Raw genomic sequence first — 69,413 nt, forward strand, 5'->3', positions numbered from 1 at the left:
ATTCTTCTGTGTTAGGATTGTTAAATTGTTGTTGTCACACACAGAGATGCAGGAGTTTTCTTTTGGTGCCCAGAGTTTTCAGATGCACAGGGAAGGGAGGAAAAAGGGTGCTTGTGCTCAGCAAGGTGCCCAAGCATGCGGTGTGGAAGGGAAAGCGTCCAAAAAGCCCTTGGCCTTTGGTGCTTGTGCTGAAGCCTTAAGGCTTGCGGCAGAGCGGGTGGGCAGAGGCCGACCCTGCAGCAGGGATCCGTGAGAGGGGTCCCTGCAGATGGCCACCAGCCCTGTGCCAGCCTGGAAGCGCCATCTGTGTCGTGGCCGTGTGTTGCTGGCTGGGTTGCTGAGGGCTCTTGGCTGCCTCTTGATCGGGCTCCTCTGGAGCTCCTTCAGCAGCCAGGCAGGCCTGGGGGAGGCCTGGAGGGGACAGGACAGAGGGAGGCCACGAGGGGATGCGGGGCTGCCAAGGGCTGACAGGAGGAGGCAGTGGGAAGGCGCGAGGGGGATGCACGTGGTGCTGGGTGGCGGGAGGCTATGCCGGGACAGGAGGACTGCACTTGGATGGGCTGGTGGGAAGGCCTGAGCAATTGGGTGGCAGAAGCCATGAACAGCCCCCAGACTGCCACATTCTTCCTGCCACACGGCTGCTCTGGCGCTTCCCCGACGCACCTCTCATGCCTGCGGCAGAAGGCTTGGAGGCTGAGCCTCAGCGGGACGGTGGGGACATCCCCGAGGTGCCCAGGCTGCTTTGGCTAGGGACAAGGAGGGCAAGCAGGCCCTGCTGGGGCACGGCCACTGGCTGCTGCTGGCCAGGGCCAGTGGGCAGAGGCAGGGCTGCTGCTCAGCCGGGCTCCCCACAGCTGCCCAGGCCCCGGTGCTGTGTGGCCCAGAGGCCCCTGGCACAGAGCTCAGGGCCCACACAGCTGCTGCCACCATGGCAAGGGCAACGTCTCACTGAGCTGGCCTGCCGAGTCGCTGCTGTCCACGTGGCTCTGGATACCAGAGAAAAAGCACCAGAGTGTGCATGGCAACAACAGGAGCCAGAAGGCTGTGCCTCCTCAGCAAGGCATCCACAGCAGCTGAGATGATGCCAAAAGAGGGCATGCTATGGGCACCATTTTACACAGGTTGGCAGAAGGTGTCAGAAAAAGCGGTCACCATGGCTTTCTCGGCACTTGCCAGCCTCACAGCAACGTTTGGCAGCTTTGGCTGCAGCCTGTCCCCCTGAGTGTCTTCAATGGCTGTGCTTGAAGGCAGACTCACCTTCCACACTTGTGTGGCCCAAGGCAGCAGCATTGCTGCCATCCTTACTGCGGTGGCACACAAGGCCTGAGCTGCAGCAGCTGACACTCTCCTCCAGTCAGACACCTGAAACAAAAGCCCTAGGAGCCTCTAAACCCTAGACTTGCTGAGAACAAAGGGACAAGCAGCAGATGCTGAAGAAAAGCAGCACTCGTGTGGCTGAGGTTCAGGGACGGAGGGAAGGAAGCACTCTGGTGTCTGCTGAACACATGGCCCAGGTCACAAGCTGAGGCTCTGCTCATACGACCATTCTGCTCTGGTCTTGTTGAAGGCCATTCCCTACCAATGCAGGCCCTCTCTTGTTCCTGGATCAAGCCTTGTGGAGCCGTGCGAACGAGTGTGTTCCATGCCCTTGGTGCAGCAGCAAGTGGCAGGAGATGTCTGCTTCCAGCACTTGTCTTGGCTGTTCCTTCACGCTGCTGGCACCATCATCAGAGACACACAGCAGGTTCTCTCATGCCAGAGTTCTCCCCATCTTCTGCACCTGCCCACCTTCCTGCCACCTTTGCCAGGGAAGATCGCTGCTCGTGCCTGTCCATTCCCTTGCCCCGCAGGCACCCGCTTGTGTTTGGACATGAGCTGCTGGCCACAGCCAGCCTGGCAGCAGCCACAGCACTGGGCATCAGACACCGGGCTGATGTTTCTGTGCAGAAAGCAAGAAAAACAGGCAGAAGAACAGAAGGAAACTTGTATCAGAAGGAAAACTTGGAACAGAAGGAAACACTATCTCTGTAAGAATCTCCTTGTCCTGTGGAAGCCAAGCGTGGCTGGTGGGTTTGCGCTGCAGATGAGCAGTGCCACGCCAAAATCCTTCCAGGAAGGAGCAACATGTGACACACACCGAGTGTTGCCACCAATTGCTGCAGGTGCTCGTGCAGAAAGGAGCACAGGCCCGAGTGCACCAAGTTGGCTTTGGCTGCCGTGTGGCAGAGAAGTCCCCAGGGGCACAGCTGTGTGTGGCAGGACAGGGGCACCAGCACTGGCAGGGCTTGGGGGGTGGCAGCTCTGCTTTGGCAGGGACTCTGCCACGCCTCTTGATGTCCGTGCTCCCTGGCCCCAGGGCTCAGAGCAGCATTGGTGCCCTGGGGCACACGCCCTCGTGTCTGTGTCACAGCCCTGTGTGTGAGAGGGCCACCCACCCCCGGCACATGGCCCAAAGAGGCCGTGGCAGCATCTCTGGAAGGTCCTTGTGCCCTTCCTGCTGCAGCTGCACCAGCAGCCCTGGGGGCTCCTTCTGCTGCCCTGAGCAGGCAGAGCAGAGGAGCATGTGCTTTGTTGTTTGAGCCATTCCTAAAGTTGCCCTTGGCGTTGCCCTGCTTTTTCTGACTTTTTTGAAAGCCTTCTACTTGTTCATAAGAAGGAGTCAGCTCTCTAGTTTCTGTACAATAGGAAGGGTCAGTTTTTCACTTGCTCACACTTTGCAACATAAACAAGCTTTCTTCTTTTTGTTCACGGTCCTTTGTTGATGTAGTTCTAGCCTGAAAAGAACTTCTTTGCAAGCTGGGGCAGTTTGGGTGGGCTGGGCGTGTCCCCAGGGCAGGGTGTGTCCTAGCGCTCTTTGTGACACGTGGGCACGGAGCATAGAACCGTGACCCTTTGTGACGCGTCGGCACATAGGTGCTGGCGTTGACACGGCCACGCCACAGTGCTTGGTGCACGCAGTGGGACAGCACGGGACAGAGCAGCGCTGTGAGGAGCCCCCACACAGGCAACTCGTTCCTCGCTGAGCCGCAGCTCTTGCAAGGCGTTCCCTGTGCAGGTGACCTCGAGGCCAGGCTGCACGACTTGGTGAGCCCGAGCATTTCCAAAGGCATCCCTGTGGCCGGTGGCCTCCAGGAGAGACTGCAAGACTTGCTGTCCTGTAGCCTTGCCAAGGCTTCTCTCTTGGAGGTGCCTTCAAGGCACAATTGCAGCACTTGCTGCTATGGAGCTTTGCTGAAGCATCTCTCCTGCCAACAGTCCCAACTCCAAAGAGTGACATGGAGCAGAAACCCCCCATTGTGCTGGCCGGGCTGAAGGAGGAGGAGGCTGCAGCTACCTCAGCACAGCAGCCTCAGGAGCTGGAGCACTTCCAGCTGCTGCACGAAGGTGAGTGGCAGAGCTGGGCCAGAAGGGCTGGTGCCTAGAGCCAACCTTGCCCCATCCCGCCCCATCCCACCCACCCATGGATAGGGCAGAAGAGAGGCTGGGGCTGGACCCCCTGGCAGCTGGGCTCCATCCCCGGGCCATCCCACGGGGCTGTACCTGCCTGGGGAGTGCAGGGCTGGGCTGTGTTCTCTGGCCTCTCCCGTGGCCCCTCAGCTCTGGCTGCGCTCGCTCTTTACCAGATGCAGGGAGGGACCGCGCACAACAGCAGCACCCTGCCCGTGGCCGCTTCCGCAGGGCAGCGCAGGTACCTGCAGCCACCCCCACCTGCGCTGGGCCTGCTGTCCCTGCCCAGCCCAGCACCGTGCTTGCAGCACTCCATGGACTCTCCCTCTCTTGCTGCCCTTCTCCTGCAGATGATCTGTGAATTCCTCGTGTGCCTTGGCCAGGAAGACACCACTGGTGTGGGCACTGGACTCTCGGCACACTTTCACCTCTTGGGTGCCGACACCAGTGCTGGCCTGCTGGATTTGCTTGTGGACAAGGGTGTCTCCAATGCAAAACAAGTAAGCAGCCTGTGGCCAGGCCTTGATTGCCCCACAAATCGTGTGACACCTCAGGCTGCCTCTGCTGGGCTCCCTCAGCCTTTGAGGCCCAGCCCAAGGTGGTGGCAAGGGAAGCCCTTGTCGGGGCAAGCTGGGCAAATGGCTGCTCTGGCAGCTCTCCAAGTCTCCCTGGGCCTTCTGCAGGTGCCAGGCATGGTGAGCTTCATCCACCGCTGGCTCACGGCCAATGAGTCTGCTGAGCACAGGCTGGACAAGTCCCTTGTGAAGCTGACCAAGGAATACCCCTGCAGCGTGCTGATGACTCTCTTGCGTTGGGCCCCATCGTGTGACAGGTAGAGCAGCCCCAGCTGCCTTTAGGCCTTAGGGTTGACGGGCCCTGCCACCCTGGAGAGCCTGTCCCTGCTGACGGCCACACAGGCAGAGACTTGCAGGGCTCTCTGGCTCCTGTGTTTTCCCGTGCTGCCATGTCAGCCCCTGAGCCTGCTGCCACACTCCCTCGCTGCCCTTTCGGGGCCTGTACCAAGCTGGGCTGGCTGGGTGCTGCCAGCCAGGGGCAGTGGCACAAGCAGGGCTGACGGCCAGAGCGGGCCCCTGCAGCTGCCCAGGCCATGGTGCTGTGGCCGAGACGCCCCTGAGACAGAGCTGTGACCCCGCAGAGCTGCCGCCGCCATGTGGAGGGCCATCATGACCTCGAGCGGGACTGCGGAGCTGGCGCTGCAGATCCTCGGCGCAGTGCTGAGCCCCTGGCCACTGCAGGCTGTGTACACCTCCCATGGGGACAACACAGGAGTCTTTGCCCTGCCGGTGAGTTTCTCCTCCTGACCTTTGCTTGCAGCCAGGCCACCTGTCAAGCAGCTAGCTCTCTGTCCTCCCTCCATCTGCATCTCCCTGCCTCTGGAGGCACTGGGCTCACACCTGGCTCAGGGCCAAGCTTCAGGGCCACCCGGCCGGGCGCTCCCCCGGCCTCCCACCTCTCTGCCCTCTCACAGCTGCAGCTGCCTGGGACGGTGCACAACTGCCTTGTGCACTTCTCAGCTCCTGCCAGCCGGGCACCCCTGCCACTGCTCTGCCTTTCAGGTCCTGGAGTGCCTGCAATTGAAAGGATGCCGGGAAAACATCCTGGAGATCATGCCAAGGCACCTGCAGAACAAGTCCACGCAGATGCGTCGCCTGGTGCTCAGAGGCCTCGTGGGACTCAGCAAAGACCCCTGGATGGTGAGAAGGAGGCAGCAGCTGAAGCTGTGCTGGCAGCGTGGGGCTGGGGAAAGCAGCCCCTTGGGCTTGCCTGGGCTTTGGCAGCTGTGGCAGCTGCGGCAGCTGCTGCCAGCTCTCGTGCGTCGCTGCTCAGCTGCCTGAGTGCCCTGGGGCAGGCCTTCGGCCTCGGGGCCCTGCAGCAGCAGCGTGGGCTTGCCCAGCTGGACACCAGCCTTGTGTTCCACACAGAGCAAAAGACTGAGGAGCCTGACAGAAAGCCTTGGGCACCTGCTGTGGCATGTGAAGGAAGACATCGTTGAGATGACCCTTGTCGTCCTGGGCTTTCTGCTCTCGCACAAGGACCTCAAAATATCCGGCCCTATTGCCCTGCACATGGCTGAGGCGCTGTGGCAACTCTTTGACCACGTAAGGCTCTGTGCCACCAGCCACGGGCACTGGCTGCTGCCCGCAGGTGTGGTGCCCCATGGACTTTGGGGCGTGTACACAGGGGGGCCTGGAGCAGCTGATGTGGAGGGCTTTTGCTTCCTTTCCAACAGGAGAAGAGCCTTGTGCAGCTGCTCTCCATTCAGCTCTTGGAGGAGGTGATGAAGCTGGTAGCGGCAAAGGGAAAGAAGGCCCTGAAGAGGCCTGTGAGCCAGAGCCTGCTGCCACTCTTTTTCCATTGCCATGATGAGAACGGGCCTGTGGCAAAGGTGAGGACTCGTGGGCGCTGTGTCCCCGTGGGAGGGGGCTCGACTCTCCCCCAGCAGCCTGGCACCTGACGGGCTCCAGCCTCCTGCTGGCCTTGGCACAGGGATGCAGGTCCTGTGGCCCGGGCTGCGGTGCCATCGCTGCCTCTCTGCTGCCCTGCAGGCCTCTCGGCAAACGCTGCTTGCTGCTGTGAGATTCCTGAACAGGAGGGATCTCAAGCACCTGCTGAAGACAGATCAGATGTGGAGGCTTGCCGAGTGCCTGGTAAGGACAGCCCGCAAGCCCCAGCCCCAGCCCCAGCCTGGAGAAGCCCACGATGCCCGGTCTGCGGGGCTGGCAGCGGTGGCCCCTGGCTGGTGCTGCAGCCAGCGGCACTGGCCTGTGCCCCACACGCCACTCCTTTGCCTGGGCTGTGCAGGCTCTTGGCCAGGCTCCTGTGGCCCCAAGCCGGGTGCTGATGGAGCCCCGGCCCGGCTGGGCTCTGCTGCGGGGCAGCAGCGCCGCTCCCCGGGCCCTCTGCGCCCTCCACAGCCCGGCGCCAGCGGCTGCTGCCCGGGCCTCAGGGCCGTGCAGGCAGGGCAAGCAGCGCAGGGCTCCGTGGGCACCCACACAAGGGCCACAGCCCGCGCCAACCCTGCCCTTGTGCCGCTCTCTGCAGCTGGCAGAGCACAGGAGCCGAGTGCCGGACCACCTGCACCTGGCCGTGTCGTATGTGAGCAGCCCACAGGAGCCCCTGCGAGAGGCGGCCGTCAGGTTCATCGGTGAGGCACGAGCCTTCCTGCCCCGGCCCGCCGGGGGCAGCTGGGCCCCAGCCCCGCTCGCTGCCCCTGCAGCAGGCTCCGGGCGCGGCGCCGTGGAGCCCCGCCTGCCCTCGGGGCTGCTGCCGCCCTCCCGCAGCCGTGCCCGCCCCTGGGCGGCAGCATGCGGCAGGGCCCGGCCGAGCCCTGCCGGGCCAGGAGGCCGTGTGGCCACAGCGCTGGCAGCGCCCGTGGTGGGGCAGCTGTGCCGCTGGGGCCCAGACACGCTCTGTCTTTGCAGGCATGGCCGGCAGGTACCTGACTCAGCAGCAGCAGCACCAAGAGCTCCACATCATCTGGCGGGGTGAGTGAGACCAGCAGGGGCTGCCGCTGGCAGCTGCGGCCCCTGCCCCGCCTGCCGAGGGCTCTGCTCCCCGTTCACAGCACTTGACACAGTTCAGGGGCCTGTGGGAGATTGGTGGCCAGCTGATTCTTGTTGGAGGGCATGCTGTGATCACCTTGCAGCTGCTCCTTGTTGTCTCCTGCTTCCTCCAGGCCATGGCAAGGCTGGGTGGCATGGATGTGTCAGGAGGGTCCTGGGTGGGATGGACGTGTCAGGAGGGTCTCCCCAGGCGCCCCCAGATGCAGGCTCTCATTGTGGCTCTGTTTCTCTCTCTTCCAGCCCTTCAGGACATGGCACAGGACCCCAGCCCTGCCATCTCATGCCTGGCACTTCAAACATTCCACATCCTCTTAGCTGTGCACAACATTCCCTCCTCCTAACTCCAGAGGATGCAAAATCAACACCAGCACCTCTGGAGGTCATGGCCTTCCCTCTGTGCCTGCTTCTCCTGCTGCAGCGCACTGCACAACTGATGCGGGAGGCTGCATCTGCTGGAGCCACCTGCACCTGCCGGGAACACCTCTGACAGCTCTTCCTTCACACCACTTACATTGTTATATTGTTATACTGTTATATTGTTATACTGGTTTACTGTTATAGTCTTATATTTTTATATAGTTATAGTGTTATAGTGTTATAGTGCTATAGTGTTATCTTGTTATATTGTTATATTGTTATACAGGTATACTCTTATACTGTTATAGTGTTATATTGTTATATTGTTATACAGTTATACTGTTATACTGTTATAGTGTTATACTGTTATAGTGTTATAGTGTTGTATTGTTATAGTGTTATATTGTTGTTCTATTGTTCTTTTTTTCTATTGCTCTACTGTTTTTTTTAATTTGTTTATTGGTTTATTGTTCTATTATTATATTGTTATTTTGATATATTTTTATATTGCAAAATTGTTATATTGTTAGGATTGTTAAATTGTTCAATGTTCAGATTGTTCAATTCTTCTGTGTTAGGATTGTTAAATTGTTGTTGTCACACACAGAGATGCAGGAGTTTTCTTTTGGTGCCCAGAGTTTTCAGACGCACAGGGAAGGGAGGAAAAAGGGTGCTTGTGCTCAGCAAGGTGCCCAAGCATGCGGTGTGGAAGGGAAAGCGTCCAAAAAGCCCTTGGCCTTTGGTGCTTGTGCTGAAGCCTTAAGGCTTGCGGCAGAGCGGGTGGGCAGAGGCCGACCCTGCAGCAGGGATCCGTGAGAGGGGTCCCTGCAGATGGCCACCAGCCCTGTGCCAGCCTGGAAGCGCCATCTGTGTCGTGGCCGTGTGTTGCTGGCTGGGTTGCTGAGGGCTCTTGGCTGCCTCTTGATCGGGCTCCTCTGGAGCTCCTTCAGCAGCCAGGCAGGCCTGGGGGAGGCCTGGAGGGGACAGGACAGAGGGAGGCCACGAGGGGATGCGGGGCTGCCAAGGGCTGACAGGAGGAGGCAGTGGGAAGGCGCGAGGGGGATGCACGTGGTGCTGGGTGGCGGGAGGCTATGCCGGGACAGGAGGACTGCACTTGGATGGGCTGGTGGGAAGGCCTGACCAATTGGGTGGCAGAAGCCATGAACAGCCCCCAGACTGCCACATTCTTCCTGCCACACGGCTGCTCTGGCGCTTCCCCGACACACCTCTCATGCCTGCGGCAGAAGGCTTGGAGGCTGAGCCTCAGCGGGACGGTGGGGACATCCCCGAGGTGCCCAGGCTGCTTTGGCTAGGGACAAGGAGGGCAAGCAGGCCCTGCTGGGGCACGGCCACTGGCTGCTGCTGGCCAGGGCCAGTGGGCAGAGGCAGGGCTGCTGCTCAGCCGGGCTCCCCACAGCTGCCCAGGCCCCGGTGCTGTGTGGCCCAGAGGCCCCTGGCACAGAGCTCAGGGCCCACACAGCTGCTGCCACCATGGCAAGGGCAACGTCTCACTGAGCTGGCCTGCCGAGTCGCTGCTGTCCACGTGGCTCTGGATACCAGAGAAAAAGCACCAGAGTGTGCATGGCAACAACAGGAGCCAGAAGGCTGTGCCTCCTCAGCAAGGCATCCACAGCAGCTGAGATGATGCCAAAAGAGGGCATGCTATGGGCACCATTTTACACAGGTTGGCAGAAGGTGTCAGAAAAAGCGGTCACCATGGCTTTCTCGGCACTTGCCAGCCTCACAGCAACGTTTGGCAGCTTTGGCTGCAGCCTGTCCCCCTGAGTGTCTTCAATGGCTGTGCTTGAAGGCAGACTCACCTTCCACACTTGTGTGGCCCAAGGCAGCAGCATTGCTGCCATCCTTACTGCGGTGGCACACAAGGCCTGAGCTGCAGCAGCTGACACTCTCCTCCAGTCAGACACCTGAAACAAAAGCCCTAGGAGCCTCTAAACCCTAGACTTGCTGAGAACAAAGGGACAAGCAGCAGATGCTGAAGAAAAGCAGCACTCGTGTGGCTGAGGTTCAGGGACGGAGGGAAGGAAGCACTCTGGTGTCTGCTGAACACATGGCCCAGGTCACAAGCTGAGGCTCTGCTCATACGACCATTCTGCTCTGGTCTTGTTGAAGGCCATTCCCTACCAATGCAGGCCCTCTCTTGTTCCTGGATCAAGCCTTGTGGAGCCGTGCGAACGAGTGTGTTCCATGCCCTTGGTGCAGCAGCAAGTGGCAGGAGATGTCTGCTTCCAGCACTTGTCTTGGCTGTTCCTTCACGCTGCTGGCACCATCATCAGAGACACACAGCAGGTTCTCTCATGCCAGAGTTCTCCCCATCTTCTGCACCTGCCCACCTTCCTGCCACCTTTGCCAGGGAAGATCGCTGCTCGTGCCTGTCCATTCCCTTGCCCCGCAGGCACCCGCTTGTGTTTGGACATGAGCTGCTGGCCACAGCCAGCCTGGCAGCAGCCACAGCACTGGGCATCAGACACCGGGCTGATGTTTCTGTGCAGAAAGCAAGAAAAACAGGCAGAAGAACAGAAGGAAACTTGTATCAGAAGGAAAACTTGGAACAGAAGGAAACACTATCTCTGTAAGAATCTCCTTGTCCTGTGGAAGCCAAGCGTGGCTGGTGGGTTTGCGCTGCAGATGAGCAGTGCCACGCCAAAATCCTTCCAGGAAGGAGCAACATGTGACACACACCGAGTGTTGCCACCAATTGCTGCAGGTGCTCGTGCAGAAAGGAGCACAGGCCCGAGTGCACCAAGTTGGCTTTGGCTGCCGTGTGGCAGAGAAGTCCCCAGGGGCACAGCTGTGTGTGGCAGGACAGGGGCACCAGCACTGGCAGGGCTTGGGGGGTGGCAGCTCTGCTTTGGCAGGGACTCTGCCACGCCTCTTGATGTCCGTGCTCCCTGGCCCCAGGGCTCAGAGCAGCATTGGTGCCCTGGGGCACACGCCCTCGTGTCTGTGTCACAGCCCTGTGTGTATGAGGGCCACCCACCCCCGGCACATGGCCCAAAGAGGCCGTGGCAGCATCTCTGGAAGGTCCTTGTGCCCTTCCTGCTGCAGCTGCACCAGCAGCCCTGGGGGCTCCTTCTGCTGCCCTGAGCAGGCAGAGCAGAGGAGCATGTGCTTTGTTGTTTGAGCCATTCCTAAAGTTGCCCTTGGCGTTGCCCTGCTTTTTCTGACTTTTTTGAAAGCCTTCTACTTGTTCATAAGAAGGAGTCAGCTCTCTAGTTTCTGTACAATAGGAAGGGTCAGTTTTTCACTTGCTCACACTTTGCAACATAAACAAGCTTTCTTCTTTTTGTTCACGGTCCTTTGTTGATGTAGTTCTAGCCTGAAAAGAACTTCTTTGCAAGCTGGGGCAGTTTGGGTGGGCTGGGCGTGTCCCCAGGGCAGGGTGTGTCCTAGCGCTCTTTGTGACACGTGGGCACGGAGCATAGAACCGTGACCCTTTGTGACGCGTCGGCACATAGGTGCTGGCGTTGACACGGCCACGCCACAGTGCTTGGTGCACGCAGTGGGACAGCACGGGACAGAGCAGCGCTGTGAGGAGCCCCCACACAGGCAACTCGTTCCTCGCTGAGCCGCAGCTCTTGCAAGGCGTTCCCTGTGCAGGTGACCTCGAGGCCAGGCTGCACGACTTGGTGAGCCCGAGCATTTCCAAAGGCATCCCTGTGGCCGGTGGCCTCCAGGAGAGACTGCAAGACTTGCTGTCCTGTAGCCTTGCCAAGGCTTCTCTCTTGGAGGTGCCTTCAAGGCACAATTGCAGCACTTGCTGCTATGGAGCTTTGCTGAAGCATCTCTCCTGCCAACAGTCCCAACTCCAAAGAGTGACATGGAGCAGAAACCCCCCATTGTGCTGGCCGGGCTGAAGGAGGAGGAGGCTGCAGCTACCTCAGCACAGCAGCCTCAGGAGCTGGAGCACTTCCAGCTGCTGCACGAAGGTGAGTGGCAGAGCTGGGCCAGAAGGGCTGGTGCCTAGAGCCAACCTTGCCCCATCCCGCCCCATCCCACCCACCCATGGATAGGGCAGAAGAGAGGCTGGGGCTGGACCCCCTGGCAGCTGGGCTCCATCCCCGGGCCATCCCACGGGGCTGTACCTGCCTGGGGAGTGCAGGGCTGGGCTGTGTTCTCTGGCCTCTCCCGTGGCCCCTCAGCTCTGGCTGCGCTCGCTCTTTACCAGATGCAGGGAGGGACCGCGCACAACAGCAGCACCCTGCCCGTGGCCGCTTCCGCAGGGCAGCGCAGGTACCTGCAGCCACCCCCACCTGCGCTGGGCCTGCTGTCCCTGCCCAGCCCAGCACCGTGCTTGCAGCACTCCATGGACTCTCCCTCTCTTGCTGCCCTTCTCCTGCAGATGATCTGTGAATTCCTCGTGTGCCTTGGCCAGGAAGACACCACTGGTGTGGGCACTGGACTCTCGGCACACTTTCACCTCTTGGGTGCCGACACCAGTGCTGGCCTGCTGGATTTGCTTGTGGACAAGGGTGTCTCCAATGCAAAACAAGTAAGCAGCCTGTGGCCAGGCCTTGATTGCCCCACAAATCGTGTGACACCTCAGGCTGCCTCTGCTGGGCTCCCTCAGCCTTTGAGGCCCAGCCCAAGGTGGTGGCAAGGGAAGCCCTTGTCGGGGCAAGCTGGGCAAATGGCTGCTCTGGCAGCTCTCCAAGTCTCCCTGGGCCTTCTGCAGGTGCCAGGCATGGTGAGCTTCATCCACCGCTGGCTCACGGCCAATGAGTCTGCTGAGCACAGGCTGGACAAGTCCCTTGTGAAGCTGACCAAGGAATACCCCTGCAGCGTGCTGATGACTCTCTTGCGTTGGGCCCCATCGTGTGACAGGTAGAGCAGCCCCAGCTGCCTTCAGGCCTTAGGGTTGACGGGCCCTGCCACCCTGGAGAGCCTGTCCCTGCTGACGGCCACACAGGCAGAGACTTGCAGGGCTCTCTGGCTCCTGTGTTTTCCCGTGCTGCCATGTCAGCCCCTGAGCCTGCTGCCACGCTCCCTCGCTGCCCTTTCGGGGCCTGTACCAAGCTGGGCTGGCTGGGTGCTGCCAGCCAGGGGCAGTGGCACAAGCAGGGCTGACGGCCAGAGCGGGCCCCTGCAGCTGCCCAGGCCATGGTGCTGTGGCCGAGACGCCCCTGAGACAGAGCTGTGACCCCGCAGAGCTGCCGCCGCCATGTGGAGGGCCATCATGACCTCGAGCGGGACTGCGGAGCTGGCGCTGCAGATCCTCGGCGCAGTGCTGAGCCCCTGGCCACTGCAGGCTGTGTACACCTCCCATGGGGACAACACAGGAGTCTTTGCCCTGCCGGTGAGTTTCTCCTCCTGACCTTTGCTTGCAGCCAGGCCACCTGTCAAGCAGCTAGCTCTCTGTCCTCCCTCCATCTGCATCTCCCTGCCTCTGGAGGCACTGGGCTCACACCTGGCTCAGGGCCAAGCTTCAGGGCCACCCGGCCGGGCGCTCCCCCGGCCTCCCACCTCTCTGCCCTCTCACAGCTGCAGCTGCCTGGGACGGTGCACAACTGCCTTGTGCACTTCTCAGCTCCTGCCAGCCGGGCACCCCTGCCACTGCTCTGCCTTTCAGGTCCTGGAGTGCCTGCAATTGAAAGGATGCCGGGAAAACATCCTGGAGATCATGCCAAGGCACCTGCAGAACAAGTCCACGCAGATGCGTCGCCTGGTGCTCAGAGGCCTCGTGGGACTCAGCAAAGACCCCTGGATGGTGAGAAGGAGGCAGCAGCTGAAGCTGTGCTGGCAGCGTGGGGCTGGGGAAAGCAGCCCCTTGGGCTTGCCTGGGCTTTGGCAGCTGTGGCAGCTGCGGCAGCTGCTGCCAGCTCTCGTGCGTCGCTGCTCAGCTGCCTGAGTGCCCTGGGGCAGGCCTTCGGCCTCGGGGCCCTGCAGCAGCAGCGTGGGCTTGCCCAGCTGGACACCAGCCTTGTGTTCCACACAGAGCAAAAGACTGAGGAGCCTGACAGAAAGCCTTGGGCACCTGCTGTGGCATGTGAAGGAAGACATCGTTGAGATGACCCTTGTCGTCCTGGGCTTTCTGCTCTCGCACAAGGACCTCAAAATATCCGGCCCTATTGCCCTGCACATGGCTGAGGCGCTGTGGCAACTCTTTGACCACGTAAGGCTCTGTGCCACCAGCCACGGGCACTGGCTGCTGCCCGCAGGTGTGGTGCCCCATGGACTTTGGGGCGTGTACACAGGGGGGCCTGGAGCAGCTGATGTGGAGGGCTTTTGCTTCCTTTCCAACAGGAGAAGAGCCTTGTGCAGCTGCTCTCCATTCAGCTCTTGGAGGAGGTGATGAAGCTGGTAGCGGCAAAGGGAAAGAAGGCCCTGAAGAGGCCTGTGAGCCAGAGCCTGCTGCCACTCTTTTTCCATTGCCATGATGAGAACGGGCCTGTGGCAAAGGTGAGGACTCGTGGGCGCTGTGTCCCCGTGGGAGGGGGCTCGACTCTCCCCCAGCAGCCTGGCACCTGACGGGCTCCAGCCTCCTGCTGGCCTTGGCACAGGGATGCACGTCCTGTGGCCCGGGCTGCGGTGCCATCGCTGCCTCTCTGCTGCCCTGCAGGCCTCTCGGCAAACGCTGCTTGCTGCTGTGAGATTCCTGAACAGGAGGGATCTCAAGCACCTGCTGAAGACAGATCAGATGTGGAGGCTTGCCGAGTGCCTGGTAAGGACAGCCCGCAAGCCCCAGCCCCAGCCCCAGCCTGGAGAAGCCCACGATGCCCGGTCTGCGGGGCTGGCAGCGGTGGCCCCTGGCTGGTGCTGCAGCCAGCGGCACTGGCCTGTGCCCCACACGCCACTCCTTTGCCTGGGCTGTGCAGGCTCTTGGCCAGGCTCCTGTGGCCCCAAGCCGGGTGCTGATGGAGCCCCGGCCCGGCTGGGCTCTGCTGCGGGGCAGCAGCGCCGCTCCCCGGGCCCTCTGCGCCCTCCACAGCCCGGCGCCAGCGGCTGCTGCCCGGGCCTCAGGGCCGTGCGGGCAGGGCAAGCAGCGCAGGGCTCCGTGGGCACCCACACAAGGGCCACAGCCCGCGCCAACCCTGCCCTTGTGCCGCTCTCTGCAGCTGGCAGAGCACAGGAGCCGAGTGCCGGACCACCTGCACCTGGCCGTGTCGTATGTGAGCAGCCCACAGGAGCCCCTGCGAGAGGCGGCCGTCAGGTTCATCGGTGAGGCACGAGCCTTCCTGCCCCGGCCCGCCGGGGGCAGCTGGGCCCCAGCCCCGCTCGCTGCCCCTGCAGCAGGCTCCGGGCGCGGCGCCGTGGAGCCCCGCCTGCCCTCGGGGCTGCTGCCGCCCTCCCGCAGCCGTGCCCGCCCCTGGGCGGCAGCATGCGGCAGGGCCCGGCCGAGCCCTGCCGGGCCAGGAGGCCGTGTGGCCACAGCGCTGGCAGCGCCCGTGGTGGGGCAGCTGTGCCGCTGGGGCCCAGACACGCTCTGTCTTTGCAGGCATGGCCGGCAGGTACCTGACTCAGCAGCAGCAGCACCAAGAGCTCCACATCATCTGGCGGGGTGAGTGAGACCAGCAGGGGCTGCCGCTGGCAGCTGCGGCCCCTGCCCCGCCTGCCGAGGGCTCTGCTCCCCGTTCACAGCACTTGACACAGTTCAGGGGCCTGTGGGAGATTGGTGGCCAGCTGATTCTTGTTGGAGGGCATGCTGTGATCACCTTGCAGCTGCTCCTTGTTGTCTCCTGCTTCCTCCAGGCCATGGCAAGGCTGGGTGGCATGGATGTGTCAGGAGGGTCCTGGGTGGGATGGACGTGTCAGGAGGGTCTCCCCAGGCGCCCCCAGATGCAGGCTCTCATTGTGGCTCTGTTTCTCTCTCTTCCAGCCCTTCAGGACATGGCACAGGACCCCAGCCCTGCCATCTCATGCCTGGCACTTCAAACATTCCACATCCTCTTAGCTGTGCACAACATTCCCTCCTCCTAACTCCAGAGGATGCAAAATCAACACCAGCACCTCTGGAGGTCATGGCCTTCCCTCTGTGCCTGCTTCTCCTGCTGCAGCGCACTGCACAACTGATGCGGGAGGCTGCATCTGCTGGAGCCACCTGCACCTGCCGGGAACACCTCTGACAGCTCTTCCTTCACACCACTTACATTGTTATATTGTTATACTGTTATATTGTTATACTGTTATACTGTTATAGTCTTATATTTTTATATAGTTATAGTGTTATAGTGTTATAGTGCTATAGTGTTATCTTGTTATATTGTTATATTGTTATACAGGTATACTCTTATACTGTTATAGTGTTATATTGTTATATTGTTATACAGTTATACTGTTATACTGTTATAGTGTTATACTGTTATAGTGTTATAGTGTTGTATTGTTATAGTGTTATATTGTTGTTCTATTGTTCTTTTTTTCTATTGCTCTACTGTTTTTTTTAATTTGTTTATTGGTTTATTGTTCTATTATTATATTGTTATTTTGATATATTTTTATATTGCAAAATTGTTATATTGTTAGGATTGTTAAATTGTTCAATGTTCAGATTGTTCAATTCTTCTGTGTTAGGATTGTTAAATTGTTGTTGTCACACACAGAGATGCAGGAGTTTTCTTTTGGTGCCCAGAGTTTTCAGACGCACAGGGAAGGGAGGAAAAAGGGTGCTTGTGCTCAGCAAGGTGCCCAAGCATGCGGTGTGGAAGGGAAAGCGTCCAAAAAGCCCTTGGCCTTTGGTGCTTGTGCTGAAGCCTTAAGGCTTGCGGCAGAGCGGGTGGGCAGAGGCCGACCCTGCAGCAGGGATCCGTGAGAGGGGTCCCTGCAGATGGCCACCAGCCCTGTGCCAGCCTGGAAGCGCCATCTGTGTCGTGGCCGTGTGTTGCTGGCTGGGTTGCTGAGGGCTCTTGGCTGCCTCTTGATCGGGCTCCTCTGGAGCTCCTTCAGCAGCCAGGCAGGCCTGGGGGAGGCCTGGAGGGGACAGGACAGAGGGAGGCCACGAGGGGATGCGGGGCTGCCAAGGGCTGACAGGAGGAGGCAGTGGGAAGGCGCGAGGGGGATGCACGTGGTGCTGGGTGGCGGGAGGCTATGCCGGGACAGGAGGACTGCACTTGGATGGGCTGGTGGGAAGGCCTGAGCAATTGGGTGGCAGAAGCCATGAACAGCCCCCAGACTGCCACATTCTTCCTGCCACACGGCTGCTCTGGCGCTTCCCCGACGCACCTCTCATGCCTGCGGCAGAAGGCTTGGAGGCTGAGCCTCAGCGGGACGGTGGGGACATCCCCGAGGTGCCCAGGCTGCTTTGGCTAGGGACAAGGAGGGCAAGCAGGCCCTGCTGGGGCACGGCCACTGGCTGCTGCTGGCCAGGGCCAGTGGGCAGAGGCAGGGCTGCTGCTCAGCCGGGCTCCCCACAGCTGCCCAGGCCCCGGTGCTGTGTGGCCCAGAGGCCCCTGGCACAGAGCTCAGGGCCCACACAGCTGCTGCCACCATGGCAAGGGCAACGTCTCACTGAGCTGGCCTGCCGAGTCGCTGCTGTCCACGTGGCTCTGGATACCAGAGAAAAAGCACCAGAGTGTGCATGGCAACAACAGGAGCCAGAAGGCTGTGCCTCCTCAGCAAGGCATCCACAGCAGCTGAGATGATGCCAAAAGAGGGCATGCTATGGGCACCATTTTACACAGGTTGGCAGAAGGTGTCAGAAAAAGCGGTCACCATGGCTTTCTCGGCACTTGCCAGCCTCACAGCAACGTTTGGCAGCTTTGGCTGCAGCCTGTCCCCCTGAGTGTCTTCAATGGCTGTGCTTGAAGGCAGACTCACCTTCCACACTTGTGTGGCCCAAGGCAGCAGCATTGCTGCCATCCTTACTGCGGTGGCACACAAGGCCTGAGCTGCAGCAGCTGACACTCTCCTCCAGTCAGACACCTGAAACAAAAGCCCTAGGAGCCTCTAAACCCTAGACTTGCTGAGAACAAAGGGACAAGCAGCAGATGCTGAAGAAAAGCAGCACTCGTGTGGCTGAGGTTCAGGGACGGAGGGAAGGAAGCACTCTGGTGTCTGCTGAACACATGGCCCAGGTCACAAGCTGAGGCTCTGCTCATACGACCATTCTGCTCTGGTCTTGTTGAAGGCCATTCCCTACCAATGCAGGCCCTCTCTTGTTCCTGGATCAAGCCTTGTGGAGCCGTGCGAACGAGTGTGTTCCATGCCCTTGGTGCAGCAGCAAGTGGCAGGAGATGTCTGCTTCCAGCACTTGTCTTGGCTGTTCCTTCACGCTGCTGGCACCATCATCAGAGACACACAGCAGGTTCTCTCATGCCAGAGTTCTCCCCATCTTCTGCACCTGCCCACCTTCCTGCCACCTTTGCCAGGGAAGATCGCTGCTCGTGCCTGTCCATTCCCTTGCCCTGCAGGCACCCGCTTGTGTTTGGACATGAGCTGCTGGCTACAGCCAGCCTGGCAGCAGCCACAGCACTGGGCATCAGACACCGGGCTGATGTTTCTGTGCAGAAAGCAAGAAAAACAGGCAGAAGAACAGAAGGAAACTTGTATCAGAAGGAAAACTTGGAACAGAAGGAAACACTATCTCTGTAAGAATCTCCTTGTCCTGTGGAAGCCAAGCGTGGCTGGTGGGTTTGCGCTGCAGATGAGCAGTGCCACGCCAAAATCCTTCCAGGAAGGAGCAACATGTGACACACACCGAGTGTTGCCACCAATTGCTGCAGGTGCTCGTGCAGAAAGGAGCACAGGCCCGAGTGCACCAAGTTGGCTTTGGCTGCCGTGTGGCAGAGAAGTCCCCAGGGGCACAGCTGTGTGTGGCAGGACAGGGGCACTAGCACTGGCAGGGCTTGGGGGGTGGCAGCTCTGCTTTGGCAGGGACTCTGCCACGCCTCTTGATGTCCGTGCTCCCTGGCCCCGGGGCTCAGAGCAGCATTGGTGCCCTGGGGCACACGCCCTCGTGTCTGTGTCACAGCCCTGTGTGTATGAGGGCCACCCACCCCCGGCACATGGCCCAAAGAGGCCGTGGCAGCATCTCTGGAAGGTCCTTGTGCCCTTCCTGCTGCAGCTGCACCAGCAGCCCTGGGGGCTCCTTCTGCTGCCCTGAGCAGGCAGAGCAGAGGAGCATGTGCTTTGTTGTTTGAGCCATTCCTAAAGTTGCCCTTGGCGTTGCCCTGCTTTTTCTGACTTTTTTGAAAGCCTTCTACTTGTTCATAAGAAGGAGTCAGCTCTCTAGTTTCTGTACAATAGGAAGGGTCAGTTTTTCACTTGCTCACACTTTGCAACATAAACAAGCTTTCTTCTTTTTGTTCACGGTCCTTTGTTGACGTAGTTCTAGCCTGGAAAGAACTTCTTTGCAAGCTGGGGCAGTTTGGGTGGGCTGGGCGTGTCCCCAGGGCAGGGTGTGTCCTAGCGCTCTTTGTGACACGTGGGCACGGAGCGTAGAACCGTGACCCTTTGTGACGCGTCGGCACATAGGTGCTGGCGTTGACACGGCCACGCCACAGTGCTTGGTGCACGCAGTGGGACAGCACGGGACAGAGCAGCGCTGTGAGGAGCCCCCACACAGGCAACTCGTTCCTCGCTGAGCCGCAGCTCTTGCAAGGCGTTCCCTGTGCAGGTGACCTCGAGGCCAGGCTGCACGACTTGGTGAGCCCGAGCATTTCCAAAGGCATCCCTGTGGCCGGTGGCCTCCAGGAGAGACTGCAAGACTTGCTGTCCTGTAGCCTTGCCAAGGCTTCTCTCTTGGAGGTGCCTTCAAGGCACAATTGCAGCACTTGCTGCTATGGAGCTTTGCTGAAGCATCTCTCCTGCCAACAGTCCCAACTCCAAAGAGTGACATGGAGCAGAAACCCCCCATTGTGCTGGCCGGGCTGAAGGAGGAGGAGGCTGCAGCTACCTCAGCACAGCAGCCTCAGGAGCTGGAGCACTTCCAGCTGCTGCACGAAGGTGAGTGGCAGAGCTGGGCCAGAAGGGCTGGTGCCTAGAGCCAACCTTGCCCCATCCCGCCCCATCCCACCCACCCATGGATAGGGCAGAAGAGAGGCTGGGGCTGGACCCCCTGGCAGCTGGGCTCCATCCCCGGGCCATCCCACGGGGCTGTCCCTGCCTGGGGAGTGCAGGGCTGGGCTGTGTTCTCTGGCCTCTGCCGTGGCCCCTCAGCTCTGGCTGCGCTCGCTCTTTACCAGATGCAGGGAGGGACCGCGCACAACAGCAGCACCCTGCCCGTGGCCGCTTCCGCAGGGCAGCGCAGGTACCTGCAGCCACCCCCACCTGCGCTGGGCCTGCTGTCCCTGCCCAGCCCAGCACCGTGCTTGCAGCACTCCATGGACTCTCCCTCTCTTGCTGCCCTTCTCCTGCAGATGATCTGTGAATTCCTCGTGTGCCTTGGCCAGGAAGACACCACTGGTGTGGGCACTGGACTCTCGGCACACTTTCACCTCTTGGGTGCCGACACCAGTGCTGGCCTGCTGGATTTGCTTGTGGACAAGGGTGTCTCCAATGCAAAACAAGTAAGCAGCCTGTGGCCAGGCCTTGATTGCCCCACAAATCGTGTGACACCTCAGGCTGCCTCTGCTGGGCTCCCTCAGCCTTTGAGGCCCAGCCCAAGGTGGTGGCAAGGGAAGCCCTTGTCAGGGCAAGCTGGGCAAATGGCTGCTCTGGCAGCTCTCCAAGTCTCCCTGGGCCTTCTGCAGGTGCCAGGCATGGTGAGCTTCATCCACCGCTGGCTCACGGCCAATGAGTCTGCTGAGCACAGGCTGGACAAGTCCCTTGTGAAGCTGACCAAGGAATACCCCTGCAGCGTGCTGATGACTCTCTTGCGTTGGGCCCCATCGTGTGACAGGTAGAGCAGCCCCAGCTGCCTTAGGGTTGACGGGCCCTGCCACCCTGGAGAGCCTGTCCCTGCTGACGGCCACACAGGCAGAGACTTGCAGGGCTCTCTGGCTCCTGTGTTTTCCCGTGCTGCCATGTCAGCCCCTGAGCCTGCTGCCACGCTCCCTCGCTGCCCTTTCGGGGCCTGTACCAAGCTGGGCTGGCTGGGTGCTGCCAGCCAGGGGCAGTGGCACAAGCAGGGCTGATGGCCAGAGCGGGCCCCTGCAGCTGCCCAGGCCATGGTGCTGTGGCCGAGACCCCCCTGAGACAGAGCTGTGACCCCGCAGAGCTGCCGCCGCCATGTGGAGGGCCATCATGACCTCGAGCGGGACTGCGGAGCTGGCGCTGCAGATCCTCGGCGCAGTGCTGAGCCCCTGGCCACTGCAGGCTGTGTACACCTCCCATGGGGACAACACAGGAGTCTTTGCCCTGCCGGTGAGTTTCTCCTCCTGACCTTTGCTTGCAGCCAGGCCACCTGTCAAGCAGCTAGCTCTCTGTCCTCCCTCCATCTGCATCTCCCTGCCTCTGGAGGCACTGGGCTCACACCTGGCTCAGGGCCAAGCTTCAGGGCCACCCGGCCGGGCGCTCCCCCGGCCTCCCACCTCTCTGCCCTCTCACAGCTGCAGCTGCCTGGGACGGTGCACAACTGCCTTGTGCACTTCTCAGCTCCTGCCAGCCGGGCACCCCTGCCACTGCTCTGCCTTTCAGGTCCTGGAGTGCCTGCAATTGAAAGGATGCCGGGAAAACATCCTGGAGATCATGCCAAGGCACCTGCAGAACAAGTCCACGCAGATGCGTCGCCTGGTGCTCAGAGGCCTCGTGGGACTCAGCAAAGACCCCTGGATGGTGAGAAGGAGGCAGCAGCTGAAGCTGTGCTGGCAGCGTGGGGCTGGGGAAAGCAGCCCCTTGGGCTTGCCTGGGCTTTGGCAGCTGTGGCAGCTGTGGCAGCTGCTGCCAGCTCTCGTGCGTCGCTGCTCAGCTGCCTGAGTGCCCTGGGGCAGGCCTTCGGCCTCGGGGCCCTGCAGCAGCAGCGTGGGCTTGCCCAGCTGGACACCAGCCTTGTGTTCCACACAGAGCAAAAGACTGAGGAGCCTGACAGAAAGCCTTGGGCACCTGCTGTGGCGTGTGAAGGAAGACATCGTTGAGATGACCCTTGTCGTCCTGGGCTTTCTGCTCTCGCACAAGGACCTCAAAATATCCGGCCCTATTGCCCTGCACATGGCTGAGGCGCTGTGGCAACTCTTTGACCACGTAAGGCTCTGTGCCACCAGCCACGGGCACTGGCTGCTGCCCGCAGGTGTGGTGCCCCATGGACTTTGGGGCGTGTACACAGGGGGGCCTGGAGCAGCTGATGTGGAGGGCTTTTGCTTCCTTTCCAACAGGAGAAGAGCCTTGTGCAGCTGCTCTCCATTCAGCTCTTGGAGGAGGTGATGAAGCTGGTAGCGGCAAAGGGAAAGAAGGCCCTGAAGAGGCCTGTGAGCCAGAGCCTGCTGCCACTCTTTTTCCATTGCCATGATGAGAACGGGCCTGTGGCAAAGGTGAGGACTCGTGGGCGCTGTGTCCCCGTGGGAGGGGGCTCGACTCTCCCCCAGCAGCCTGGCACCTGACGGGCTCCAGCCTCCTGCTGGCCTTGGCACAGGGATGCAGGTCCTGTGGCCCGGGCTGCGGTGCCATCGCTGCCTCTCTGCTGCCCTGCAGGCCTCTCGGCAAACGCTGCTTGCTGCTGTGAGATTCCTGAACAGGAGGGATCTCAAGCACCTGCTGAAGACAGATCAGATGTGGAGGCTTGCCGAGTGCCTGGTAAGGACAGCCCGCAAGCCCCAGCCCCAGCCCCAGCCTGGAGAAGCCCACGATGCCCGGTCTGCGGGGCTGGCAGCGGTGGCCCCTGGCTGGTGCTGCAGCCAGCGGCACTGGCCTGTGCCCCACACGCCACTCCTTTGCCTGGGCTGTGCAGGCTCTTGGCCAGGCTCCTGTGGCCCCAAGCCGGGTGCTGATGGAGCCCCGGCCCGGCTGGGCTCTGCTGCGGGGCAGCAGCGCCGCTCCCCGGGCCCTCTGCACCCTCCACAGCCCGGCGCCAGCGGCTGCTGCCCGGGCCTCAGGGCCGTGCGGGCAGGGCAAGCAGCGCAGGGCTCCGTGGGCACCCACACAAGGGCCACAGCCCGCGCCAACCCTGCCCTTGTGCCGCTCTCTGCAGCTGGCAGAGCACAGGAGCCGAGTGCCGGACCACCTGCACCTGGCCGTGTCGTATGTGAGCAGCCCACAGGAGCCCCTGCGAGAGGCGGCCGTCAGGTTCATCGGTGAGGCACGAGCCTTCCTTCCCCGGCCCGCCGGGGGCAGCTGGGCCCCAGCCCCGCTCGCTGCCCCTGCAGCAGGCTCCGGGCGCGGCGCCGTGGAGCCCCGCCTGCCCTCGGGGCTGCTGCCGCCCTCCCGCAGCCGTGCCCGCCCCTGGGCGGCAGCATGCGGCAGGGCCCGGCCGAGCCCTGCCGGGCCAGGAGGCCGTGTGGCCACAGCGCTGGCAGCGCCCGTGGTGGGGCAGCTGTGCCGCTGGGGCCCAGACACGCTCTGTCTTTGCAGGCATGGCCGGCAGGTACCTGACTCAGCAGCAGCAGCACCAAGAGCTCCACATCATCTGGCGGGGTGAGTGAGACCAGCAGGGGCTGCCGCTGGCAGCTGCGGCCCCTGCCCCGCCTGCCGAGGGCTCTGCTCCCCGTTCACAGCACTTGACACAGTTCAGGGGCCTGTGGGAGATTGGTGGCCAGCTGATTCTTGTTGGAGGGCATGCTGTGATCACCTTGCAGCTGCTCCTTGTTGTCTCCTGCTTCCTCCAGGCCATGGCAAGGCTGGGTGGCATGGATGTGTCAGGAGGGTCCTGGGTGGGATGGACGTGTCAGGAGGGTCTCCCCAGGCGCCCCCAGATGCAGGCTCTCATTGTGGCTCTGTTTCTCTCTCTTCCAGCCCTTCAGGACATGGCACAGGACCCCAGCCCTGCCATCTCATGCCTGGCACTTCAAACATTCCACATCCTCTTAGCTGTGCACAACATTCCCTCCTCCTAACTCCAGAGGATGCAAAATCAACACCAGCACCTCTGGAGGTCATGGCCTTCCCTCTGTGCCTGCTTCTCCTGCTGCAGCGCACTGCACAACTGATGCGGGAGGCTGCATCTGCTGGAGCCACCTGCACCTGCAGGGAACACCTCTCCTCTGACAGCTCTTCCTTCACACCACTTACATTGTTATATTGTTATACTCTTATATTGTTATACTGTTATACTGTTATAGTCATATATTTTTATATAGTTATAGTGTTATAGTGTTATAGTGCTATAGTGTTATAGTGTTATATTGTTATATTGTTATACAGGTATACTCTTATACTGTTATAGTGTTATAGTGTTATACTGTTATAGTGTTATATTGTTATATTGTTATACAGTTACACTGTTATACTGGTATAGTGTTATACTGTTATACTGTTATAGTGTTATAGTATTGTGTTATAGTGTTATAATGTTATACTGTTATAGTGTTGTATTGTTATAGTGTTATATTATTGTTCTATTGTTCTTTTTTTCTATTGCTCTACTGGTTTTTTAAATTTGTTTATTGGTTTATTGTTCTATTATTATATTGTTATTTTGATATATTTTTATATTGCAAAATTGTTATATTGTTAGGATTGTTAAATTGTTCAATGTTCGGATTGTTCAATTCTTCTGTGTTCGGATTGTTAAATTGTTGTTGTCACACACAGAGATGCAGGAGTTTTCTTTTGGTGCCCAGAGTTTTCAGACGCACAGGGAAGGGAGGAAAAAGGGTGCTTGTGCTCAGCAAGGTGCCCAAGCATGCGGTGTGGAAGGGAAAGCGTCCAAAAAGCCCTTGGCCTTTGGTGCTTGTGCTGAAGCCTTAAGGCTTGCGGCAGAGCGGGTGGGCAGAGGCCGACCCTGCAGCAGGGATCCGTGAGAGGGGTCCCTGCAGATGGCCACCAGCCCTGTGCCAGCCTGGAAGCGCCATCTGTGTCGTGGCCGTGTGTTGCTGGCTGGGTTGCTGAGGGCTCTTGGCTGCCTCTTGATCGGGCTCCTCTGGAGCTCCTTCAGCAGCCAGGCAGGCCTGGGGGAGGCCTGGAGGGGACAGGACAGAGGGAGGCCACGAGGGGATGCAGGGCTGCCAAGGGCTGACAGGAGGAGGCAGTGGGAAGGCGCGAGGGGGATGCACGTGGTGCTGGGTGGCGGGAGGCTATGCCGGGACAGGAGGACTGCACTTGGATGGGCTGGTGGGAAGGCCTGACCAATTGGGTGGCAGAAGCCATGAACAGCCCCCAGACTGCCACATTCTTCCTGCCACACGGCTGCTCTGGCGCTTCCCCGATGCACCTCTCATGCCTGCGGCAGAAGGCCTGGAGGCTGAGCCTCAGCGGGACGGTGGGGACATCCCCGAGGTGCCCAGGCTGCTTTGGCTAGGGACAAGGAGGGCAAGCAGGCCCTGCTGGGGCATGGCCACTGGCTGCTGCTGGCCAGGGCCAGTGGGCAGAGGCAGGGCTGCTGCTCAGCCGGGCTCCCCACAGCTGCCCAGGCCCCGGTGCTGTGTGGCCCAGAGGCCCCTGGCACAGAGCTCAGGGCCCACACAGCTGCTGCCACCATGGCAAGGGCAACGTCTCACTGAGCTGGCCTGCCGAGTCGCTGCTGTCCACGTGGCTCTGGATACCAGAGAAAAAGCACCAGAGTGTGCATGGCAACAACAGGAGCCAGAAGGCTGTGCCTCCTCAGCAAGGCATCCACAGCAGCTGAGATGATGCCAAAAGAGGGCATGCTATGGGCACCATTTTACACAGGTTGGCAGAAGGTGTCAGAAAAAGCGGTCACCATGGCTTTCTCGGCACTTGCCAGCCTCACAGCAACGTTTGGCAGCTTTGGCTGCAGCCTGTCCCCCTGAGTGTCTTCAATGGCTGTGCTTGAAGGCAGACTCACCTTCCACACTTGTGTGGCCCAAGGCAGCAGCATTGCTGCCATCCTTACTGCGGTGGCACACAAGGCCTGAGCTGCAGCAGCTGACACTCTCCTCCAGTCAGACACCTGAAACAAAAGCCCTAGAAGCCTCTAAACCCTAGACTTGCTGAGAACAAAGGGACAAGCAGCAGATGCTGAAGAAAAGCAGCACTCGTGTGGCTGAGGTTCAGGGACGGAGGGAAGGAAGCACTCTGGTGTCTGCTGAACACATGGCCCAGGTCACAAGCTGAGGCTCTGCTCATACGACCATTCTGCTCTGGTCTTGTTGAAGGCCATTCCCTACCAATGCAGGCCCTCTCTTGTTCCTGGATCAAGCCTTGTGGAGCCGTGCGAACAAGTGTGTTCCATGCCCTTGATGCAGCAGCAAGTGGCAGGAGATGTCTGCTTCCAGCACTTGTCTTGGCTGTTCCTTCACGCTGCTGGCACCATCATCAGAGACACACAGAAGGTTCCCTCATGCCAGAGTTCTCCCCATCTTCTGCACCTGCCCACCTTCCTGCCACCTTTGCCAGGGAAGATCGCTGCTCGTGCCTGTCCATTCCCTTGCCCCGCAGGCACCCGCTTGTGTTTGGACATGAGCTGCTGGCCACAGCCAGCCTGGCAGCAGCCACAGCACTGGGCATCAGACACTGGGCTGATGTTTCTGTGCAGAAAGCAAGAAAAACAGGCAGAAGAACAGAAGGAAACTTGTATCAGAAGGAAAACTTGGAACAGAAGGAAACACTATCTCTGTAAGAATCTCCTTGTCCTGTGGAAGCCAAGAGTGGCTGGTGGGTTTGCGCTGCAGATGAGCAGTGCCACGCCAAAATCCTTCCAGGAAGGAGCAACATGTGACACACACCGAGTGTTGCCACCAATTGCTGCAGGTGCTCGTGCAGAAAGGAGCACAGGCCCGAGTGCACCAAGTTGGCTTTGGCTGCCGTGTGGCAGAGAAGTCCCCAGGGGCACAGCTGTGTGTGGCAGGACAGGGGCACCAGCACTGGCAGGGCTTGGGGGGTGGCAGCTCTGCTTTGGCAGGGACTCTGCCACGCCTCTTGATGTCCGTGCTCCCTGGCCTCGGGGCTCAAAGCAGCATTGGTGCCCTGGGGCACACGCCCTCGTGTCTGTGTCACAGCCCTGTGTGTATGAGGGCCACCCACCCCCGGCACATGGCCCAAAGAGGCCGTGGCAGCATCTCTGGAAGGTCCTTGTGCCCTTCCTGCTGCAGCTGCACCAGCAGCCCTGGGGGCTCCTTCTGCTGCCCTGAGCAGGCAGAGCAGAGGAGCATGTGCTTTGTTGTTTGAGCCATTCCTAAAGTTGCCCTTGGCGTTGCCCTGCTTTTTCTGACTTTTTTGAAAGCCTTCTACTTGTTCATAAGAAGGAGTCAGCTCTCTAGTTTCTGTACAATAGGAAGGGTCAGTTTTTCACTTGCTCACACTTTGCAACATAAACAAGCTTTCTTCTTTTTGTTCACGGTCCTTTGTTGACGTAGTTCTAGCCTGAAAAGAACTTCTTTGCAAGCTGGGGCAGTTTGGGTGGGCTGGGCGTGTCCCCAGGGCAGGGTGTGTCCTAGCGCTCTTTGTGACACGTGGGCACGGAGCGTAGAACCGTGACCCTTTGTGACGCGTCGGCACATAGGTGCTGGCGTTGACACGGCCACGCCACAGTGCTTGGTGCACGCAGTGGGACAGCACGGGACAGAGCAGCGCTGCGAGGAGCCCCCACACAGGCAACTCGTTCCTCGCTGAGCCGCAGCTCTTGCAAGGCGTTCCCTGTGCAGGTGACCTCGAGGCCAGGCTGCACGACTTGGTGAGCCCGAGCATTTCCAAAGGCATCCCTGTGGCCGGTGGCCTCCAGGAGAGACTGCAAGACTTGCTGTCCTGTAGCCTTGCCAAGGCTTCTCTCTTGGAGGTGCCTTCAAGGCACAATTGCAGCACTTGCTGCTATGGAGCTTTGCTGAAGCATCTCTCCTGCCAACAGTCCCAACTCCAAAGAGTGACATGGAGCAGAAACCCCCCATTGTGCTGGCCGGGCTGAAGGAGGAGGAGGCTGCAGCTACCTCAGCACAGCAGCCTCAGGAGCTGGAGCACTTCCAGCTGCTGCACGAAGGTGAGTGGCAGAGCTGGGCCAGAAGGGCTGGTGCCTAGAGCCAACCTTGCCCCATCCCGCCCCATCCCACCCACCCATGGATAGGGCAGAAGAGAGGCTGGGGCTGGACCCCCTGGCAGCTGGGCTCCATCCCCGGGCCATCCCACGGGGCTGTCCCTGCCTGGGGAGTGCAGGGCTGGGCTGTGTTCTCTGGCCTCTGCCGTGGCCCCTCAGCTCTGGCTGTGCTCGCTCTTTACCAGATGCAGGGAGGGACCGCGCACAACAGCAGCACCCTGCCCGTGGCCGCTTCCGCAGAGCAGCGCAGGTACCTGCAGCCACCCCCACCTGCGCTGGGCCTGCTGTCCCTGCCCAGCCCAGCACCGTGCTTGCAGCACTCCATGGACTCTCCCTCTCTTGCTGCCCTTCTCCTGCAGATGATCTGTGAATTCCTCGTGTGCCTTGGCCAGGAAGACACCACTGGTGTGGGCACTGGGCTCTCGGCACACTTTCACCTCTTGGGTGCCGACACCAGTGCTGGCCTGCTGGATTTGCTTGTGGACAAGGGTGTCTCCAATGCAAAACAAGTAAGCAGCCTGTGGCCAGGCCTTGATTGCCCCACAAATCGTGTGACACCTCAGGCTGCCTCTGCTGGGCTCCCTCAGCCTTTGAGGCCCAGCCCAAGGTGGTGGCAAGGGAAGCCCTTGTCGGGGCAAGCTGGGCAAATGGCTGCTCTGGCAGCTCTCCAAGTCTCCCTGGGCCTTCTGCAGGTGCCAGGCATGGTGAGCTTCATCCACCGCTGGCTCACGGCCAATGAGTCTGCTGAGCACAGGCTGGACAAGTCCCTTGTGAAGCTGACCAAGGAATACCCCTGCAGCGTGCTGATGACTCTCTTGCGTTGGGCCCCATCGTGTGACAGGTAGAGCAGCCCCAGCTGCCTTCAGGCCTTAGGGTTGACGGGCCCTGCCACCCTGGAGAGCCTGTCCCTGCTGACGGCCACACAGGCAGAGACTTGCAGGGCTCTCTGGCTCCTGTGTTTTCCCGTGCTGCCATGTCAGCCCCTGAGCCTGCTGCCACGCTCCCTCGCTGCCCTTTCGGGGCCTGTACCAAGCTGGGCTGGCTGGGTGCTGCCAGCCAGGGGCAGTGGCACAAGCAGGGCTGACGGCCAGAGCGGGCCCCTGCAGCTGCCCAGGCCATGGTGCTGTGGCCGAGACGCCCCTGAGACAGAGCTGTGACCCCGCAGAGCTGCCGCCGCCATGTGGAGGGCCATCATGACCTCGAGCGGGACTGCGGAGCTGGCGCTGCAGATCCTCGGCGCAGTGCTGAGCCCCTGGCCACTGCAGGCTGTGTACACCTCCCATGGGGACAACACAGGAGTCTTTGCCCTGCCGGTGAGTTTCTCCTCCTGACCTTTGCTTGCAGCCAGGCAACCTGTCAAGCAGCTAGCTCTCTGTCCTCCCTCCATCTGCATCTCCCTGCCTCTGGAGGCACTGGGCTCACACCTGGCTCAGGGCCAAGCTTCAGGGCCACCCGGCCGGGCGCTCCCCCGGCCTCCCACCTCTCTGCCCTCTCACAGCTGCAGCTGCCTGGGACGGTGCACAACTGCCTTGTGCACTTCTCAGCTCCTGCCAGCCGGGCACCCCTGCCACTGCTCTGCCTTTCAGGTCCTGGAGTGCCTGCAATTGAAAGGATGCCGGGAAAACATCCTGGAGATCATGCCAAGGCACCTGCAGAACAAGTCCACGCAGATGCGTCGCCTGGTGCTCAGAGGCCTCGTGGGACTCAGCAAAGACCCCTGGATGGTGAGAAGGAGGCAGCAGCTGAAGCTGTGCTGGCAGCGTGGGGCTGGGGAAAGCAGCCCCTTGGGCTTGCCTGGGCTTTGGCAGCTGTGGCACCTGTGGCAGCTGCTGCCAGCTCTCGTGCGTCGCTGCTCAGCTGCCTGAGTGCCCTGGGGCAGGCCTTCGGCCTCGGGGCCCTGCAGCAGCAGCGTGGGCTTGCCCAGCTGGACACCAGCCTTGTGTTCCACACAGAGCAAAAGACTGAGGAGCCTGACAGAAAGCCTTGGGCACCTGCTGTGGCGTGTGAAGGAAGACATCGTTGAGATGACCCTTGTCGTCCTGGGCTTTCTGCTCTCGCACAAGGACCTCAAAATATCCGGCCCTATTGCCCTGCACATGGCTGAGGCGCTGTGGCAACTCTTTGACCACGTAAGGCTCTGTGCCACCAGCCACGGGCACTGGCTGCTGCCCGCAGGTGTGGTGCCCCATGGACTTTGGGGCGTGTACACAGGGGGGCCTGGAGCAGCTGATGTGAGGGCTTTTGCTTCCTTTCCAACAGGAGAAGAGCCTTGTGCAGCTGCTCTCCATTCAGCTCTTGGAGGAGGTGATGAAGCTGGTAGCGGCAAAGGGAAAGAAGGCCCTGAAGAGGCCTGTGAGCCAGAGCCTGCTGCCACTCTTTTTCCATTGCCATGATGAGAACGGGCCTGTGGCAAAGGTGAGGACTCGTGGGCGCTGTGTCCCCGTGGGAGGGGGCTCGACTCTCCCCCAGCAGCCTGGCACCTGACGGGCTCCAGCCTCCTGCTGGCCTTGGCACAGGGATGCAGGTCCTGTGGCCCGGGCTGCGGTGCCATCGCTGCCTCTCTGCTGCCCTGCAGGCCTCTCGGCAAACGCTGCTTGCTGCTGTGAGATTCCTGAACAGGAGGGATCTCAAGCACCTGCTGAAGACAGATCAGATGTGGAGGTTTGCCGAGTGCCTGGTAAGGACAGCCCGCAAGCCCCAGCCCCAGCCCCAGCCTGGAGAAGCCCACGATGCCCGGTCTGCGGGGCTGGCAGCGGTGGCCCCTGGCTGGTGCTGCAGCCAGCGGCACTGGCCTGTGCCCCACACGCCGCTCCTTTGCCTGGGCTGTGCAGGCTCTTGGCCAGGCTCCTGTGGCCCCAAGCCGGGTGCTGATGGAGCCCCGGCCCGGCTGGGCTCTGCTGCGGGGCAGCAGCGCCGCTGCCCGGGCCCTCTGCACCCTCCACAGCCCGGCGCCAGCGGCTGCTGCCCGGGCCTCAGGGCCGTGCGGGCAGGGCAAGCAGCGCAGGGCTCCGTGGGCACCCACACAAGGGCCACAGCCCGCGCCAACCCTGCCCTTGTGCCGCTCTCTGCAGCTGGCAGAGCACAGGAGCCGAGTGCCGGACCACCTGCACCTGGCCGTGTCGTATGTGAGCAGCCCACAGGAGCCCCTGCGAGAGGCGGCCGTCAGGTTCATCGGTGAGGCACGAGCCTTCCTTCCCCGGCCCGCCGGGGGCAGCTGGGCCCCAGCCCCGCTCGCTGCCCCTGCAGCAGGCTCCGGGCGCGGCGCCGTGGAGCCCCGCCTGCCCTCGGGGCTGCTGCCGCCCTCCCGCAGCCGTGCCCGCCCCTGGGCGGCAGCATGCGGCAGGGCCCGGCCGAGCCCTGCCGGGCCAGGAGGCCGTGTGGCCACAGCGCTGGCAGCGCCCGTGGTGGGGCAGCTGTGCCGCTGGGGCCCAGACACGCTCTGTCTTTGCAGGCATGGCCGGCAGGTACCTGACTCAGCAGCAGCAGCACCAAGAGCTCCACATCATCTGGCGGGGTGAGTGAGACCAGCAGGGGCTGCCGCTGGCAGCTGCGGCCCCTGCCCCGCCTGCCGAGGGCTCTGCTCCCCGTTCACAGCACTTGACACAGTTCAGGGGCCTGTGGGAGATTGGTGGCCAGCTGATTCTTGTTGGAGGGCATGCTGTGATCACCTTGCAGCTGCTCCTTGTTGTCTCCTGCTTCCTCCAGGCCATGGCAAGGCTGGGTGGCATGGATGTGTCAGGAAGGTCCTGGGTGGGATGGACGTGTCAGGAGGGTCTCCCCAGGCGCCCCCAGATGCAGGCTCTCATTGTGGCTCTGTTTCTCTCTCTTCCAGCCCTTCAGGACATGGCACAGGACCCCAGCCCTGCCATCTCATGCCTGGCACTTCAAACATTCCACATCCTCTTAGCTGTGCACAACATTCCCTCCTCCTAACTCCAGAGGATGCAAAATCAACACCAGCACCTCTGGAGGTCATGGCCTTCCCTCTGTGCCTGCTTCTCCTGCTGCAGCTCACTGCACAACTGATGCGGGAGGCTGCATCTGCTGGAGCCACCTGCACCTGCCGGGAACACCTCTGACAGCTCTTCCTTCACACCACTTACATTGTTATATTGTTATACTGTTATATTGTTATACTGTTATACTGTTATAGTCTTATATTTTTATATAGTTATAGTGTTATAGTGTTATAGTGCTATAGTGTTATCTTGTTATATTGTTATATTGTTATACAGGTATACTCTTATACTGTTATAGTGTTATATTGTTATATTGTTATACAGTTATACTGTTATACTGTTATAGTGTTATACTGTTATACTGTTATAGTGTTATAGTATTGTGTTATAGTGTTATAATGTTATACTGTTATAGTGTTGTATTGTTATAGTGTTATATTGTTGTTCTATTGTTCTTTTTTTCTATTGCTCTACTGGTTTTTTTAATTTGTTTATTGGTTTATTGTTCTATTATTATATTGTTATTTTGATATATTTTTATATTGCAAAATTGTTATATTGTTAGGATTGTTAAATTGTTCAATGTTCAGATTGTTCAATTCTTCTGTGTTAGGATTGTTAAATTGTTGTTGTCACACACAGAGATGCAGGAGTTTTCTTTTGGTGCCCAGAGTTTTCAGACGCACAGGGAAGGGAGGAAAAAGGGTGCTTGTGCTCAGCAAGGTGCCCAAGCATGCGGTGTGGAAGGGAAAGCGTCCAAAAAGCCCTTGGCCTTTGGTGCTTGTGCTGAAGCCTTAAGGCTTGCGGCAGAGCGGGTGGGCAGAGGCCGACCCTGCAGCAGGGATCCGTGAGAGGGGTCCCTGCAGATGGCCACCAGCCCTGTGCCAGCCTGGAAGCGCCATCTGTGTCGTGGCCGTGTGTTGCTGGCTGGGTTGCTGAGGGCTCTTGGCTGCCTCTTGATCGGGCTCCTCTGGAGCTCCTTCAGCAGCCAGGCAGGCCTGGGGGAGGCCTGGAGGGGACAGGACAGAGGGAGGCCACGAGGGGATGCGGGGCTGCCAAGGGCTGACAGGAGGAGGCAGTGGGAAGGCGCGAGGGGGATGCACGTGGTGCTGGGTGGCGGGAGGCTATGCCGGGACAGGAGGACTGCACTTGGATGGGCTGGTGGGAAGGCCTGACCAATTGGGTGGCAGAAGCCATGAACAGCCCCCAGACTGCCACATTCTTCCTGCCACACGGCTGCTCTGGCGCTTCCCCGACGCACCTCTCATGCCTGCGGCAGAAGGCTTGGAGGCTGAGCCTCAGCGGGACGGTGGGGACATCCCCGAGGTGCCCAGGCTGCTTTGGCTAGGGACAAGGAGGGCAAGCAGGCCCTGCTGGGGCACGGCCACTGGCTGCTGCTGGCCAGGGCCAGTGGGCAGAGGCAGGGCTGCTGCTCAGCCGGGCTCCCCACAGCTGCCCAGGCCCCGGTGCTGTGTGGCCCAGAGGCCCCTGGCACAGAGCTCAGGGCCCACACAGCTGCTGCCACCATGGCAAGGGCAACGTCTCACTGAGCTGGCCTGCCGAGTCGCTGCTGTCCACGTGGCTCTGGATACCAGAGAAAAAGCACCAGAGTGTGCATGGCAACAACAGGAGCCAGAAGGCTGTGCCTCCTCAGCAAGGCATCCACAGCAGCTGAGATGATGCCAAAAGAGGGCATGCTATGGGCACCATTTTACACAGGTTGGCAGAAGGTGTCAGAAAAAGCGGTCACCATGGCTTTCTCGGCACTTGCCAGCCTCACAGCAACGTTTGGCAGCTTTGGCTGCAGCCTGTCCCCCTGAGTGTCTTCAATGGCTGTGCTTGAAGGCAGACTCACCTTCCACACTTGTGTGGCCCAAGGCAGCAGCATTGCTGCCATCCTTACTGCGGTGGCACACAAGGCCTGAGCTGCAGCAGCTGACACTCTCCTCCAGTCAGACACCTGAAACAAAAGCCCTAGGAGCCTCTAAACCCTAGACTTGCTGAGAACAAAGGGACAAGCAGCAGATGCTGAAGAAAAGCAGCACTCGTGTGGCTGAGGTTCAGGGACGGAGGGAAGGAAGCACTCTGGTGTCTGCTGAACACATGGCCCAGGTCACAAGCTGAGGCTCTGCTCATACGACCATTCTGCTCTGGTCTTGTTGAAGGCCATTCCCTACCAATGCAGGCCCTCTCTTGTTCCTGGATCAAGCCTTGTGGAGCCGTGCGAACAAGTGTGTTCCATGCCCTTGGTGCAGCAGCAAGTGGCAGGAGATGTCTGCTTCCAGCACTTGTCTTGGCTGTTCCTTCACGCTGCTGGCACCATCATCAGAGACACACAGCAGGTTCTCTCATGCCAGAGTTCTCCCCATCTTCTGCACCTGCCCACCTTCCTGCCACCTTTGCCAGGGAAGATCGCTGCTCGTGCCTGTCCATTCCCTTGCCCCGCAGGCACCCGCTTGTGTTTGGACATGAGCTGCTGGCCACAGCCAGCCTGGCAGCAGCCACAGCACTGGGCATCAGACACCGGGCTGATGTTTCTGTGCAGAAAGCAAGAAAAACAGGCAGAAGAACAGAAGGAAACTTGTATCAGAAGGAAAACTTGGAACAGAAGGAAACACTATCTCTGTAAGAATCTCCTTGTCCTGTGGAAGCCAAGCGTGGCTGGTGGGTTTGCGCTGCAGATGAGCAGTGCCACGCCAAAATCCTTCCAGGAAGGAGCAACATGTGACACACACCGAGTGTTGCCACCAATTGCTGCAGGTGCTCGTGCAGAAAGGAGCACAGGCCCGAGTGCACCAAGTTGGCTTTGGCTGCCGTGTGGCAGAGAAGTCCCCAGGGGCACAGGTGTGTGTGGCAGGACAGGGGCACCAGCACTGGCAGGGCTTGGGGGGTGGCAGCTCTGCTTTGGCAGGGACTCTGCCACGCCTCTTGATGTCCGTGCTCCCTGGCCCCAGGGCTCAGAGCAGCATTGGTGCCCTGGGGCACACGCCCTCGTGTCTGTGTCACAGCCCTGTGTGTGAGAGGGCCACCCACCCCCGGCACATGGCCCAAAGAGGCCGTGGCAGCATCTCTGGAAGGTCCTTGTGCCCTTCCTGCTGCAGCTGCACCAGCAGCCCTGGGGGCTCCTTCTGCTGCCCTGAGCAGGCAGAGCAGAGGAGCATGTGCTTTGTTGTTTGAGCCATTCCTAAAGTTGCCCTTGGCGTTGCCCTGCTTTTTCTGACTTTTTTGAAAGCCTTCTACTTGTTCATAAGAAGGAGTCAGCTCTCTAGTTTCTGTACAATAGGAAGGGTCAGTTTTTCACTTGCTCACACTTTGCAACATAAACAAGCTTTCTTCTTTTTGTTCACGGTCCTTTGTTGATGTAGTTCTAGCCTGAAAAGAACTTCTTTGCAAGCTGGGGCAGTTTGGGTGGGCTGGGCGTGTCCCCAGGGCAGGGTGTGTCCTAGCGCTCTTTGTGACACGTGGGCACGGAGCATAGAACCGTGACCCTTTGTGACGCGTCGGCACATAGGTGCTGGCGTTGACACGGCCACGCCACAGTGCTTGGTGCACGCAGTGGGACAGCACGGGACAGAGCAGCGCTGTGAGGAGCCCCCACACAGGCAACTCGTTCCTCGCTGAGCCGCAGCTCTTGCAAGGCGTTCCCTGTGCAGGTGACCTCGAGGCCAGGCTGCACGACTTGGTGAGCCCGAGCATTTCCAAAGGCATCCCTGTGGCCGGTGGCCTCCAGGAGAGACTGCAAGACTTGCTGTCCTGTAGCCTTGCCAAGGCTTCTCTCTTGGAGGTGCCTTCAAGGCACAATTGCAGCACTTGCTGCTATGGAGCTTTGCTGAAGCATCTCTCCTGCCAACAGTCCCAACTCCAAAGAGTGACATGGAGCAGAAACCCCCAATTGTGCTGGCCGGGCTGAAGGAGGAGGAGGCTGCAGCTACCTCAGCACAGCAGCCTCAGGAGCTGGAGCACTTCCAGCTGCTGCACGAAGGTGAGTGGCAGAGCTGGGCCAGAAGGGCTGGTGCCTAGAGCCAACCTTGCCCCATCCCGCCCCATCCCACCCACCCATGGATAGGGCAGAAGAGAGGCTGGGGCTGGACCCCCTGGCAGCTGGGCTCCATCCCCGGGCCATCCCACGGGGCTGTACCTGCCTGGGGAGTGCAGGGCTGGGCTGTGTTCTCTGGCCTCTCCCGTGGCCCCTCAGCTCTGGCTGCGCTCGCTCTTTACCAGATGCAGGGAGGGACCGCGCACAACAGCAGCACCCTGCCCGTGGCCGCTTCCGCAGGGCAGCGCAGGTACCTGCAGCCACCCCCACCTGCGCTGGGCCTGCTGTCCCTGCGCAGCCCAGCACCGTGCTTGCAGCACTCCATGGACTCTCCCTCTCTTGCTGCCCTTCTCCTGCAGATGATCTGTGAATTCCTCGTGTGCCTTGGCCAGGAAGACACCACTGGTGTGGGCACTGGACTCTCGGCACACTTTCACCTCTTGGGTGCCGACACCAGTGCTGGCCTGCTGGATTTGCTTGTGGACAAGGGTGTCTCCAATGCAAAACAAGTAAGCAGCCTGTGGCCAGGCCTTGATTGCCCCACAAATCGTGTGACACCTCAGGCTGCCTCTGCTGGGCTCCCTCAGCCTTTGAGGCCCAGCCCAAGGTGGTGGCAAGGGAAGCCCTTGTCGGGGCAAGCTGGGCAAATGGCTGCTCTGGCAGCTCTCCAAGTCTCCCTGGGCCTTCTGCAGGTGCCAGGCATGGTGAGCTTCATCCACCGCTGGCTCACGGCCAATGAGTCTGCTGAGCACAGGCTGGACAAGTCCCTTGTGAAGCTGACCAAGGAATACCCCTGCAGCGTGCTGATGACTCTCTTGCGTTGGGCCCCATCGTGTGACAGGTAGAGCAGCCCCAGCTGCCTTCAGGCCTTAGGGTTGACGGGCCCTGCCACCCTGGAGAGCCTGTCCCTGCTGACGGCCACACAGGCAGAGACTTGCAGGGCTCTCTGGCTCCTGTGTTTTCCCGTGCTGCCATGTCAGCCCCTGAGCCTGCTGCCACGCTCCCTCGCTGCCCTTTCGGGGCCTGTACCAAGCTGGGCTGGCTGGGTGCTGCCAGCCAGGGGCAGTGGCACAAGCAGGGCTGACGGCCAGAGCGGGCCCCTGCAGCTGCCCAGGCCATGGTGCTGTGGCCGAGACGCCCCTGAGACAGAGCTGTGACCCCGCAGAGCTGCCGCCGCCATGTGGAGGGCCATCATGACCTCGAGCGGGACTGCGGAGCTGGCGCTGCAGATCCTCGGCGCAGTGCTGAGCCCCTGGCCACTGCAGGCTGTGTACACCTCCCATGGGGACAACACAGGAGTCTTTGCCCTGCCGGTGAGTTTCTCCTCCTGACCTTTGCTTGCAGCCAGGCAACCTGTCAAGCAGCTAGCTCTCTGTCCTCCCTCCATCTGCATCTCCCTGCCTCTGGAGGCACTGGGCTCACACCTGGCTCAGGGCCAAGCTTCAGGGCCACCCGGCCGGGCGCTCCCCCGGCCTCCCACCTCTCTGCCCTCTCACAGCTGCAGCTGCCTGGGACGGTGCACAACTGCCTTGTGCACTTCTCAGCTCCTGCCAGCCGGGCACCCCTGCCACTGCTCTGCCTTTCAGGTCCTGGAGTGCCTGCAATTGAAAGGATGCCGGGAAAACATCCTGGAGATCATGCCAAGGCACCTGCAGAACAAGTCCACGCAGATGCGTCGCCTGGTGCTCAGAGGCCTCGTGGGACTCAGCAAAGACCCCTGGATGGTGAGAAGGAGGCAGCAGCTGAAGCTGTGCTGGCAGCGTGGGGCTGGGGAAAGCAGCCCCTTGGGCTTGCCTGGGCTTTGGCAGCTGTGGCACCTGTGGCAGCTGCTGCCAGCTCTCGTGCGTCGCTGCTCAGCTGCCTGAGTGCCCTGGGGCAGGCCTTCGGCCTCGGGGCCCTGCAGCAGCAGCGTGGGCTTGCCCAGCTGGACACCAGCCTTGTGTTCCACACAGAGCAAAAGACTGAGGAGCCTGACAGAAAGCCTTGGGCACCTGCTGTGGCGTGTGAAGGAAGACATCGTTGAGATGACCCTTGTCGTCCTGGGCTTTCTGCTCTCGCACAAGGACCTCAAAATATCCGGCCCTATTGCCCTGCACATGGCTGAGGCGCTGTGGCAACTCTTTGACCACGTAAGGCTCTGTGCCACCAGCCACGGGCACTGGCTGCTGCCCGCAGGTGTGGTGCCCCATGGACTTTGGGGCGTGTACACAGGGGGGCCTGGAGCAGCTGATGTGAGGGCTTTTGCTTCCTTTCCAACAGGAGAAGAGCCTTGTGCAGCTGCTCTCCATTCAGCTCTTGGAGGAGGTGATGAAGCTGGTAGCGGCAAAGGGAAAGAAGGCCCTGAAGAGGCCTGTGAGCCAGAGCCTGCTGCCACTCTTTTTCCATTGCCATGATGAGAACGGGCCTGTGGCAAAGGTGAGGACTCGTGGGCGCTGTGTCCCCGTGGGAGGGGGCTCGACTCTCCCCCAGCAGCCTGGCACCTGACGGGCTCCAGCCTCCTGCTGGCCTTGGCACAGGGATGCAGGTCCTGTGGCCCGGGCTGCGGTGCCATCGCTGCCTCTCTGCTGCCCTGCAGGCCTCTCGGCAAACGCTGCTTGCTGCTGTGAGATTCCTGAACAGGAGGGATCTCAAGCACCTGCTGAAGACAGATCAGATGTGGAGGTTTGCCGAGTGCCTGGTAAGGACAGCCCGCAAGCCCCAGCCCCAGCCCCAGCCTGGAGAAGCCCACGATGCCCGGTCTGCGGGGCTGGCAGCGGTGGCCCCTGGCTGGTGCTGCAGCCAGCGGCACTGGCCTGTGCCCCACACGCCGCTCCTTTGCCTGGGCTGTGCAGGCTCTTGGCCAGGCTCCTGTGGCCCCAAGCCGGGTGCTGATGGAGCCCCGGCCCGGCTGGGCTCTGCTGCGGGGCAGCAGCGCCGCTCCCCGGGCCCTCTGCGCCCTCCACAGCCCGGCGCCAGCGGCTGCTGCCCGGGCCTCAGGGCCGTGCGGGCAGGGCAAGCAGCGCAGGGCTCCGTGGGCACCCACACAAGGGCCACAGCCCGCGCCAACCCTGCCCTTGTGCCGCTCTCTGCAGCTGGCAGAGCACAGGAGCCGAGTGCCGGACCACCTGCACCTGGCCGTGTCGTATGTGAGCAGCCCACAGGAGCCCCTGCGAGAGGCGGCCGTCAGGTTCATCGGTGAGGCACGAGCCTTCCTTCCCCGGCCCGCCGGGGGCAGCTGGGCCCCAGCCCCGCTCGCTGCCCCTGCAGCAGGCTCCGGGCGCGGCGCCGTGGAGCCCCGCCTGCCCTCGGGGCTGCTGCCGCCCTCCCGCAGCCGTGCCCGCCCCTGGGCGGCAGCATGCGGCAGGGCCCGGCCGAGCCCTGCCGGGCCAGGAGGCCGTGTGGCCACAGCGCTGGCAGCGCCCGTGGTGGGGCAGCTGTGCCGCTGGGGCCCAGACACGCTCTGTCTTTGCAGGCATGGCCGGCAGGTACCTGACTCAGCAGCAGCAGCACCAAGAGCTCCACATCATCTGGCGGGGTGAGTGAGACCAGCAGGGGCTGCCGCTGGCAGCTGCGGCCCCTGCCCCGCCTGCCGAGGGCTCTGCTCCCCGTTCACAGCACTTGACACAGTTCAGGGGCCTGTGGGAGATTGGTGGCCAGCTGATTCTTGTTGGAGGGCATGCTGTGATCACCTTGCAGCTGCTCCTTGTTGTCTCCTGCTTCCTCCAGGCCATGGCAAGGCTGGGTGGCATGGATGTGTCAGGAAGGTCCTGGGTGGGATGGACGTGTCAGGAGGGTCTCCCCAGGCGCCCCCAGATGCAGGCTCTCATTGTGGCTCTGTTTCTCTCTCTTCCAGCCCTTCAGGACATGGCACAGGACCCCAGCCCTGCCATCTCATGCCTGGCACTTCAAACATTCCACATCCTCTTAGCTGTGCACAACATTCCCTCCTCCTAACTCCAGAGGATGCAAAATCAACACCAGCACCTCTGGAGGTCATGGCCTTCCCTCTGTGCCTGCTTCTCCTGCTGCAGCTCACTGCACAACTGATGCGGGAGGCTGCATCTGCTGGAGCCACCTGCACCTGCCGGGAACACCTCTGACAGCTCTTCCTTCACACCACTTACATTGTTATATTGTTATACTGTTATATTGTTATACTGTTATACTGTTATAGTCTTATATTTTTATATAGTTATAGTGTTATAGTGTTATAGTGCTATAGTGTTATCTTGTTATATTGTTATATTGTTATACAGGTATACTCTTATACTGTTATAGTGTTATATTGTTATATTGTTATACAGTTATACTGTTATACTGTTATAGTGTTATACTGTTATACTGTTATAGTGTTATAGTATTGTGTTATAGTGTTATAATGTTATACTGTTATAGTGTTGTATTGTTATAGTGTTATATTGTTGTTCTATTGTTCTTTTTTTCTATTGCTCTACTGGTTTTTTAAATTTGTTTATTGGTTTATTGTTCTATTATTATATTGTTATTTTGATATATTTTTATATTGCAAAATTGTTATATTGTTAGGATTGTTAAATTGTTCAATGTTCAGATTGTTCAATTCTTCTGTGTTAGGATTGTTAAATTGTTGTTGTCACACACAGAGATGCAGGAGTTTTCTTTTGGTGCCCAGAGTTTTCAGACGCACAGGGAAGGGAGGAAAAAGGGTGCTTGTGCTCAGCAAGGTGCCCAAGCATGCGGTGTGGAAGGGAAAGCGTCCAAAAAGCCCTTGGCCTTTGGTGCTTGTGCTGAAGCCTTAAGGCTTGCGGCAGAGCGGGTGGGCAGAGGCCGACCCTGCAGCAGGGATCCGTGAGAGGGGTCCCTGCAGATGGCCACCAGCCCTGTGCCAGCCTGGAAGCGCCATCTGTGTCGTGGCCGTGTGTTGCTGGCTGGGTTGCTGAGGGCTCTTGGCTGCCTCTTGATCGGGCTCCTCTGGAGCTCCTTCAGCAGCCAGGCAGGCCTGGGGGAGGCCTGGAGGGGACAGGACAGAGGGAGGCCACGAGGGGATGCGGGGCTGCCAAGGGCTGACAGGAGGAGGCAGTGGGAAGGCGCGAGGGGGATGCACGTGGTGCTGGGTGGCGGGAGGCTATGCCGGGACAGGAGGACTGCACTTGGATGGGCTGGTGGGAAGGCCTGACCAATTGGGTGGCAGAAGCCATGAACAGCCCCCAGACTGCCACATTCTTCCTGCCACACGGCTGCTCTGGCGCTTCCCCGACGCACCTCTCATGCCTGCGGCAGAAGGCTTGGAGGCTGAGCCTCAGCGGGACGGTGGGGACATCCCCGAGGTGCCCAGGCTGCTTTGGCTAGGGACAAGGAGGGCAAGCAGGCCCTGCTGGGGCACGGCCACTGGCTGCTGCTGGCCAGGGCCAGTGGGCAGAGGCAGGGCTGCTGCTCAGCCGGGCTCCCCACAGCTGCCCAGGCCCCGGTGCTGTGTGGCCCAGAGGCCCCTGGCACAGAGCTCAGGGCCCACACAGCTGCTGCCACCATGGCAAGGGCAACGTCTCACTGAGCTGGCCTGCCGAGTCGCTGCTGTCCACGTGGCTCTGGATACCAGAGAAAAAGCACCAGAGTGTGCATGGCAACAACAGGAGCCAGAAGGCTGTGCCTCCTCAGCAAGGCATCCACAGCAGCTGAGATGATGCCAAAAGAGGGCATGCTATGGGCACCATTTTACACAGGTTGGCAGAAGGTGTCAGAAAAAGCGGTCACCATGGCTTTCTCGGCACTTGCCAGCCTCACAGCAACGTTTGGCAGCTTTGGCTGCAGCCTGTCCCCCTGAGTGTCTTCAATGGCTGTGCTTGAAGGCAGACTCACCTTCCACACTTGTGTGGCCCAAGGCAGCAGCATTGCTGCCATCCTTACTGCGGTGGCACACAAGGCCTGAGCTGCAGCAGCTGACACTCTCCTCCAGTCAGACACCTGAAACAAAAGCCCTAGGAGCCTCTAAACCCTAGACTTGCTGAGAACAAAGGGACAAGCAGCAGATGCTGAAGAAAAGCAGCACTCGTGTGGCTGAGGTTCAGGGACGGAGGGAAGGAAGCACTCTGGTGTCTGCTGAACACATGGCCCAGGTCACAAGCTGAGGCTCTGCTCATACGACCATTCTGCTCTGGTCTTGTTGAAGGCCATTCCCTACCAATGCAGGCCCTCTCTTGTTCCTGGATCAAGCCTTGTGGAGCCGTGCGAACAAGTGTGTTCCATGCCCTTGGTGCAGCAGCAAGTGGCAGGAGATGTCTGCTTCCAGCACTTGTCTTGGCTGTTCCTTCACGCTGCTGGCACCATCATCAGAGACACACAGCAGGTTCTCTCATGCCAGAGTTCTCCCCATCTTCTGCACCTGCCCACCTTCCTGCCACCTTTGCCAGGGAAGATCGCTGCTCGTGCCTGTCCATTCCCTTGCCCCGCAGGCACCCGCTTGTGTTTGGACATGAGCTGCTGGCCACAGCCAGCCTGGCAGCAGCCACAGCACTGGGCATCAGACACCGGGCTGATGTTTCTGTGCAGAAAGCAAGAAAAACAGGCAGAAGAACAGAAGGAAACTTGTATCAGAAGGAAAACTTGGAACAGAAGGAAACACTATCTCTGTAAGAATCTCCTTGTCCTGTGGAAGCCAAGCGTGGCTGGTGGGTTTGCGCTGCAGATGAGCAGTGCCACGCCAAAATCCTTCCAGGAAGGAGCAACATGTGACACACACCGAGTGTTGCCACCAATTGCTGCAGGTGCTCGTGCAGAAAGGAGCACAGGCCCGAGTGCACCAAGTTGGCTTTGGCTGCCGTGTGGCAGAGAAGTCCCCAGGGGCACAGGTGTGTGTGGCAGGACAGGGGCACCAGCACTGGCAGGGCTTGGGGGGTGGCAGCTCTGCTTTGGCAGGGACTCTGCCACGCCTCTTGATGTCCGTGCTCCCTGGCCCCAGGGCTCAGAGCAGCATTGGTGCCCTGGGGCACACGCCCTCGTGTCTGTGTCACAGCCCTGTGTGTGAGAGGGCCACCCACCCCCGGCACATGGCCCAAAGAGGCCGTGGCAGCATCTCTGGAAGGTCCTTGTGCCCTTCCTGCTGCAGCTGCACCAGCAGCCCTGGGGGCTCCTTCTGCTGCCCTGAGCAGGCAGAGCAGAGGAGCATGTGCTTTGTTGTTTGAGCCATTCCTAAAGTTGCCCTTGGCGTTGCCCTGCTTTTTCTGACTTTTTTGAAAGCCTTCTACTTGTTCATAAGAAGGAGTCAGCTCTCTAGTTTCTGTACAATAGGAAGGGTCAGTTTTTCACTTGCTCACACTTTGCAACATAAACAAGCTTTCTTCTTTTTGTTCACGGTCCTTTGTTGATGTAGTTCTAGCCTGAAAAGAACTTCTTTGCAAGCTGGGGCAGTTTGGGTGGGCTGGGCGTGTCCCCAGGGCAGGGTGTGTCCTAGCGCTCTTTGTGACACGTGGGCACGGAGCATAGAACCGTGACCCTTTGTGACGCGTCGGCACATAGGTGCTGGCGTTGACACGGCCACGCCACAGTGCTTGGTGCACGCAGTGGGACAGCACGGGACAGAGCAGCGCTGTGAGGAGCCCCCACACAGGCAACTCGTTCCTCGCTGAGCCGCAGCTCTTGCAAGGCGTTCCCTGTGCAGGTGACCTCGAGGCCAGGCTGCACGACTTGGTGAGCCCGAGCATTTCCAAAGGCATCCCTGTGGCCGGTGGCCTCCAGGAGAGACTGCAAGACTTGCTGTCCTGTAGCCTTGCCAAGGCTTCTCTCTTGGAGGTGCCTTCAAGGCACAATTGCAGCACTTGCTGCTATGGAGCTTTGCTGAAGCATCTCTCCTGCCAACAGTCCCAACTCCAAAGAGTGACATGGAGCAGAAACCCCCAATTGTGCTGGCCGGGCTGAAGGAGGAGGAGGCTGCAGCTACCTCAGCACAGCAGCCTCAGGAGCTGGAGCACTTCCAGCTGCTGCACGAAGGTGAGTGGCAGAGCTGGGCCAGAAGGGCTGGTGCCTAGAGCCAACCTTGCCCCATCCCGCCCCATCCCACCCACCCATGGATAGGGCAGAAGAGAGGCTGGGGCTGGACCCCCTGGCAGCTGGGCTCCATCCCCGGGCCATCCCACGGGGCTGTACCTGCCTGGGGAGTGCAGGGCTGGGCTGTGTTCTCTGGCCTCTCCCGTGGCCCCTCAGCTCTGGCTGCGCTCGCTCTTTACCAGATGCAGGGAGGGACCGCGCACAACAGCAGCACCCTGCCCGTGGCCGCTTCCGCAGGGCAGCGCAGGTACCTGCAGCCACCCCCACCTGCGCTGGGCCTGCTGTCCCTGCGCAGCCCAGCACCGTGCTTGCAGCACTCCATGGACTCTCCCTCTCTTGCTGCCCTTCTCCTGCAGATGATCTGTGAATTCCTCGTGTGCCTTGGCCAGGAAGACACCACTGGTGTGGGCACTGGACTCTCGGCACACTTTCACCTCTTGGGTGCCGACACCAGTGCTGGCCTGCTGGATTTGCTTGTGGACAAGGGTGTCTCCAATGCAAAACAAGTAAGCAGCCTGTGGCCAGGCCTTGATTGCCCCACAAATCGTGTGACACCTCAGGCTGCCTCTGCTGGGCTCCCTCAGCCTTTGAGGCCCAGCCCAAGGTGGTGGCAAGGGAAGCCCTTGTCGGGGCAAGCTGGGCAAATGGCTGCTCTGGCAGCTCTCCAAGTCTCCCTGGGCCTTCTGCAGGTGCCAGGCATGGTGAGCTTCATCCACCGCTGGCTCACGGCCAATGAGTCTGCTGAGCACAGGCTGGACAAGTCCCTTGTGAAGCTGACCAAGGAATACCCCTGCAGCGTGCTGATGACTCTCTTGCGTTGGGCCCCATCGTGTGACAGGTAGAGCAGCCCCAGCTGCCTTCAGGCCTTAGGGTTGACGGGCCCTGCCACCCTGGAGAGCCTGTCCCTGCTGACGGCCACACAGGCAGAGACTTGCAGGGCTCTCTGGCTCCTGTGTTTTCCCGTGCTGCCATGTCAGCCCCTGAGCCTGCTGCCACGCTCCCTCGCTGCCCTTTCGGGGCCTGTACCAAGCTGGGCTGGCTGGGTGCTGCCAGCCAGGGGCAGTGGCACAAGCAGGGCTGACGGCCAGAGCGGGCCCCTGCAGCTGCCCAGGCCATGGTGCTGTGGCCGAGACGCCCCTGAGACAGAGCTGTGACCCCGCAGAGCTGCCGCCGCCATGTGGAGGGCCATCATGACCTCGAGCGGGACTGCGGAGCTGGCGCTGCAGATCCTCGGCGCAGTGCTGAGCCCCTGGCCACTGCAGGCTGTGTACACCTCCCATGGGGACAACACAGGAGTCTTTGCCCTGCCGGTGAGTTTCTCCTCCTGACCTTTGCTTGCAGCCAGGCCACCTGTCAAGCAGCTAGCTCTCTGTCCTCCCTCCATCTGCATCTCCCTGCCTCTGGAGGCACTGGGCTCACACCTGGCTCAGGGCCAAGCTTCAGGGCCACCCGGCCGGGCGCTCCCCCGGCCTCCCACCTCTCTGCCCTCTCACAGCTGCAGCTGCCTGGGACGGTGCACAACTGCCTTGTGCACTTCTCAGCTCCTGCCAGCCGGGCACCCCTGCCACTGCTCTGCCTTTCAGGTCCTGGAGTGCCTGCAATTGAAAGGATGCCGGGAAAACATCCTGGAGATCATGCCAAGGCACCTGCAGAACAAGTCCACGCAGATGCGTCGCCTGGTGCTCAGAGGCCTCGTGGGACTCAGCAAAGACCCCTGGATGGTGAGAAGGAGGCAGCAGCTGAAGCTGTGCTGGCAGCGTGGGGCTGGGGAAAGCAGCCCCTTGGGCTTGCCTGGGCTTTGGCAGCTGTGGCAGCTGCGGCAGCTGCTGCCAGCTCTCGTGCGTCGCTGCTCAGCTGCCTGAGTGCCCTGGGGCAGGCCTTCGGCCTCGGGGCCCTGCAGCAGCAGCGTGGGCTTGCCCAGCTGGACACCAGCCTTGTGTTCCACACAGAGCAAAAGACTGAGGAGCCTGACAGAAAGCCTTGGGCACCTGCTGTGGCATGTGAAGGAAGACATCGTTGAGATGACCCTTGTCGTCCTGGGCTTTCTGCTCTCGCACAAGGACCTCAAAATATCCGGCCCTATTGCCCTGCACATGGCTGAGGCGCTGTGGCAACTCTTTGACCACGTAAGGCTCTGTGCCACCAGCCACGGGCACTGGCTGCTGCCCGCAGGTGTGGTGCCCCATGGACTTTGGGGCGTGTACACAGGGGGGCCTGGAGCAGCTGATGTGGAGGGCTTTTGCTTCCTTTCCAACAGGAGAAGAGCCTTGTGCAGCTGCTCTCCATTCAGCTCTTGGAGGAGGTGATGAAGCTGGTAGCGGCAAAGGGAAAGAAGGCCCTGAAGAGGCCTGTGAGCCAGAGCCTGCTGCCACTCTTTTTCCATTGCCATGATGAGAACGGGCCTGTGGCAAAGGTGAGGACTCGTGGGCGCTGTGTCCCCGTGGGAGGGGGCTCGACTCTCCCCCAGCAGCCTGGCACCTGACGGGCTCCAGCCTCCTGCTGGCCTTGGCACAGGGATGCAGGTCCTGTGGCCCGGGCTGCGGTGCCATCGCTGCCTCTCTGCTGCCCTGCAGGCCTCTCGGCAAACGCTGCTTGCTGCTGTGAGATTCCTGAACAGGAGGGATCTCAAGCACCTGCTGAAGACAGATCAGATGTGGAGGCTTGCCGAGTGCCTGGTAAGGACAGCCCGCAAGCCCCAGCCCCAGCCCCAGCCTGGAGAAGCCCACGATGCCCGGTCTGCGGGGCTGGCAGCGGTGGCCCCTGGCTGGTGCTGCAGCCAGCGGCACTGGCCTGTGCCCCACACGCCACTCCTTTGCCTGGGCTGTGCAGGCTCTTGGCCAGGCTCCTGTGGCCCCAAGCCGGGTGCTGATGGAGCCCCGGCCCGGCTGGGCTCTGCTGCGGGGCAGCAGCGCCGCTCCCCGGGCCCTCTGCGCCCTCCACAGCCCGGCGCCAGCGGCTGCTGCCCGGGCCTCAGGGCCGTGCGGGCAGGGCAAGCAGCGCAGGGCTCCGTGGGCACCCACACAAGGGCCACAGCCCGCGCCAACCCTGCCCTTGTGCCGCTCTCTGCAGCTGGCAGAGCACAGGAGCCGAGTGCCGGACCACCTGCACCTGGCCGTGTCGTATGTGAGCAGCCCACAGGAGCCCCTGCGAGAGGCGGCCGTCAGGTTCATCGGTGAGGCACGAGCCTTCCTTCCCCGGCCCGCCGGGGGCAGCTGGGCCCCAGCCCCGCTCGCTGCCCCTGCAGCAGGCTCCGGGCGCGGCGCCGTGGAGCCCCGCCTGCCCTCGGGGCTGCTGCCGCCCTCCCGCAGCCGTGCCCGCCCCTGGGCGGCAGCATGCGGCAGGGCCCGGCCGAGCCCTGCCGGGCCAGGAGGCCGTGTGGCCACAGCGCTGGCAGCGCCCGTGGTGGGGCAGCTGTGCCGCTGGGGCCCAGACACGCTCTGTCTTTGCAGGCATGGCCGGCAGGTACCTGACTCAGCAGCAGCAGCACCAAGAGCTCCACATCATCTGGCGGGGTGAGTGAGACCAGCAGGGGCTGCCGCTGGCAGCTGCGGCCCCTGCCCCGCCTGCCGAGGGCTCTGCTCCCCGTTCACAGCACTTGACACAGTTCAGGGGCCTGTGGGAGATTGGTGGCCAGCTGATTCTTGTTGGAGGGCATGCTGTGATCACCTTGCAGCTGCTCCTTGTTGTCTCCTGCTTCCTCCAGGCCATGGCAAGGCTGGGTGGCATGGATGTGTCAGGAGGGTCCTGGGTGGGATGGACGTGTCAGGAGGGTCTCCCCAGGCGCCCCCAGATGCAGGCTCTCATTGTGGCTCTGTTTCTCTCTCTTCCAGCCCTTCAGGACATGGCACAGGACCCCAGCCCTGCCATCTCATGCCTGGCACTTCAAACATTCCACATCCTCTTAGCTGTGCACAACATTCCCTCCTCCTAACTCCAGAGGATGCAAAATCAACACCAGCACCTCTGGAGGTCATGGCCTTCCCTCTGTGCCTGCTTCTCCTGCTGCAGCGCACTGCACAACTGATGCGGGAGGCTGCATCTGCTGGAGCCACCTGCACCTGCCGGGAACACCTCTGACAGCTCTTCCTTCACACCACTTACATTGTTATATTGTTATACTGTTATATTGTTATACTGTTATACTGTTATAGTCTTATATTTTTATATAGTTATAGTGTTATAGTGTTATAGTGCTATAGTGTTATCTTGTTATATTGTTATATTGTTATACAGGTATACTCTTATACTGTTATAGTGTTATATTGTTATATTGTTATACAGTTATACTGTTATACTGTTATAGTGTTATACTGTTATACTGTTATAGTGTTATAGTATTGTGTTATAGTGTTATAATGTTATACTGTTATAGTGTTGTATTGTTATAGTGTTATATTGTTGTTCTATTGTTCTTTTTTTCTATTGCTCTACTGGTTTTTTAAATTTGTTTATTGGTTTATTGTTCTATTATTATATTGTTATTTTGATATATTTTTATATTGCAAAATTGTTATATTGTTAGGATTGTTAAATTGTTCAATGTTCAGATTGTTCAATTCTTCTGTGTTAGGATTGTTAAATTGTTGTTGTCACACACAGAGATGCAGGAGTTTTCTTTTGGTGCCCAGAGTTTTCAGACGCACAGGGAAGGGAGGAAAAAGGGTGCTTGTGCTCAGCAAGGTGCCCAAGCATGCGGTGTGGAAGGGAAAGCGTCCAAAAAGCCCTTGGCCTTTGGTGCTTGTGCTGAAGCCTTAAGGCTTGCGGCAGAGCGGGTGGGCAGAGGCCGACCCTGCAGCAGGGATCCGTGAGAGGGGTCCCTGCAGATGGCCACCAGCCCTGTGCCAGCCTGGAAGCGCCATCTGTGTCGTGGCCGTGTGTTGCTGGCTGGGTTGCTGAGGGCTCTTGGCTGCCTCTTGATCGGGCTCCTCTGGAGCTCCTTCAGCAGCCAGGCAGGCCTGGGGGAGGCCTGGAGGGGACAGGACAGAGGGAGGCCACGAGGGGATGCGGGGCTGCCAAGGGCTGACAGGAGGAGGCAGTGGGAAGGCGCGAGGGGGATGCACGTGGTGCTGGGTGGCGGGAGGCTATGCCGGGACAGGAGGACTGCACTTGGATGGGCTGGTGGGAAGGCCTGAGCAATTGGGTGGCAGAAGCCATGAACAGCCCCCAGACTGCCACATTCTTCCTGCCACACGGCTGCTCTGGCGCTTCCCCGACGCACCTCTCATGCCTGCGGCAGAAGGCTTGGAGGCTGAGCCTCAGCGGGACGGTGGGGACATCCCCGAGGTGCCCAGGCTGCTTTGGCTAGGGACAAGGAGGGCAAGCAGGCCCTGCTGGGGCACGGCCACTGGCTGCTGCTGGCCAGGGCCAGTGGGCAGAGGCAGGGCTGCTGCTCAGCCGGGCTCCCCACAGCTGCCCAGGCCCCGGTGCTGTGTGGCCCAGAGGCCCCTGGCACAGAGCTCAGGGCCCACACAGCTGCTGCCACCATGGCAAGGGCAACGTCTCACTGAGCTGGCCTGCCGAGTCGCTGCTGTCCACGTGGCTCTGGATACCAGAGAAAAAGCACCAGAGTGTGCATGGCAACAACAGGAGCCAGAAGGCTGTGCCTCCTCAGCAAGGCATCCACAGCAGCTGAGATGATGCCAAAAGAGGGCATGCTATGGGCACCATTTTACACAGGTTGGCAGAAGGTGTCAGAAAAAGCGGTCACCATGGCTTTCTCGGCACTTGCCAGCCTCACAGCAACGTTTGGCAGCTTTGGCTGCAGCCTGTCCCCCTGAGTGTCTTCAATGGCTGTGCTTGAAGGCAGACTCACCTTCCACACTTGTGTGGCCCAAGGCAGCAGCATTGCTGCCATCCTTACTGCGGTGGCACACAAGGCCTGAGCTGCAGCAGCTGACACTCTCCTCCAGTCAGACACCTGAAACAAAAGCCCTAGGAGCCTCTAAACCCTAGACTTGCTGAGAACAAAGGGACAAGCAGCAGATGCTGAAGAAAAGCAGCACTCGTGTGGCTGAGGTTCAGGGACGGAGGGAAGGAAGCACTCTGGTGTCTGCTGAACACATGGCCCAGGTCACAAGCTGAGGCTCTGCTCATACGACCATTCTGCTCTGGTCTTGTTGAAGGCCATTCCCTACCAATGCAGGCCCTCTCTTGTTCCTGGATCAAGCCTTGTGGAGCCGTGCGAACGAGTGTGTTCCATGCCCTTGGTGCAGCAGCAAGTGGCAGGAGATGTCTGCTTCCAGCACTTGTCTTGGCTGTTCCTTCACGCTGCTGGCACCATCATCAGAGACACACAGCAGGTTCTCTCATGCCAGAGTTCTCCCCATCTTCTGCACCTGCCCACCTTCCTGCCACCTTTGCCAGGGAAGATCGCTGCTCGTGCCTGTCCATTCCCTTGCCCCGCAGGCACCCGCTTGTGTTTGGACATGAGCTGCTGGCTACAGCCAGCCTGGCAGCAGCCACAGCACTGGGCATCAGACACCGGGCTGATGTTTCTGTGCAGAAAGCAAGAAAAACAGGCAGAAGAACAGAAGGAAACTTGTATCAGAAGGAAAACTTGGAACAGAAGGAAACACTATCTCTGTAAGAATCTCCTTGTCCTGTGGAAGCCAAGCGTGGCTGGTGGGTTTGCGCTGCAGATGAGCAGTGCCACGCCAAAATCCTTCCAGGAAGGAGCAACATGTGACACACACCGAGTGTTGCCACCAATTGCTGCAGGTGCTCGTGCAGAAAGGAGCACAGGCCCGAGTGCACCAAGTTGGCTTTGGCTGCCGTGTGGCAGAGAAGTCCCCAGGGGCACAGGTGTGTGTGGCAGGACAGGGGCACCAGCACTGGCAGGGCTTGGGGGGTGGCAGCTCTGCTTTGGCAGGGACTCTGCCACGCCTCTTGATGTCCGTGCTCCCTGGCCCCAGGGCTCAGAGCAGCATTGGTGCCCTGGGGCACACGCCCTCGTGTCTGTGTCACAGCCCTGTGTGTATGAGGGCCACCCACCCCCGGCACATGGCCCAAAGAGGCCGTGGCAGCATCTCTGGAAGGTCCTTGTGCCCTTCCTGCTGCAGCTGCACCAGCAGCCCTGGGGGCTCCTTCTGCTGCCCTGAGCAGGCAGAGCAGAGGAGCATGTGCTTTGTTGTTTGAGCCATTCCTAAAGTTGCCCTTGGCGTTGCCCTGCTTTTTCTGACTTTTTTGAAAGCCTTCTACTTGTTCATAAGAAGGAGTCAGCTCTCTAGTTTCTGTACAATAGGAAGGGTCAGTTTTTCACTTGCTCACACTTTGCAACATAAACAAGCTTTCTTCTTTTTGTTCACGGTCCTTTGTTGATGTAGTTCTAGCCTGAAAAGAACTTCTTTGCAAGCTGGGGCAGTTTGGGTGGGCTGGGCGTGTCCCCAGGGCAGGGTGTGTCCTAGCGCTCTTTGTGACACGTGGGCACGGAGCATAGAACCGTGACCCTTTGTGACGCGTCGGCACATAGGTGCTGGCGTTGACACGGCCACGCCACAGTGCTTGGTGCACGCAGTGGGACAGCACGGGACAGAGCAGCGCTGTGAGGAGCCCCCACACAGGCAACTCGTTCCTCGCTGAGCCGCAGCTCTTGCAAGGCGTTCCCTGTGCAGGTGACCTCGAGGCCAGGCTGCACGACTTGGTGAGCCCGAGCATTTCCAAAGGCATCCCTGTGGCCGGTGGCCTCCAGGAGAGACTGCAAGACTTGCTGTCCTGTAGCCTTGCCAAGGCTTCTCTCTTGGAGGTGCCTTCAAGGCACAATTGCAGCACTTGCTGCTATGGAGCTTTGCTGAAGCATCTCTCCTGCCAACAGTCCCAACTCCAAAGAGTGACATGGAGCAGAAACCCCCCATTGTGCTGGCCGGGCTGAAGGAGGAGGAGGCTGCAGCTACCTCAGCACAGCAGCCTCAGGAGCTGGAGCACTTCCAGCTGCTGCACGAAGGTGAGTGGCAGAGCTGGGCCAGAAGGGCTGGTGCCTAGAGCCAACCTTGCCCCATCCCGCCCCATCCCACCCACCCATGGATAGGGCAGAAGAGAGGCTGGGGCTGGACCCCCTGGCAGCTGGGCTCCATCCCCGGGCCATCCCCCGGGGCTGTCCCTGCCTGGGGAGTGCAGGGCTGGGCTGTGTTCTCTGGCCTCTCCCGTGGCCCCTCAGCTCTGGCTGCGCTCGCTCTTTACCAGATGCAGGGAGGGACCGCGCACAACAGCAGCACCCTGCCCGTGGCCGCTTCCGCAGGGCAGCGCAGGTACCTGCAGCCACCCCCGCCTGCGCTGGGCCTGCTGTCCCTGCCCAGCCCAGCACCGTGCTTGCAGCACTCCATGGACTCTCCCTCTCTTGCTGCCCTTCTCCTGCAGATGATCTGTGAATTCCTCGTGTGCCTTGGCCAGGAAGACACCACTGGTGTGGGCACTGGGCTCTCGGCACACTTTCACCTCTTGGGTGCCGACACCAGTGCTGGCCTGCTGGATTTGCTTGTGGACAAGGGTGTCTCCAATGCAAAACAAGTAAGCAGCCTGTGGCCAGGCCTTGATTGCCCCACAAATCGTGTGACACCTCAGGCTGCCTCTGCTGGGCTCCCTCAGCCTTTGAGGCCCAGCCCAAGGTGGTGGCAAGGGAAGCCCTTGTCAGGGCAAGCTGGGCAAATGGCTGCTCTGGCAGCTCTCCAAGTCTCCCTGGGCCTTCTGCAGGTGCCAGGCATGGTGAGCTTCATCCACCGCTGGCTCACGGCCAATGAGTCTGCTGAGCACAGGCTGGACAAGTCCCTTGTGAAGCTGACCAAGGAATACCCCTGCAGCGTGCTGATGACTCTCTTGCGTTGGGCCCCATCGTGTGACAGGTAGAGCAGCCCCAGCTGCCTTCAGGCCTTAGGGTTGACGGGCCCTGCCACCCTGGAGAGCCTGTCCCTGCTGACGGCCACACAGGCAGAGACTTGCAGGGCTCTCTGGCTCCTGTGTTTTCCCGTGCTACCATGTCAGCCCCTGAGCCTGCTGCCACGCTCCCTCGCTGCCCTTTCGGGGCCTGTACCAAGCTGGGCTGGCTGGGTGCTGCCAGCCAGGGGCAGTGGCACAAGCAGGGCTGACGGCCAGAGCGGGCCCCTGCAGCTGCCCAGGCCATGGTGCTGTGGCCGAGACCCCCCTGAGACAGAGCTGTGACCCCGCAGAGCTGCCGCCGCCATGTGGAGGGCCATCATGACCTCGAGCGGGACTGCGGAGCTGGCGCTGCAGATCCTCGGCGCAGTGCTGAGCCCCTGGCCACTGCAGGCTGTGTACACCTCCCATGGGGACAACACAGGAGTCTTTGCCCTGCCGGTGAGTTTCTCCTCCTGACCTTTGCTTGCAGCCAGGCCACCTGTCAAGCAGCTAGCTCTCTGTCCTCCCTCCATCTGCATCTCCCTGCCTCTGGAGGCACTGGGCTCACACCTGGCTCAGGGCCAAGCTTCAGGGCCACCCGGCCGGGCGCTCCCCCGGCCTCCCACCTCTCTGCCCTCTCACAGCTGCAGCTGCCTGGGACGGTGCACAACTGCCTTGTGCACTTCTCAGCTCCTGCCAGCCGGGCACCCCTGCCACTGCTCTGCCTTTCAGGTCCTGGAGTGCCTGCAATTGAAAGGATGCCGGGAAAACATCCTGGAGATCATGCCAAGGCACCTGCAGAACAAGTCCACGCAGATGCGTCGCCTGGTGCTCAGAGGCCTCGTGGGACTCAGCAAAGACCCCTGGATGGTGAGAAGGAGGCAGCAGCTGAAGCTGTGCTGGCAGCGTGGGGCTGGGGAAAGCAGCCCCTTGGGCTTGCCTGGGCTTTGGCAGCTGTGGCAGCTGTGGCAGCTGCTGCCAGCTCTCGTGCGTCGCTGCTCAGCTGCCTGAGTGCCCTGGGGCAGGCCTTCGGCCTCGGGGCCCTGCAGCAGCAGCGTGGGCTTGCCCAGCTGGACACCAGCCTTGTGTTCCACACAGAGCAAAAGACTGAGGAGCCTGACAGAAAGCCTTGGGCACCTGCTGTGGCATGTGAAGGAAGACATCGTTGAGATGACCCTTGTCGTCCTGGGCTTTCTGCTCTCGCACAAGGACCTCAAAATATCCGGCCCTATTGCCCTGCACATGGCTGAGGCGCTGTGGCAACTCTTTGACCACGTAAGGCTCTGTGCCACCAGCCACGGGCACTGGCTGCTGCCCGCAGGTGTGGTGCCCCATGGACTTTGGGGCGTGTACACAGGGGGGCCTGGAGCAGCTGATGTGAGGGCTTTTGCTTCCTTTCCAACAGGAGAAGAGCCTTGTGCAGCTGCTCTCCATTCAGCTCTTGGAGGAGGTGATGAAGCTGGTAGCGGCAAAGGGAAAGAAGGCCCTGAAGAGGCCTGTGAGCCAGAGCCTGCTGCCACTCTTTTTCCATTGCCATGATGAGAACGGGCCTGTGGCAAAGGTGAGGACTCGTGGGCGCTGTGTCCCCGTGGGAGGGGGCTCGACTCTCCCCCAGCAGCCTGGCACCTGACGGGCTCCAGCCTCCTGCTGGCCTTGGCACAGGGATGCAGGTCCTGTGGCCCGGGCTGTGGTGCCATCGCTGCCTCTCTGCTGCCCTGCAGGCCTCTCGGCAAACGCTGCTTGCTGCTGTGAGATTCCTGAACAGGAGGGATCTCAAGCACCTGCTGAAGACAGATCAGATGTGGAGGTTTGCCGAGTGCCTGGTAAGGACAGCCCGCAAGCCCCAGCCCCAGCCCCAGCCTGGAGAAGCCCACGATGCCCGGTCTGCGGGGCTGGCAGCGGTGGCCCCTGGCTGGTGCTGCAGCCAGCGGCACTGGCCTGTGCCCCACACGCCGCTCCTTTGCCTGGGCTGTGCAGGCTCTTGGCCAGGCTCCTGTGGCCCCAAGCCGGGTGCTGATGGAGCCCCGGCCCGGCTGGGCTCTGCTGCGGGGCAGCAGCGCCGCTCCCCGGGCCCTCTGCGCCCTCCACAGCCCGGCGCCAGCGGCTGCTGCCCGGGCCTCAGGGCCGTGCGGGCAGGGCAAGCAGCGCAGGGCTCCGTGGGCACCCACACAAGGGCCACAGCCCGCGCCAACCCTGCCCTTGTGCCGCTCTCTGCAGCTGGCAGAGCACAGGAGCCGAGTGCCGGACCACCTGCACCTGGCCGTGTCGTATGTGAGCAGCCCACAGGAGCCCCTGCGAGAGGCGGCCGTCAGGTTCATCGGTGAGGCACGAGCCTTCCTTCCCCGGCCCGCCGGGGGCAGCTGGGCCCCAGCCCCGCTCGCTGCCCCTGCAGCAGGCTCCGGGCGCGGCGCCGTGGAGCCCCGCCTGCCCTCGGGGCTGCTGCCGCCCTCCCGCAGCCGTGCCCGCCCCTGGGCGGCAGCATGCGGCAGGGCCCGGCCGAGCCCTGCCGGGCCAGGAGGCCGTGTGGCCACAGCGCTGGCAGCGCCCGTGGTGGGGCAGCTGTGCCGCTGGGGCCCAGACACGCTCTGTCTTTGCAGGCATGGCCGGCAGGTACCTGACTCAGCAGCAGCAGCACCAAGAGCTCCACATCATCTGGCGGGGTGAGTGAGACCAGCAGGGGCTGCCGCTGGCAGCTGCGGCCCCTGCCCCGCCTGCCGAGGGCTCTGCTCCCCGTTCACAGCACTTGACACAGTTCAGGGGCCTGTGGGAGATTGGTGGCCAGCTGATTCTTGTTGGAGGGCATGCTGTGATCACCTTGCAGCTGCTCCTTGTTGTCTCCTGCTTCCTCCAGGCCATGGCAAGGCTGGGTGGCATGGATGTGTCAGGAGGGTCCTGGGTGGGATGGACGTGTCAGGAGGGTCTCCCCAGGCGCCCCCAGATGCAGGCTCTCATTGTGGCTCTGTTTCTCTCTCTTCCAGCCCTTCAGGACATGGCACAGGACCCCAGCCCTGCCATCTCATGCCTGGCACTTCAAACATTCCACATCCTCTTAGCTGTGCACAACATTCCCTCCTCCTAACTCCAGAGGATGCAAAATCAACACCAGCACCTCTGGAGGCCATGGCCTTCCCTCTGTGCCTGCTTCTCCTGCTGCAGCGCACTGCACAACTGATGCGGGAGGCTGCATCTGCTGGAGCCACCTGCACCTGCAGGGAACACCTCTCCTCTGACAGCTCTTCCTTCACTTACATTGTTATATTGTTATACTCTTATATTGTTATACTGTTATACTGTTATAGTCTTATATTTTTATATAGTTATAGTGTTATAGTGTTATAGTGTTATCATGTTATATTGTTATATTGTTATACAGGTATACTCTTATACTGTTATAGTGTTATAGTGTTATACTGTTATAGTGTTATATTGTTATATTGTTATACAGTTATACTGTTATACTGTTATAGTGTTATACTGTTATACTGTTATAGTGTTATAGTATTGTGTTATAGTGTTATAATGTTATACTGTTATAGTGTTGTATTGTTATAGTGTTATATTGTTGTTCTATTGTTCTTTTTTTCTATTGCTCTACTGTTTTTTTAAATTTGTTTATTGGTTTATTGTTCTATTATTATATTGTTATTTTGATATATTTTTATATTGCAAAATTGTTATATTGTTAGGATTGTTAAATTGTTCAATGTTCAGATTGTTCAATTCTTCTGTGTTAGGATTGTTAAATTGTTGTTGTCACACACAGAGATGCAGGAGTTTTCTTTTGGTGCCCAGAGTTTTCAGACGCACAGGGAAGGGAGGAAAAAGGGTGCTTGTGCTCAGCAAGGTGCCCAAGCATGCGGTGTGGAAGGGAAAGCGTCCAAAAAGCCCTTGGCCTTTGGTGCTTGTGCTGAAGCCTTAAGGCTTGCGGCAGAGTGGGTGGGCAGAGGCCGACCCTGCAGCAGGGATCCGTGAGAGGGGTCCCTGCAGATGGCCACCAGCCCTGTGCAAGCCTGGAAGCGCCATCTGTGTCGTGGCCGTGTGTTGCTGGCTGGGTTGCTGAGGGCTCTTGGCTGCCTCTTGATCGGGCTCCTCTGGAGCTCCTTCAGCAGCCAGGCAGGCCTGGGGGAGGCCTGGAGGGGACAGGACAGAGGGAGGCCACGAGGGGATGCGGGGCTGCCAAGGGCTGACAGGAGGAGGCAGTGGGAAGGCGCGAGGGGGATGCACGTGGTGCTGGGTGGCGGGAGGCTATGCCGGGACAGGAGGACTGCACTTGGATGGGCTGGTGGGAAGGCCTGACCAATTGGGTGGCAGAAGCCATGAACAGCCCCCAGACTGCCACATTCTTCCTGCCACACGGCTGCTCTGGCGCTTCCCCGACGCACCTCTCATGCCTGCAGCAGAAGGCCTGGAGGCTGAGCCTCAGCGGGACGGTGGGGACATCCCCGAGGTGCCCAGGCTGCTTTGGCTAGGGACAAGGAGGGCAAGCAGGCCCTGCTGGGGCATGGCCACTGGCTGCTGCTGGCCAGGGCCAGTGGGCAGAGGCAGGGCTGCTGCTCAGCCGGGCTCCCCACAGCTGCCCAGGCCCCGGTGCTGTGTGGCCCAGAGGCCCCTGGCACAGAGCTCAGGGCCCACACAGCTGCTGCCACCATGGCAAGGGCAACGTCTCACTGAGCTGGCCTGCCGAGTCGCTGCTGTCCACGTGGCTCTGGATACCAGAGAAAAAGCACCAGAGTGTGCATGGCAACAACAGGAGCCAGAAGGCTGTGCCTCCTCAGCAAGGCATCCACAGCAGCTGAGATGATGCCAAAAGAGGGCATGCTATGGGCACCATTTTACACAGGTTGGCAGAAGGTGTCAGAAAAAGCGGTCACCATGGCTTTCTCGGCACTTGCCAGCCTCACAGCAACGTTTGGCAGCTTTGGCTGCAGCCTGTCCCCCTGAGTGTCTTCAATGGCTGTGCTTGAAGGCAGACTCACCTTCCACACTTGTGTGGCCCAAGGCAGCAGCATTGCTGCCATCCTTACTGCGGTGGCACACAAGGCCTGAGCTGCAGCAGCTGACACTCTCCTCCAGTCAGACACCTGAAACAAAAGCCCTAGAAGCCTCTAAACCCTAGACTTGCTGAGAACAAAGGGACAAGCAGCAGATGCTGAAGAAAAGCAGCACTCGTGTGGCTGAGGTTCAGGGACGGAGGGAAGGAAGCACTCTGGTGTCTGCTGAACACATGGCCCAGGTCACAAGCTGAGGCTCTGCTCATACGACCATTCTGCTCTGGTCTTGTTGAAGGCCATTCCCTACCAATGCAGGCCCTCTCTTGTTCCTGGATCAAGCCTTGTGGAGCCGTGCGAACAAGTGTGTTCCATGCCCTTGATGCAGCAGCAAGTGGCAGGAGATGTCTGCTTCCAGCACTTGTCTTGGCTGTTCCTTCACGCTGCTGGCACCATCATCAGAGACACACAGAAGGTTCCCTCATGCCAGAGTTCTCCCCATCTTCTGCACCTGCCCACCTTCCTGCCACCTTTGCCAGGGAAGATCGCTGCTCGTGCCTGTCCATTCCCTTGCCCCGCAGGCACCCGCTTGTGTTTGGACATGAGCTGCTGGCCACAGCCAGCCTGGCAGCAGCCACAGCACTGGGCATCAGACACTGGGCTGATGTTTCTGTGCAGAAAGCAAGAAAAACAGGCAGAAGAACAGAAGGAAACTTGTATCAGAAGGAAAACTTGGAACAGAAGGAAACACTATCTCTGTAAGAATCTCCTTGTCCTGTGGAAGCCAAGAGTGGCTGGTGGGTTTGCGCTGCAGATGAGCAGTGCCACGCCAAAATCCTTCCAGGAAGGAGCAACATGTGACACACACCGAGTGTTGCCACCAATTGCTGCAGGTGCTCGTGCAGAAAGGAGCACAGGCCCGAGTGCACCAAGTTGGCTTTGGCTGCCGTGTGGCAGAGAAGTCCCCAGGGGCACAGCTGTGTGTGGCAGGACAGGGGCACCAGCACTGGCAGGGCTTGGGGGGTGGCAGCTCTGCTTTGGCAGGGACTCTGCCACGCCTCTTGATGTCCGTGCTCCCTGGCCTCGGGGCTCAAAGCAGCATTGGTGCCCTGGGGCACACGCCCTCGTGTCTGTGTCACAGCCCTGTGTGTATGAGGGCCACCCACCCCCGGCACATGGCCCAAAGAGGCCGTGGCAGCATCTCTGGAAGGTCCTTGTGCCCTTCCTGCTGCAGCTGCACCAGCAGCCCTGGGGGCTCCTTCTGCTGCCCTGAGCAGGCAGAGCAGAGGAGCATGTGCTTTGTTGTTTGAGCCATTCCTAAAGTTGCCCTTGGCGTTGCCCTGCTTTTTCTGACTTTTTTGAAAGCCTTCTACTTGTTCATAAGAAGGAGTCAGCTCTCTAGTTTCTGTACAATAGGAAGGGTCAGTTTTTCACTTGCTCACACTTTGCAACATAAACAAGCTTTCTTCTTTTTGTTCACGGTCCTTTGTTTACGTAGTTCTAGCCTGAAAAGAACTTCTTTGCAAGCTGGGGCAGTTTGGGTGGGCTGGGCGTGTCCCCAGGGCAGGGTGTGTCCTAGCGCTCTTTGTGACACGTGGGCACGGAGCGTAGAACCGTGACCCTTTGTGACGCGTCGGCACATAGGTGCTGGCGTTGACACGGCCACGCCACAGTGCTTGGTGCACGCAGTGGGACAGCACGGGACAGAGCAGCGCTGTGAGGAGCCCCCACACAGGCAACTCGTTCCTCGCTGAGCCGCAGCTCTTGCAAGGCGTTCCCTGTGCAGGTGACCTCGAGGCCAGGCTGCACGACTTGGTGAGCCCGAGCATTTCCAAAGGCATCCCTGTGGCCGGTGGCCTCCAGGAGAGACTGCAAGACTTGCTGTCCTGTAGCCTTGCCAAGGCTTCTCTCTTGGAGGTGCCTTCAAGGCACAATTGCAGCACTTGCTGCTATGGAGCTTTGCTGAAGCATCTCTCCTGCCAACAGTCCCAACTCCAAAGAGTGACATGGAGCAGAAACCCCCCATTGTGCTGGCCGGGCTGAAGGAGGAGGAGGCTGCAGCTACCTCAGCACAGCAGCCTCAGGAGCTGGAGCACTTCCAGCTGCTGCACGAAGGTGAGTGGCAGAGCTGGGCCAGAAGGGCTGGTGCCTAGAGCCAACCTTGCCCCATCCCGCCCCATCCCACCCACCCATGGATAGGGCAGAAGAGAGGCTGGGGCTGGACCCCCTGGCAGCTGGGCTCCATCCCCGGGCCATCCCCCGGGGCTGTCCCTGCCTGGGGAGTGCAGGGCTGGGCTGTGTTCTCTGGCCTCTCCCGTGGCCCCTCAGCTCTGGCTGCGCTCGCTCTTTACCAGATGCAGGGAGGGACCGCGCACAACAGCAGCACCCTGCCCGTGGCCGCTTCCACAGGGCAGCGCAGGTACCTGCAGCCACCCCCACCTGCGCTGGGCCTGCTGTCCCTGCCCAGCCCAGCACCGTGCTTGCAGCACTCCATGGACTCTCCCTCTCTTGCTGCCCTTCTCCTGCAGATGATCTGTGAATTCCTCGTGTGCCTTGGCCAGGAAGACACCACTGGTGTGGGCACTGGACTCTCGGCACACTTTCACCTCTTGGGTGCCGACACCAGTGCTGGCCTGCTGGATTTGCTTGTGGACAAGGGTGTCTCCAATGCAAAACAAGTAAGCAGCCTGTGGCCAGGCCTTGATTGCCCCACAAATCGTGTGACACCTCAGGCTGCCTCTGCTGGGCTCCCTCAGCCTTTGAGGCCCAGCCCAAGGTGGTGGCAAGGGAAGCCCTTGTCGGGGCAAGCTGGGCAAATGGCTGCTCTGGCAGCTCTCCAAGTCTCCCTGGGCCTTCTGCAGGTGCCAGGCATGGTGAGCTTCATCCACCGCTGGCTCACGGCCAATGAGTCTGCTGAGCACAGGCTGGACAAGTCCCTTGTGAAGCTGACCAAGGAATACCCCTGCAGCGTGCTGATGACTCTCTTGCGTTGGGCCCCATCGTGTGACAGGTAGAGCAGCCCCAGCTGCCTTAGGGTTGACGGGCCCTGCCACCCTGGAGAGCCTGTCCCTGCTGACGGCCACACAGGCAGAGACTTGCAGGGCTCTCTGGCTCCTGTGTTTTCCCGTGCTGCCATGTCAGCCCCTGAGCCTGCTGCCACGCTCCCTCGCTGCCCTTTCGGGGCCTGTACCAAGCTGGGCTGGCTGGGTGCTGCCAGCCAGGGGCAGTGGCACAAGCAGGGCTGATGGCCACAGCGGGCCCCTGCAGCTGCCCAGGCCATGGTGCTGTGGCCGAGACCCCCCTGAGACAGAGCTGTGACCCCGCAGAGCTGCCGCCGCCATGTGGAGGGCCATCATGACCTCGAGCGGGACTGCGGAGCTGGCGCTGCAGATCCTCGGCGCAGTGCTGAGCCCCTGGCCACTGCAGGCTGTGTACACCTCCCATGGGGACAACACAGGAGTCTTTGCCCTGCCGGTGAGTTTCTCCTCCTGACCTTTGCTTGCAGCCAGGCCACCTGTCAAGCAGCTAGCTCTCTGTCCTCCCTCCATCTGCATCTCCCTGCCTCTGGAGGCACTGGGCTCACACCTGGCTCAGGGCCAAGCTTCAGGGCCACCCGGCCGGGCGCTCCCCCGGCCTCCCACCTCTCTGCCCTCTCACAGCTGCAGCTGCCTGGGACGGTGCACAACTGCCTTGTGCACTTCTCAGCTCCTGCCAGCCGGGCACCCCTGCCACTGCTCTGCCTTTCAGGTCCTGGAGTGCCTGCAATTGAAAGGATGCCGGGAAAACATCCTGGAGATCATGCCAAGGCACCTGCAGAACAAGTCCACGCAGATGCGTCGCCTGGTGCTCAGAGGCCTCGTGGGACTCAGCAAAGACCCCTGGATGGTGAGAAGGAGGCAGCAGCTGAAGCTGTGCTGGCAGCGTGGGGCTGGGGAAAGCAGCCCCTTGGGCTTGCCTGGGCTTTGGCAGCTGTGGCAGCTGCGGCAGCTGCTGCCAGCTCTCGTGCGTCGCTGCTCAGCTGCCTGAGTGCCCTGGGGCAGGCCTTCGGCCTCGGGGCCCTGCAGCAGCAGCGTGGGCTTGCCCAGCTGGACACCAGCCTTGTGTTCCACACAGAGCAAAAGACTGAGGAGCCTGACAGAAAGCCTTGGGCACCTGCTGTGGCGTGTGAAGGAAGACATCGTTGAGATGACCCTTGTCGTCCTGGGCTTTCTGCTCTCGCACAAGGACCTCAAAATATCCGGCCCTATTGCCCTGCACATGGCTGAGGCGCTGTGGCAACTCTTTGACCACGTAAGGCTCTGTGCCACCAGCCACGGGCACTGGCTGCTGCCCGCAGGTGTGGTGCCCCATGGACTTTGGGGCGTGTACACAGGGGGGCCTGGAGCAGCTGATGTGGAGGGCTTTTGCTTCCTTTCCAACAGGAGAAGAGCCTTGTGCAGCTGCTCTCCATTCAGCTCTTGGAGGAGGTGATGAAGCTGGTAGCGGCAAAGGGAAAGAAGGCCCTGAAGAGGCCTGTGAGCCAGAGCCTGCTGCCACTCTTTTTCCATTGCCATGATGAGAACGGGCCTGTGGCAAAGGTGAGGACTCGTGGGCGCTGTGTCCCCGTGGGAGGGGGCTCGACTCTCCCCCAGCAGCCTGGCACCTGACGGGCTCCAGCCTCCTGCTGGCCTTGGCACAGGGATGCAGGTCCTGTGGCCCGGGCTGCGGTGCCATCGCTGCCTCTCTGCTGCCCTGCAGGCCTCTCGGCAAACGCTGCTTGCTGCTGTGAGATTCCTGAACAGGAGGGATCTCAAGCACCTGCTGAAGACAGATCAGATGTGGAGGCTTGCCGAGTGCCTGGTAAGGACAGCCCGCAAGCCCCAGCCCCAGCCCCAGCCTGGAGAAGCCCACGATGCCCGGTCTGCGGGGCTGGCAGCGGTGGCCCCTGGCTGGTGCTGCAGCCAGCGGCACTGGCCTGTGCCCCACACGCCACTCCTTTGCCTGGGCTGTGCAGGCTCTTGGCCAGGCTCCTGTGGCCCCAAGCCGGGTGCTGATGGAGCCCCGGCCCGGCTGGGCTCTGCTGCGGGGCAGCAGCGCCGCTCCCCGGGCCCTCTGCGCCCTCCACAGCCCGGCGCCAGCGGCTGCTGCCCGGGCCTCAGGGCCGTGCAGGCAGGGCAAGCAGCGCAGGGCTCCGTGGGCACCCACACAAGGGCCACAGCCCGCGCCAACCCTGCCCTTGTGCCGCTCTCTGCAGCTGGCAGAGCACAGGAGCCGAGTGCCGGACCACCTGCACCTGGCCGTGTCGTATGTGAGCAGCCCACAGGAGCCCCTGCGAGAGGCGGCCGTCAGGTTCATCGGTGAGGCACGAGCCTTCCTTCCCCGGCCCGCCGGGGGCAGCTGGGCCCCAGCCCCGCTCGCTGCCCCTGCAGCAGGCTCCGGGCGCGGCGCCGTGGAGCCCCGCCTGCCCTCGGGGCTGCTGCCGCCCTCCCGCAGCCGTGCCCGCCCCTGGGCGGCAGCATGCGGCAGGGCCCGGCCGAGCCCTGCCGGGCCAGGAGGCCGTGTGGCCACAGCGCTGGCAGCGCCCGTGGTGGGGCAGCTGTGCCGCTGGGGCCCAGACACGCTCTGTCTTTGCAGGCATGGCCGGCAGGTACCTGACTCAGCAGCAGCAGCACCAAGAGCTCCACATCATCTGGCGGGGTGAGTGAGACCAGCAGGGGCTGCCGCTGGCAGCTGCGGCCCCTGCCCCGCCTGCCGAGGGCTCTGCTCCCCGTTCACAGCACTTGACACAGTTCAGGGGCCTGTGGGAGATTGGTGGCCAGCTGATTCTTGTTGGAGGGCATGCTGTGATCACCTTGCAGCTGCTCCTTGTTGTCTCCTGCTTCCTCCAGGCCATGGCAAGGCTGGGTGGCATGGATGTGTCAGGAGGGTCCTGGGTGGGATGGACGTGTCAGGAGGGTCTCCCCAGGCGCCCCCAGATGCAGGCTCTCATTGTGGCTCTGTTTCTCTCTCTTCCAGCCCTTCAGGACATGGCACAGGACCCCAGCCCTGCCATCTCATGCCTGGCACTTCAAACATTCCACATCCTCTTAGCTGTGCACAACATTCCCTCCTCCTAACTCCAGAGGATGCAAAATCAACACCAGCACCTCTGGAGGTCATGGCCTTCCCTCTGTGCCTGCTTCTCCTGCTGCAGCGCACTGCACAACTGATGCGGGAGGCTGCATCTGCTGGAGCCACCTGCACCTGCCGGGAACACCTCTGACAGCTCTTCCTTCACACCACTTACATTGTTATATTGTTATACTGTTATATTGTTATACTGTTATACTGTTATAGTCTTATATTTTTATATAGTTATAGTGTTATAGTGTTATAGTGCTATAGTGTTATCTTGTTATATTGTTATATTGTTATACAGGTATACTCTTATACTGTTATAGTGTTATATTGTTATATTGTTATACAGTTATACTGTTATACTGTTATAGTGTTATACTGTTATACTGTTATAGTGTTATAGTATTGTGTTATAGTGTTATAATGTTATACTGTTATAGTGTTGTATTGTTATAGTGTTATATTGTTGTTCTATTGTTCTTTTTTTCTATTGCTCTACTGGTTTTTTAAATTTGTTTATTGGTTTATTGTTCTATTATTATATTGTTATTTTGATATATTTTTATATTGCAAAATTGTTATATTGTTAGGATTGTTAAATTGTTCAATGTTCAGATTGTTCAATTCTTCTGTGTTAGGATTGTTAAATTGTTGTTGTCACACACAGAGATGCAGGAGTTTTCTTTTGGTGCCCAGAGTTTTCAGACGCACAGGGAAGGGAGGAAAAAGGGTGCTTGTGCTCAGCAAGGTGCCCAAGCATGCGGTGTGGAAGGGAAAGCGTCCAAAAAGCCCTTGGCCTTTGGTGCTTGTGCTGAAGCCTTAAGGCTTGCGGCAGAGCGGGTGGGCAGAGGCCGACCCTGCAGCAGGGATCCGTGAGAGGGGTCCCTGCAGATGGCCACCAGCCCTGTGCCAGCCTGGAAGCGCCATCTGTGTCGTGGCCGTGTGTTGCTGGCTGGGTTGCTGAGGGCTCTTGGCTGCCTCTTGATCGGGCTCCTCTGGAGCTCCTTCAGCAGCCAGGCAGGCCTGGGGGAGGCCTGGAGGGGACAGGACAGAGGGAGGCCACGAGGGGATGCGGGGCTGCCAAGGGCTGACAGGAGGAGGCAGTGGGAAGGCGCGAGGGGGATGCACGTGGTGCTGGGTGGCGGGAGGCTATGCCGGGACAGGAGGACTGCACTTGGATGGGCTGGTGGGAAGGCCTGAGCAATTGGGTGGCAGAAGCCATGAACAGCCCCCAGACTGCCACATTCTTCCTGCCACACGGCTGCTCTGGCGCTTCCCCGACGCACCTCTCATGCCTGCGGCAGAAGGCTTGGAGGCTGAGCCTCAGCGGGACGGTGGGGACATCCCCGAGGTGCCCAGGCTGCTTTGGCTAGGGACAAGGAGGGCAAGCAGGCCCTGCTGGGGCACGGCCACTGGCTGCTGCTGGCCAGGGCCAGTGGGCAGAGGCAGGGCTGCTGCTCAGCCGGGCTCCCCACAGCTGCCCAGGCCCCGGTGCTGTGTGGCCCAGAGGCCCCTGGCACAGAGCTCAGGGCCCACACAGCTGCTGCCACCATGGCAAGGGCAACGTCTCACTGAGCTGGCCTGCCGAGTCGCTGCTGTCCACGTGGCTCTGGATACCAGAGAAAAAGCACCAGAGTGTGCATGGCAACAACAGGAGCCAGAAGGCTGTGCCTCCTCAGCAAGGCATCCACAGCAGCTGAGATGATGCCAAAAGAGGGCATGCTATGGGCACCATTTTACACAGGTTGGCAGAAGGTGTCAGAAAAAGCGGTCACCATGGCTTTCTCGGCACTTGCCAGCCTCACAGCAACGTTTGGCAGCTTTGGCTGCAGCCTGTCCCCCTGAGTGTCTTCAATGGCTGTGCTTGAAGGCAGACTCACCTTCCACACTTGTGTGGCCCAAGGCAGCAGCATTGCTGCCATCCTTACTGCGGTGGCACACAAGGCCTGAGCTGCAGCAGCTGACACTCTCCTCCAGTCAGACACCTGAAACAAAAGCCCTAGGAGCCTCTAAACCCTAGACTTGCTGAGAACAAAGGGACAAGCAGCAGATGCTGAAGAAAAGCAGCACTCGTGTGGCTGAGGTTCAGGGACGGAGGGAAGGAAGCACTCTGGTGTCTGCTGAACACATGGCCCAGGTCACAAGCTGAGGCTCTGCTCATACGACCATTCTGCTCTGGTCTTGTTGAAGGCCATTCCCTACCAATGCAGGCCCTCTCTTGTTCCTGGATCAAGCCTTGTGGAGCCGTGCGAACGAGTGTGTTCCATGCCCTTGGTGCAGCAGCAAGTGGCAGGAGATGTCTGCTTCCAGCACTTGTCTTGGCTGTTCCTTCACGCTGCTGGCACCATCATCAGAGACACACAGCAGGTTCTCTCATGCCAGAGTTCTCCCCATCTTCTGCACCTGCCCACCTTCCTGCCACCTTTGCCAGGGAAGATCGCTGCTCGTGCCTGTCCATTCCCTTGCCCCGCAGGCACCCGCTTGTGTTTGGACATGAGCTGCTGGCTACAGCCAGCCTGGCAGCAGCCACAGCACTGGGCATCAGACACCGGGCTGATGTTTCTGTGCAGAAAGCAAGAAAAACAGGCAGAAGAACAGAAGGAAACTTGTATCAGAAGGAAAACTTGGAACAGAAGGAAACACTATCTCTGTAAGAATCTCCTTGTCCTGTGGAAGCCAAGCGTGGCTGGTGGGTTTGCGCTGCAGATGAGCAGTGCCACGCCAAAATCCTTCCAGGAAGGAGCAACATGTGACACACACCGAGTGTTGCCACCAATTGCTGCAGGTGCTCGTGCAGAAAGGAGCACAGGCCCGAGTGCACCAAGTTGGCTTTGGCTGCCGTGTGGCAGAGAAGTCCCCAGGGGCACAGCTGTGTGTGGCAGGACAGGGGCACCAGCACTGGCAGGGCTTGGGGGGTGGCAGCTCTGCTTTGGCAGGGACTCTGCCACGCCTCTTGATGTCCGTGCTCCCTGGCCCCAGGGCTCAGAGCAGCATTGGTGCCCTGGGGCACACGCCCTCGTGTCTGTGTCACAGCCCTGTGTGTATGAGGGCCACCCACCCCCGGCACATGGCCCAAAGAGGCCGTGGCAGCATCTCTGGAAGGTCCTTGTGCCCTTCCTGCTGCAGCTGCACCAGCAGCCCTGGGGGCTCCTTCTGCTGCCCTGAGCAGGCAGAGCAGAGGAGCATGTGCTTTGTTGTTTGAGCCATTCCTAAAGTTGCCCTTGGCGTTGCCCTGCTTTTTCTGACTTTTTTGAAAGCCTTCTACTTGTTCATAAGAAGGAGTCAGCTCTCTAGTTTCTGTACAATAGGAAGGGTCAGTTTTTCACTTGCTCACACTTTGCAACATAAACAAGCTTTCTTCTTTTTGTTCACGGTCCTTTGTTGATGTAGTTCTAGCCTGAAAAGAACTTCTTTGCAAGCTGGGGCAGTTTGGGTGGGCTGGGCGTGTCCCCAGGGCAGGGTGTGTCCTAGCGCTCTTTGTGACACGTGGGCACGGAGCATAGAACCGTGACCCTTTGTGACGCGTCGGCACATAGGTGCTGGCGTTGACACGGCCACGCCACAGTGCTTGGTGCACGCAGTGGGACAGCACGGGACAGAGCAGCGCTGTGAGGAGCCCCCACACAGGCAACTCGTTCCTCGCTGAGCCGCAGCTCTTGCAAGGCGTTCCCTGTGCAGGTGACCTCGAGGCCAGGCTGCACGACTTGGTGAGCCCGAGCATTTCCAAAGGCATCCCTGTGGCCGGTGGCCTCCAGGAGAGACTGCAAGACTTGCTGTCCTGTAGCCTTGCCAAGGCTTCTCTCTTGGAGGTGCCTTCAAGGCACAATTGCAGCACTTGCTGCTATGGAGCTTTGCTGAAGCATCTCTCCTGCCAACAGTCCCAACTCCAAAGAGTGACATGGAGCAGAAACCCCCCATTGTGCTGGCCGGGCTGAAGGAGGAGGAGGCTGCAGCTACCTCAGCACAGCAGCCTCAGGAGCTGGAGCACTTCCAGCTGCTGCACGAAGGTGAGTGGCAGAGCTGGGCCAGAAGGGCTGGTGCCTAGAGCCAACCTTGCCCCATCCCGCCCCATCCCACCCACCCATGGATAGGGCAGAAGAGAGGCTGGGGCTGGACCCCCTGGCAGCTGGGCTCCATCCCCGGGCCATCCCCCGGGGCTGTCCCTGCCTGGGGAGTGCAGGGCTGGGCTGTGTTCTCTGGCCTCTCCCGTGGCCCCTCAGCTCTGGCTGCGCTCGCTCTTTACCAGATGCAGGGAGGGACCGCGCACAACAGCAGCACCCTGCCCGTGGCCGCTTCCGCAGGGCAGCGCAGGTACCTGCAGCCACCCCCGCCTGCGCTGGGCCTGCTGTCCCTGCCCAGCCCAGCACCGTGCTTGCAGCACTCCATGGACTCTCCCTCTCTTGCTGCCCTTCTCCTGCAGATGATCTGTGAATTCCTCGTGTGCCTTGGCCAGGAAGACACCACTGGTGTGGGCACTGGGCTCTCGGCACACTTTCACCTCTTGGGTGCCGACACCAGTGCTGGCCTGCTGGATTTGCTTGTGGACAAGGGTGTCTCCAATGCAAAACAAGTAAGCAGCCTGTGGCCAGGCCTTGATTGCCCCACAAATCGTGTGACACCTCAGGCTGCCTCTGCTGGGCTCCCTCAGCCTTTGAGGCCCAGCCCAAGGTGGTGGCAAGGGAAGCCCTTGTCAGGGCAAGCTGGGCAAATGGCTGCTCTGGCAGCTCTCCAAGTCTCCCTGGGCCTTCTGCAGGTGCCAGGCATGGTGAGCTTCATCCACCGCTGGCTCACGGCCAATGAGTCTGCTGAGCACAGGCTGGACAAGTCCCTTGTGAAGCTGACCAAGGAATACCCCTGCAGCGTGCTGATGACTCTCTTGCGTTGGGCCCCATCGTGTGACAGGTAGAGCAGCCCCAGCTGCCTTCAGGCCTTAGGGTTGACGGGCCCTGCCACCCTGGAGAGCCTGTCCCTGCTGACGGCCACACAGGCAGAGACTTGCAGGGCTCTCTGGCTCCTGTGTTTTCCCGTGCTACCATGTCAGCCCCTGAGCCTGCTGCCACGCTCCCTCGCTGCCCTTTCGGGGCCTGTACCAAGCTGGGCTGGCTGGGTGCTGCCAGCCAGGGGCAGTGGCACAAGCAGGGCTGACGGCCAGAGCGGGCCCCTGCAGCTGCCCAGGCCATGGTGCTGTGGCCGAGACCCCCCTGAGACAGAGCTGTGACCCCGCAGAGCTGCCGCCGCCATGTGGAGGGCCATCATGACCTCGAGCGGGACTGCGGAGCTGGCGCTGCAGATCCTCGGCGCAGTGCTGAGCCCCTGGCCACTGCAGGCTGTGTACACCTCCCATGGGGACAACACAGGAGTCTTTGCCCTGCCGGTGAGTTTCTCCTCCTGACCTTTGCTTGCAGCCAGGCCACCTGTCAAGCAGCTAGCTCTCTGTCCTCCCTCCATCTGCATCTCCCTGCCTCTGGAGGCACTGGGCTCACACCTGGCTCAGGGCCAAGCTTCAGGGCCACCCGGCCGGGCGCTCCCCCGGCCTCCCACCTCTCTGCCCTCTCACAGCTGCAGCTGCCTGGGACGGTGCACAACTGCCTTGTGCACTTCTCAGCTCCTGCCAGCCGGGCACCCCTGCCACTGCTCTGCCTTTCAGGTCCTGGAGTGCCTGCAATTGAAAGGATGCCGGGAAAACATCCTGGAGATCATGCCAAGGCACCTGCAGAACAAGTCCACGCAGATGCGTCGCCTGGTGCTCAGAGGCCTCGTGGGACTCAGCAAAGACCCCTGGATGGTGAGAAGGAGGCAGCAGCTGAAGCTGTGCTGGCAGCGTGGGGCTGGGGAAAGCAGCCCCTTGGGCTTGCCTGGGCTTTGGCAGCTGTGGCAGCTGTGGCAGCTGCTGCCAGCTCTCGTGCGTCGCTGCTCAGCTGCCTGAGTGCCCTGGGGCAGGCCTTCGGCCTCGGGGCCCTGCAGCAGCAGCGTGGGCTTGCCCAGCTGGACACCAGCCTTGTGTTCCACACAGAGCAAAAGACTGAGGAGCCTGACAGAAAGCCTTGGGCACCTGCTGTGGCATGTGAAGGAAGACATCGTTGAGATGACCCTTGTCGTCCTGGGCTTTCTGCTCTCGCACAAGGACCTCAA

Source organism: Prinia subflava, chromosome 27 (genome assembly GCF_021018805.1).
Source record: "Prinia subflava isolate CZ2003 ecotype Zambia chromosome 27, Cam_Psub_1.2, whole genome shotgun sequence".
Classification (NCBI taxonomy): Eukaryota; Metazoa; Chordata; class Aves; order Passeriformes; family Cisticolidae; genus Prinia; species Prinia subflava.